Source organism: Sceloporus occidentalis, unplaced genomic scaffold (genome assembly GCF_023333645.1).
Source record: "Sceloporus occidentalis isolate IW3139 unplaced genomic scaffold, rSceOcc1.0.p SCAF_25, whole genome shotgun sequence".
Classification (NCBI taxonomy): domain Eukaryota; kingdom Metazoa; phylum Chordata; class Lepidosauria; order Squamata; family Phrynosomatidae; genus Sceloporus; species Sceloporus occidentalis.
Window position 1 is genome coordinate 3,377,206 of NW_028317005.1, and position 72,089 is coordinate 3,449,294.

The following is a 72,089-nucleotide window of genomic DNA, read 5'->3' on the forward strand; positions in this document are numbered from 1 at the left end:
ATGACTGATTTAGCAGAATCAAACACAAGTAGGATGGATGACATACTGTTCATGCCTCCTAGACTCAAGTCAAGACTCATTAACTTAGCATGTAGTTTTACCTTCACAAAACATAATTAGGATTAAGGTTACATGACAAAGTGATTAATGAGGAAAGTACTATGGGGAAATCATTAAGCAATAAATAGAGAAATGCCAAGAGATAAGCAGTCACTTTCTCAGTGTAAGTGTAGCCCTACACCATACCAACTAGCTAATAGCAGTGTAATCCTTTCAGTGACTGAGTGTCCCATTGGAAGAGTTTCAGTTCAGCTTAAACAGGAGACACAAGAATGTAAATTTCTTAGATTTGTCTAAGGGATTGGTCAAATAGGACACATACTTTATACTAACCCATTCATAAAGAGTCCTCCATTAATTATTTATAATGAATAACCCAAAGAGCAGTATAAAAATATGAAAGAAGAAACAAACAACCTTAGAAAGATGTATCTTCTTGTCCAGGATGTGACCTCAACACATTGTATTCTATAGCTTTTTAACCCCTTAATGACAATTGCCGGTCCTGGCACGGCACGGAAAAGCATGTGCTTTACGACAATTGACGTGCCAGGACCGGCACGTCTTTAAACGGGTGCAGAAAGCGATCTACTATCGCTTTCTGCACCCAAAAAGCGTTGCTGAATGCCTCGACCTCGAGGCATTCAGCAACGCCGCGATCGGCACGAAGGGGCCATCTCTGGCCCCTCCACGGGGCGTCAACATCCGCCATACTTTGTATGGCGGCGGACGCCCGTTTTAAAAGCGTTTAGGAGGCGATCGACGATCGCCTCCTAAACTTAAATGGTGTCGCTGGAATGCCTCGATCAGGAGGCATCCAGCGACACCAAACACTAACCTTTTGATGGGCTGTGACCGCTCCGGAGAGCGGTCACAGCCGCAGCTGCCGGCAATCTTCGCCATCAAGGAAGATGGCCGCCGTCCTGTAACAGGAACCACAAATTTTAAAAGTTCGCTAGATGGTCCAGACCATCTAGAGAACTTTGGCTCCACTTGCAGGTTGAATACAGGTACTGCATTCACCATGCAAGTCAATGGAGCCCAGCTTTCTAATCACAGTGTGATTAGTAAAAATAAATTAAAAAATAAAATAAAATTAATAATAATTAGAAAAAAATAGTAAAAAAACAGTAAAATGTAAAAATAATTTCCCACTGATGTCACTATCAGGGGAACCTCCAAGTTGAAAAAAAATGTTAAAATTTTTTTTAAAAAAAAATAATAAAAAAAAATATATATATATATATATAAAAAATATATTTTTGTGAGCAAGTCCTAAAATTAGCATATTAGCTTAAAACAATTCTCGCATGGAAAGAGTTAAAATACTGGCATATTAAATGCCCGTGGGGTGTCTACTTTAAAAAAATGTATGATTTGATGGGGTAAATTGAATGGGCCAGGTTCAACAACGTCCCAATTAACACGGGGGGAAGGATGGCCACACATCTAATTTCCAATTAGAAAAATGCACACGTACCAAATGTGGCCTTTTAGTTCCCCCAAAAAATGACACACCCATGCATGTGGGGTATCACTGCACTCAGGAGATGTTGCTGAACACATTATGGGGTGTCGTGTGACAGCGGCATATACCAGGAGCTGTAAATTCATACATAAAGTAGGTGTGTGTGGGAAAAATACACACACAAAAATATTACTGCAAACTTTGAAAAAATGCTGGTGGTAAAATATGTGCATGCAAAGAGTTAAAATACCAGCATTTAAAATACCCTGTGGTGTCTAGTTTTGAAAAATATATGGTTTTGTTGGGCACACTGAAATGGCCTGGCTCAAAGATGTACCAAATAGGGCATGGGCAGTGGATCCCAAATGCCAAAGTTCAACATTGAAAAAAGCGCATGCCCCAAATGTGGCCCTTTTGCCCCAAAACAGCCAGGCAAAATCATTCATGTGAGGTATCGCTGTACTCAGGAGATGTTGCTGAACACATATTGGGGTGTTTTGTGATAGTGACATATACGAGAACATTTTAATTCATACCTGAATTAAAATGTGTGTGGAAAACCAAATGCAAAAAAATGACTACCACAAAGTTTGACAAAGACTGGTGGTAGATATGGTGCATGGAAAGAGTTAAAATACTAGCATTTGAAATACCCTGGGGTGTCTAGTTTTCAAAAATATATGGGTTTATTGGGCACACTGAAATGGCCCGGCTCAAAGATGTACCAAATAGGGCATGGGCAGTGGATCCCAAATGCCAAAGTTCAACATTGAAAAAAGCGCATGCCCCAAATGTGGCCCTTTTGCCCCCAAACAGCCAGGCAAAATCATTCATGTGGGGTATCGCTACGCTCAGGAGATGTTGCTGAACACATATTGGGGTGTTTTGTGATAGTGACATAAACTAGAACATTTTAATTCATACCTGAAGTAAAATGTGTATGACAAAACAAATGCAAAAAAATGACTACCATAAAGTTTGACAAAGACTGGTGGTAGATATGGTGCATGGAAAGAGTTAAAATACTAGCATTTGGAATACCCTGGGCTGTCTAGTTTTCAAAAATATATGACTTGATGGGGTAAATTGCATTGGCCGGGTTCAAAGATACCCGAAATGGCACATGGGGGAAGAATTACCAGATTTGGAAAAAATGGCTTTGAAATAGCAAAACGCTACCTGTACTTATTGCCCCATAATGGGTAGAAAAAAGCAAAAAAACATAAAAACATTGGGTATTTCTAAACTCAGGACAAATAGTAGAATCTATTTAGCAGGTTTTTTCATTACCTTTTATAGATGAGTAAAAGATTTTTCAACTAAAAGTTAGAAAGTCATTTTTTTCTAAATTTTTCACCATATTTTATAATTTTTTTAATAGTAAATAATATGATACAATCAAAACAATGTCATCTAAAGAAAGCCCTTCTTGTCCTGAAAAAAACAATATCTAATGTGTGTGGGTTCAGTAAACGGGAAAGAAGAAAATTACAGCTAAACACAAGCAGCGCAGAAATGTTAAAAAGGCCATTGTCACAAAGGGTACAAAAAGTAAAATCAGCCTTTGTCTCGAAGGGGTTAATGAATAAAGATAAAAGGCCACTTTTACTCACATCATATTAATTATATTATTGAACTCCTAAATGATATCAATCCTTTTTTATTTGCAACAAAACAGTTCTGAACTAAGCTATACATACATATAATGACAGAACATAAAATGTTGAAAATTCAGAGATTGTCAAATGATTTTCCAATAAGCAGTATATTAGGATTAAGAACACAATTGAAAGGTTCCCTTTCACTGTTAAAAAGGAGAGAGATAATTTTACTTTGCCTTTGTTATAGTGCTATGTCAGCCATATAGACAAATTAATATTCAACATTGTTATTTTTAGGATATATTACTTTTAATACTGTTCCCTATATGTCACTAATGGTGTGCATATATTGACTCAAATTAATCAGACTTATAGGGTCCTTTCCTCTATAGGACAGAAGTACCTCCAAGCTCAACAATGGGGGCATCAACATATTTTATCTGCTATTCTGCCAAACTATAGTAGCTGCAATGAAAAAGTATGCAGAAAATAACATGGTTTTTTATTTAAGAAGGATAAACATTATTCCTTACTTTGATTTATGCTACTGTAGTAGAGTATTCCAAAAGAAATTTAGGAAATTCATAAATATAAGATCAGCTCACACACAAAAAAATGATAAAAAAATATATAGAATTTTCATGAAACAAAAGATGCAAATTCATAACCTTGCCCTGAAAAATAATCAGAGGAAATGCATAGGAGTATTTTAACTCCAGCATATCCATTCATCACCTTGACAATTCTCTATGATGAGAAAGAAAACCTATTAAGGTGTGTGACTGTTTGAACAATAAGAATGAATCCAATAGACTTCAACCAAACAAAGCAGAGCTAAAGAGGAATGACGGAGAGTATAAATTAACAAGAACTCTTCAGATATTCTGCAACAAACATCACAATTAAAACAAGTGGAAATAATTTCACTTAAAGAGGTTTTCATTGACTCGGTCGAAAAGCAGTTTTAACAAAGAACAGCTGTTTATTCAATAGAATTTATTAAAGATTTAAATTAAAAAAAGGTTGTGTCACAAAGAGAGAAACACAATGAATTCTTTGTCACTAAGCTTTCCAAACCTCTCTGTCTCTATAGTGACACCTCTGTTTCGATAATGCAGGCCTTTTTTCAGTCAAGCTATGTTGTTTTAAAGATTAGTTAATGGAAATTGGGAGGCCATCTACAAACCATTGTTTTCTGTGTGTGTAGTTTTCTTCACACTGACTGATACAAATAGATTTTCTGCTGTTTGATTAAGGTTTTTAATACTTGCTGACTTTGCATATAGATGTATTTGCGTATAGTTATGCAAAATAATATATTATCTTCGATATTAAACAAAATCAATTGAAATAGGAATATATAAATATGGGCAAGGCATTCCTACCACTGAAGTAATAGTACAGATATGTGACATGTGTATGCTTCTTACCCTAATTGTCTTCAACGTGCAGTGTTCCTTACAGCAAGTATAAAAACTTAAGGAAAAGAAAACTGATAAACTAAGAATTTAGAAAGTGAAAGTTATAAGCTACCAGGCTTTTATTTGCGATGTAAAACATGACGGTATAATGCAGATGTACTAAAAAAACAGCAACAGTTTTAACCAGCAGAAGCTACAATCCTCTAGCAGATAAGACTTGAAGGTTCTTGCCGCCTCTTGGTGAAAAAAAAACGATAAAGGCATTACAAACACATATTCAAGAAATAAAAAGGTCTGAGTTGAAAAATAAATCCAGGTAAAACATTGGAATCAAATAGAACACCAGCAACAGTGCACTCAGGAGCAGACTGGCTGGAACATAGAACACATAGTTATATATTCTGTAATGTCATAAAGATTTGTTTATATCATAGTTGGCAAGCACGAGAGAAACAATTGATTACAAATTCTGTAAACAGAGTTTGTACAATCTTGTGCGTTTTACAGCAACCACTATACTTCTATGAACATCATGCTGATAGATAAGGACAGCAGACTACTTGGATGGCCTCGTAGTCACGCTGGGATCAGTAAGGACTCACCATCATCAAAATGGCAAATTCCCCACATTCATAACCATGAAGGATCAAAGCCAAATAAAACAGATTCTGACAATGTTGTTATCGGCTTAATAGTTTTGCATTTGACCTTTATTTTAATTTTGACAATATAGGTTAGACTGATTTCAGTTTAAATCAAGCTTTGCTTTTTTCCGAGCACATCAAATTTTCATTTGAATATCACCTTTGAGTGAATGCCTTTCAGTGCAATACTTGTTACTCCAATAAACAAAATTATTTTAATTTTAGCTTTTATATTCATGTCAATCATACCTCTTTTCTAAATGTTGAGCCTTTACTAGTGTATTTTAGAAAGATATAATCTGGGTAAACAATGAGTAAAAACATGCTAGCCTTGTCAAATGTGCTATCCAGTAAGAACTGGAGAAAATCTTGTCTAGATGAGCTATATTATACCACTGGGAGAACTTTCTGAGATAAATGACAAAACCATTCATTTTATTTTTAGAATGACATGTTTATACCAAGAAAGTTACTTCTCAAAGGCAACTTTTAATGTCATTTTTTTTTTTATAAACCATCAACCACTGTCAAGTACAGAATTGCCCAAATCATCTTGATGCTGAAGGGGACATATCAAGACATTTTAGTCAATGCTATGCTTTCAACTTTGTGGGAAAGGGTTGGGGAAGGCCCTTTGTATTCTAGCATGAATATGCCCCTGTTCAAAAAGCAAGGTCCATAAAGACATGTTTGGTGTGGAAGAGCTTGACCGGCCCACACAGAGCCCTGAAGTCAACCCCATCGAAAACTTTTGGGATGTACTGGAACTGAGACTTAAGGGGGGGGGGGGTCAACTACATATTAATGTCTATTTATTTAGAATGTAATGTTATAAATGTCCCCATGGGTGTAATGGTCAGGTGTCCAATAAGTTTGTTCATATAGTGTATGTTATATCCACTTTCACTTTTGCATGTTTTATACAGTTTTCTATGTATTAATACATACTTTTTTTGTTTATATTTTATTGGCATAAGAACCATGTTAAAACAATTTAAAATGTAATTATGTAACATGAGTGGATACATCGATAAGTATATGCTTTACATTTACTAAGCAGAGAAAAGAGGGTATTGGAAGCTTTCCTTAATTGCACTGATATGCTGCAACATGCAAAGTGGTCCTTTAAAACTTGTAACATTGTTTCACCAACTCTTTTTCTGCTCTCAATTCACATTAACAAGTTTCTTTTAAAATCTACAGATTCCATAACCCTAATTTGTGGGTAATGTTCTCTGGCATAAGATCAAAGACCTGAAAAATAAAAGAAAGATCCACAGCTTAGTATTAGAAGGGCTAGAACGGAAGTCAAAAGAATGGATGTCTGTTGGTACCAGAAATATCTGCACAATAACAGTTGGAAGCCATGGAAACATAGCATAGTGTCTGTGTAGATCTTAAAGTAAATTACATACACAGGATTAACGGTTTATGCACAGAGTTAAATTTTATGAACTAAGGTACATAGAAAATAATAGGATCATTTTCCAAGAAGTCAAATCTTCATACACTGCATTAGTCACAGCAAAAAATCAATCCCTTTTGTCAATAGAATGTTACAAAAAATAAGATGAATTCAAAAGCAAGTTAAAAAACCTCACCATTTACTGCACTTGAGAAAATGATATCATATCATTCTGATTAATTCAACAGCAGCAAAGGGTTGAACAGTATTAAAAAATAAGTAGTTTGATCAGAAATGCAAAGAACAGGCAAAAACTCAAATTACCTTGATATGTTAAGCACTATGCAGGTCACAATACAATTTATACAATTGTCTTCTCATATCAAAATACACATTGCACTTGGAAAACATCATACGTATATGGTGACCACACTTCTATAAGCTTACACATCCAACATACGGCAGGGCTGCACTTACATAAGCAGCCATTCTTACAGGTCTCTAAATTGAACATCCAGTGGCGATAATAGCACAAGGTATGTACGATATATGGATATATACACTTTTTCACAACCAGTTCTCACGTACTTCAGTACCACAGTCTGACAGCCCACTGATTGTATCCATGTGCATATCCTGCATATGATAAAAGTACTTCCTTAGATGGGATTTTAGTGAACAATTAACTATTAGGAATGGCAGGCAAATCATACATGCATATGAAACTAAAACTCTTGTAATGCATGGTTAAAATAATTGAAATCATGTTCATAGGACAACAATTTACAATTAAAATAGTGACATTTCTTGCTGCTCTGGTGCCCAAATCCTTTTTTGTTGTTAGGGAAAAGGAATAAATAGACAGATATGACAGCTTAATCTAAATTGTTGATACCAGCTTTTAAATTATAAGACTGCCTTGAATTTAAGACCAGTAAGACCAGGGCCTGACTGGCCTACATGGATACCGGGAGATTTCCTTTTAGGCTGCCTCTCCTGAAGCAGATGTTGAGCCCTGTCATTTAATATATATATAAAATTTTTGCCTCTGCAGCTGCATTGGCAGCCATGGCCACACATATAATTACTTTCACTGAGTATCAAACTCACACATATCAAACTCCTACTGCGGCGCGGTGCTTCTCTAACGGACGTGGGCTGCGGACTGGACTTGGGCTTCTGCGTTTCGTACTTTCTACTTTCGCCCGGTCTCTCACATGGCCCTTGCTTTGATTTAAGTGTTAAAAATGCAATTTATGAAGCCTCCTTTCGTGTGCTAAAATTAGAGATTATAATAGCCTTGATGAAGGTATAATCTAAATTTTAGTAAAGACAGGAGGCGAATAAATTCCCTCCCTTCCCTTTCCCTCGCTAGTAGGGTGGTATTTGGGATTTTTCTGAGTTTTCTCTGTTATGTTGATGCATGCTTCTATGATGTTCCATTGGTGTTCTAGTTAGTGTTATAGTGTTCTCTCTTTTTCAACTTAATTTGGTGTTTTCACACCTTTCTGGATTCGGGACGTTACCTTGTTCGGATGTTCCATGGGAGTCTCTTCCAGTTTGTTTCCTTAGGATTGTTCGTCTTATGTTGAGGTTTTCGCATCAAAGAAGAGGAGGAAGCGTTGATGTTTATAGACTATATTATCCATCCTATACGTTCATTGGTTTATTTCTTTTTTCTGTTATTGTTTTACCTTTGCTGCTATTGGTGGTTCAGTAAAGAAGAATATGCAATTTATTCAACTCCTGCCTTTACTAAAATTTAGATTATACCTTCACCAAGGCAATTATAATATCTAATTGCTATGTAAAAATTATAAAAACCAGATGAGATTATCCTTTTTTATATGCTTTTCAAAATATACTATTTTTAAAAGCCTGTTTGATCTGATTCTGGTTTTTTTCTTCTAAACCACAACATCTTTTGTAAAGTAACTTAAATAACAGAAAACTTTGAGAAACACCTCTCTAAAAAAGTTGTTCTCTGTGACATTGGCACTTTGAAAAGACATACAGTGTTCTACGGCATATATTGAATTTTACTACTTGTGTCAAAAAATGAAAAATTTAATAACTGTTCTGCTAAATCCATATACGAAATTGAATTGTTCATTTTACTTTAAAGGACTTCACAGCAGTGACTCAGGGAATAGTGGAGGCAGTCAGCAGTGACTAGATAGTAAGAGCTATTACAGAAGTCCAACATCCATAGAATTAATATGAGGAGATTACAAATAAGAGTAAAAAAAAAAAAGCCTTCAAAAGGTATCAGCTGCAAAAATAGTTCCTGTGTACTATTTTACAATAGCACCTAAAAAAACACGTTAAACTAAGTATTACACTATTCAATAAAAAACATTAAACATATTTTAATAAGTGAACATTAGCGTTCTAAACTCTATTATGTGAAACCATAAATGCAGAAGCAAATTCAACACAACTAACATGAGGAACTATTGTGCCTAATTACTCCGGCAATAATCAGAAGGTAGATTTATATTTTCTGTCCTATTTTGGCAAGGAGTATAAATTCTGTGAACTCAAAAGGAATCATATAATTAAACCATACCATCAGAATAACTTTTGACATAATTCTCATGTCAGGGATGTTTTAAAATATAAATATCATTTACTACAAAATGTCACTCAGATTACAGCTAAATGATATAAATTAGTAATACCGTATTTGCTCGATTATAAAACGATTTAGGAAAAGAAGAAAAAGCCTGAATATAAGATGACCCTATAGGAAAAAAGTTTTACCAGTAAATGTTAATTCATCTAAACTATTTTTTTTTTAATAAAAACTATGATTGAGAAAAATATTTTGGTTTTATTTCCTTGTATTTTCCAACCTGCCCCCCAGTTAAGCACATCTGCCCCAGAAATGCCTTATACCCCCTATATGCCACTGTGCCCCATGATATGCCTTTTAACCCTCTAAATGCCACTGTGCCCCATGATATGCCTTTTAACCCTATATGCCACTGTGCCCCATGATATGCCTTTTGACCACCTATGTGCCACTCTGCCTCCAGAAATGCCTTATACCCCTATATGCCACTCTGGAATTTAGAGAGTTAAAATGCATATTATGGGGAAGAGTGGCATATAGGGAGGTTTAAGGCATTCAGGAGGCAGAGTGGCGTATTGAGGGTTAAAAAGGCATTTCTGGAGGCAGAGTGGCATTGAGTGGGTTAAAAGGCATTTTACAGAGCACTCTGCCTCCAGAAATGCCTTATGCCCCCCATTTAACACTCCCCCGCCCCCCCAAACTTACCGGTGCTTCTGACTTCCCTGTCATGTAGCCGGGGCAGGGTGTAGATCCCATGCACTTACGCTGCAGCCGGAAGGAGGCGTGGCTAGCAGCGGGGGTTGTCTGCGTCCATCGCGCACCCCGACTCCCCCGACTGTCAGAGATCAGAGTTCCCCGCACCTGACAGCCGGGGAAGGTCTGCGCGATGGACGCAGACAACCCCCGTTGCTAGCCACACCTCCTTCCTGCTGCAGCGTAAGTTGTCTACGTGAATCGCGTAGACATCTACACGCTGCCCCAGCTACACACCGGGGACTCAGAAGTACCCGTAAGTGGGGCGGGGGGGAGACAAGAGGATCCAGGTCCCCTGCAGCTGCGGGGGATCTCGATCTTAGTCGTCTCATAGTCAGACCTATTTGAGGTCTGATTATAAGACGACCCCGATTATAAGACGAGGGGTATTTTTCAGAGCATTTGCTCTGAAAAAAACCTCGTCTTATAATCGAGCAAATATGGTAATATACAGTTTATGTTTTATATTATAGTGGGGTAAAGGGCATTGTAGCCCCTGTAGATTCCATGTGTCCCCAACATATTATATATATTACAACATTTAAAAACAAAAATCCGAAAGCACTGCCTACTCTACCCAAACCACATAATTGGCATTATTAAGCTCCTCCTAGTTATTATGGCACAAATTATATCACCAACACTACCATATTATATCACCAACACTACCATACATCCTTGGTATGCGGTAGATTTCCAGCACAGAATCAGGCAGATTAATTTTATCACCTTTACAGAGGTTGTATTAAGAAAAGTAGAAAAAAATAACATAGATAAATAAGGAAATTAATGCTATTAGATGGGAGAGAGAAATAATAATAAACTAGATTTCTTCAAACCCAGTGATTTATTCACATTTTGTGCTGGTCACAACCTGAGCAACCTTTGGCATGTGAAGGTGTTATAGCATAGTCCTCATCAGTATACAGTTAGCCAGACTCAGCTCATAGGGAGCATAAGCACAGAGTGAGCCTGATAAATGTTATACAATCCAATTACTATGCAGTGATCCAGACATTGATGGTTGTGCTGCATAACTCCCATTATTATATACTGAGCTAGTCACTGTGGCACATCATAAATCCCATTAATATATAGCAAGCCAGACACTGACAATGGTAAAGCATAACTACCATTATTAAATAGTAAGTCAGATATTGATGGTGGTAAATCATAACTCCCATCATTATATACTGAGCCTGAAGGTGGTGCAGTATAACTCCCATCAATATATACTGATAGTACATCATGACTCATATCATTATATATCCAGACAGTGGTATAGAATAACGCCTTTAATTAAACAGTGAGCAAGAGACATATGGTGCTATAATAGAACTATCATTATATAGAAAGTAGACTTGTGCATTCGTCTTCGGGCGAACATGAAAACGAGCACGAAGAGGCCGTTTTTTTTGTTCGTTCCGAAGGAACGTAGAACAGAATACAGTGCCGGCAAACCGTAGGCGAAGACGAAGACTCACAATCACGAAGATTCGAAGATTCTTCGTGATCGTCTTCGTTTTTGCCGCGCAACCGCCAAAATTTCAAACAGGAGTGAGCTGATCCTCGTCTGTCCAATCAGCTCACTCTTGTGACGTAACGCTAAGGGTCTCGTCCAATGCCTGTGCTGCTGTTTTTTTAATTCTGAAGGCGCCTTTATAAGACCAGAGCTTGCCTGAGAGATCCATTCATTTTTCGCTGTGACTGCTTTGGCAACACTGCTGTGCTGCATCCGAGCGTTACAGAGAGAGATTGTTCTGTTCTGTGTGAGACTGGTAAGCCTTAGCCTGCCATTTCTCACTGTGTACTTCATCCTCACTTCAGTGCTACTTAATTAATATATTTAATAATAATAATTTGATTAATTTAATTTTTTTAAAATTAATTTGTCATCAACTTTAGTGTAAGTGCTGTTGAGTTGACAGTGCACCCAGTGCCTCAGTGGCACTGGGGTGCCCTTGCCCTGGGCTGGCACTAGTGCCTATTGCCTGTCCTGCTTAAATAAATTAAATAGAATTTATAAATTACAATTTAATAGAATCTATAATTTAATAGTTCATTATAATATTATATATATATATATATATTTGTCAGTCATATATATATATATATACTATAGTATACTAGTGTAGAGTGTACTGTAGACATTCATCTACTAGTGTCTAATTTAAAATCAGTAATATTAATTAATATAATTAATAATTGAATTCATTATAAAATTATATATATATTTGTCAGTTATAGTTAGTAATAGTATACTAGTGTAGAGTGTACTGTAGACATTCAGAACATCTACTAGTGTCTAATCTAAAATCAGTAATATCAATAATTCTCTAATTCTTTCTTATCTTAATAGTTAATTAAATTAGCTATAAATAAAAGTAATAATATTAATTAATTACTACTAGCGTATAGTTCAGCTAATCTTATTAGTACTGGTGCTGCAGCTCTATAGTTTGTGCTTTGTTTTAGCAACAGTAAGAGACCAAGTCAATTTTTCTTAATTAATCTTTCATTTTATTTCATTTGTTTTGCTCACCTCAGTCCATCAGTGAAGTGAACTTGTTGGGCTAGTGAGTGCAGCCGCATAAGTGCTGTGTTTTTTTTTGATCAGCAAGCAGTGACGTTAACTGTTTTGCAAAGATTTTCTCATTTATTTTACATTTTATTTCAATTTTATTAAAAGTACCCTTAGTGTTTTGCTCACCTCAGTCCATCAGTGAAGTGAACTTGTTGGGCTAGTGAGTGCAGCAAGCAGTGAAGATAACTGTTTTGCTGTGACATTTTATTTTATTTCTAATTCTTTTCAAGAAAAATTGACTGTGACGAGCTGTACTAAGCAAAGCTTCAAGCTACTAGCTGTAGTACTAAAATAATTCTAATCTTCTTTAATCTTAATCTATAATATATTATAAATAATAATATTCTAATTCATAATCTATAATATAAGTAATTCTAATTCTAAATTCTAATTCATAATCTATATTCTTCTATCTATAATACATAATATATAAGTAAATTAGTTCTAATCTATTAATATTATATAACTTAATATTAATTAATAAATCATATACTGAATCTGATTTAACCTCACTTTAGCTTAGTGGGTTTGAGAGCGTCTGCCTAGAGGTAGACTTATAGTAAGGAAATATAGCTTTAGGCTAGCATAGTGGTAGGCTAAGCTCTTAGGCCCGTGTAAATTCAAATTAAAAATAAAATACTGCTAGTTATTAAATAGTTAATCTTGAGTTAATAATTTCAATAACTTTAGGATTTTGGCAGATTGCACACAGCACAGTGCAGTAGTGCATAGTTTTACTTTTTAAGCAGTAGCACTGAAGAGAACTTCCTCTAATTTTTTTGTCTTTAATTCGTTTTTCCTTTTTTTTATTTTTATTTTTTTATTTTTTTTTTTATAGTTTTTTAAACACTACACTACACTACACTACACTACACTACACACACAACACAAAATTTGAAATGGATCCTCCTTTTGGGACTAAGGAGGGACAAGCTCCATCTACCACCACCACCACCACCACCAGCACCACCACCAGCACCACCACCAGCTCTAAGATGCAGCCTTTGCGTCAGTCTAGTCGGCCAAGTAGGCCAAGCTCTCGCTTATCATTTGGGGAAGCATTGCTTGAAGGATCATCAAGTAAAGGAAAGGCACCAAAAGCAGGCAGTAGTAGTGCGGCTAGGCCCACAAGCTCTATGGTTTTTTACGGAAAGCCTAAAGCACCAGAAGCACGTTCAAAGTTAAAGGGTAGCACAAGTAGTACCAGCCCAGTGACTAAAAAGAAGTGCCTTTTGCCCCAAGCAGCATCTTCCCCATCCACCAGCAGCATGCAAGGTACCAAGCAGAGCCAAATTAGCAGCAAGACTCAGAGGGGTCCCAAACCAAAGCGATCTCATTCCTTTGTAGGGAAAACCACCACCACCACCACCCCCGCCTCTACCACCACTAGTGCTGCGCCTACTGTTCCCACTGGTACCGCCACGCCATGTCCTCCTAGTACCTCTAGCAAGCCACCAAGTCCTTACAAAATTTTTGTAAAGACAGTTAGAGAGAGGGCTACACATAGTGGAACTCCACCTAGCGAGGTAGCAGAGGAGCCTGAGACTGAGAGGCCAAGTGCAGAGTCTATTCTTCCTGCTCGCACTACTACTAGTCACGAGTCTCACGACGATATCAGTCTTAGCTCCAGCCTAGCAGGAATTCCATTCGATCTGGCTAATGAAGAGCTAGACTATGAGCCAGAGGAAGTAGAGGAGATGAGTGGTCAGGAATCAGATTCCTCAGGGAGCAGTGTCCAAATGACTAGTGCACAATTTTCCCCTGAGCCTCCACCTTCTCCGCTACGATCATCACCATCACCACCACCAGCAGCAGCAGCAAAACCTAGCAAATCTAAAGCAATTAGCAGTCCCACTATGGCCAGTACTGTTACCACCAGTCCCACCACCACTAGTTCTGCCTCTGTTCATCCACCCCGAGCAGTAAGAGCAGCACCCAAGGCACACTCCAAGGCTATGCGCGCCCCAATTTGGGAGCACTTTGAAAATGTTGAAGAAGGGCGCTATGGAAAGTGCAAACATTGTGGGAAGCTAATAAGCAGAGGGAAAGTGTCTGGCCATTTTACCAGTGCTAGCATGAAGCATCACCTCAGCACTCAACACAACGCTGTGCTATTGGGGAAAGATGCAGAGGTAAAACTTAGTGCAGGCAGCATAGCTGGTGGCCGTGGAAAAACCCCAACAGCTTCTTCTTCTGAGCCAATAGCAGCAGCAGCAGCAGCAGCAGCAACTAGTGCTGGCAGCCAGAGACCAAGGCAGGTTGGAGCACTGCATGCCCAGCCCACCCTGGAAGAATTTGGGGCATTCCACTCCAAGAGAACGATGCCCAAACAGCAGGCCAATAAAGTAACGCGACTTATTGGTCAGTTCATTGCTGTTGGAGGGGCATCCTTCTCCATGATTGAAGGGGAGCCTTTCAAACAATTGATGGCGGCTGTGGCTCCACAATACACAGTTCCGTCACGTTCCACTTTCAGCAGGAACATTGTCCCCTCGCTGTATCGGTCCTGTGTTGCAGCAGTGAAAGAGGAGCTTTCCAAGGCTGCTGGTCAGTGTGTTCATTTCACTACAGATTTGTGGAGTGCACCTAGCGCCCAGCATGCCTTTCTTTCTTTGACAGCACACTGGTGGCAGCCCGGTGTGTCTAAGGAAGTTGCTGCAGCAGGCTACCGATCATTCCTTCTCCATGCAGAAGTGATGGATGAAAAGCACACTTCCCAAAATATTCTGCATGCGATTAGGAAAATGTTTAGCCTTTGGGTGGGAGCAGAGGCGGGCACCAATGTTGAAGTTGGTTTTGTGGTAACTGACGGAGGTGCCAATATGGTGAAAGCGCTGCGAGATGGTCATATTGTTGGTGTGCGCTGTGCAGCCCACATCATCCATCTTGTAGTGAAGGCAGCAATGTCAGAAGGAACTAATGTGGCAGCAGTAGTTCTGTCCCGCTGCAGAAAGATCGCTGGGCACTTTCACCATAGTGTTAAGGCTAGCCAACTTTTGAGGGAAGAGCAAGAGAGGTCAGGTCTTCCCGTACACTGCCTACGTCAGGATGTCAGTACACGGTGGAACTCCACGTTAGACATGCTAGAGAGGATTTTGGAGCAGCAGAGGGCAATCCATAATCTTGCCTCAGAGCACAATATTGGGATTACCTCTCCATTGAATAGGGAGGATTGGACAGTGATCGCCCAGCTAGTGGCAGTCCTTAAACCATTCAGGGATGCCACAGAAAATTTAAGCTCAAACACTGCCAGTCTGGCCCAGGTAATCCCAGTGTTCTCCCATCTAGGCAGCAAGATGGATGTGTTCCTTGGAAACCGTGAGGCTGTTCAAGGTGGCACTCTACATCCTGACGTAGCAGCCATAGTCAGGAAGCTGAAGGATCTGCTAAAAGTACACCTTCGCAAGCGAATGGAAGAGAGTCCCGAAATGATGCTAGCGTGCCTTTGTGATCCAAGAATTAAGGGAAAGCTAGCTTTGAAATTCAATGTTCTCAGTAGCTACCGGGAGCAATTGGTCAACAAGGTGCGTGACTGGCAGCGTAAAATGGGAATGCTGTCCGAGGAGGGTGAGGTGCAGGAGGAGGAAGAGATGATGTGGTCTGCTACCCCTAGCAGCAGCATCAGCAGCAGTGCCACAAGCAGCACAACACAGCTGAGTGGAGCAGCTGCGTTTTGGGAAGAGGCACTTGGCAGTATAGTTGGACCATCTGACAGAGCTAGCAGCAGAAAGGAGAGTAGTGCTGCTGAAATGGTCAAACTTTACCTCTGTGAAGTTCCTTCTGCTCCTAATGTTGATCCTCTTAGCTACTGGGATGAAAAGAAGAGTGTGTGGCCTGCACTCTCATGGGTTGCGCAGCAGCTTCTATCATGTCCGCCAACCACTGTTCAAAGTGAGCGCGTGTTTTCTATGACTGGAAACATACTGAGTCCACAGCGCTCACGCATGGCACCTCATCTGATGGAGCAGATTGCCTTTCTTAAATTCAATCTGCCCAAATTGGGTTACCCAGCTCTTAGCTTGGAAAGTTAAATTTTTTCTCTCTAATGTTTAAGGTAGTTTCTCCCCCTGGTTGCACTTGCTGCGGTGTGGCAATGCCTGCTACCTCCGCTGGTGTAGCCAATTTACGCTAGGGCCTAGTGTCTGAGCTCTGTAAGTCCGCTCCCAAACGCCTAGGACTGACAGTCTTTGGATGCTTTGCCCTGGGGTGAAACAGGTGAGTGGGTCGTCAATTGCCCACTCATTCACCTTTTTCCGTTTCCAACGCTGCTGCTGGTGGTGGTGCCAGTATCTTTTGCCAGTTCGCTTCCTGGCTGAAATCATGCCTCAGATGTCCCTAATGGAAAGGGTAGTTTCTCCCCCCTGGTTGCACTTGCTGCGGTGTGGCAACGCCTGCTACCTCCGCCGGTGTAGCTAGCTTATGCTAGGGCCTTGTGTCTGAGTTCTGTAGGTCTGCTCCCAAACGCCAAGGACTGACAGTGCTTGGATGCTTTGCCCTGGGGTGAAACAGGTGAGCGGGTCGTCAATTGCCCACTCATTCGCCTTTCCCAATTCTGCTGCTGCTGGTGGTGGTGCCAGTGTCTCTCTTCAATGCCAGTTCGCTTCCTGGCTAGTGTCATGCCTCGAATGTCCCTGATGGTAAGGGTAGTTTCTCCCCCCTGGTTGCACTTGTTGCGGTGTGGCAACGCCTGCTACCTCCGCCGGTGTAGCCAGCTTACGCTAGGGCCTTGTGTCTGAGTTCTGGAAGTCCGCTCCCAAACGCCAAGGACTGACAGTTTTTGGATGCTTTGCCCTGGGGTGAAACAGGTGAGCGGGTCGTCAATTGCCCACTCATTCGCCTTTTCCAATGCTGCTGCTGCTGCTGCTGGTGGTGGTGCCAGTGTCTCTTCTCTGCCAGTTCGCTTCCTGGCTAGTGTCATGCCTCAAATGTCCCTAATTGTAAGGGCAGTTTCTCCCCCCTGGCTGCCTCTGTCTGCGGTGTGGCAACGCCTGCTACCTCCGCCGGAGTGGCCAGCTTACGCTAGGGCCTTGTGTCTGAGCTCTGGAAGTCTGCTGCCAAACGTCTAAGACTGACAGTGTTTGGGTGCTTTGCCCTGGGGTGAAACAGGTGAGTGGGTCGCCAATTGCCCACTCATTCGCCTTTTCAATGCTGCTGCTGGTGGTGGTGCCAGCATCTCTTCTCTGCCAGTTCGCTTCCTGGCTAGAGTCATGCCCAAAATGTCCCTAATGGTAAGGGCAGTTTCTCCCCCCTGGCTGCCTCTGTTTGCGGTGTGGCAACGCCTGCTACCTCCGCCGGAGTGGCCAGCTTACGCTAGGGCCTTGTGTCTGAGCTCTGGAAGTCTGCTGCCAAACGTCTAAGACTGACAGTGTTTGGGTGCTTTGCCCTGGGGTGAAACAGGTGAGTGGGTCGCCAATTGCCCACTCATTCGCCTTTTCAATGCTGCTGCTGGTGGTGGTGCCAGCATCTCTTCTCTGCCAGTTCGCTTCCTGGCTAGTGTCATGCCTCAAATGTCCCTAATTGTAAGGGCAGTTTCTCCCCCCTGGCTGCCTCTGTCTGCGGTGTGGCAACGCCTGCTACCTCCGCCGGAGTGGCCAGCTTACGCTAGGGCCTTGTGTCTGAGCTCTGGAAGTCTGCTGCCAAACGTCTAAGACTGACAGTGTTTGGGTGCTTTGCCCTGGGGTGAAACAGGTGAGCGGGTCGCCAATTGCCCTCTCATTCGCCTTTCCAATTTTTCAATGCTGCTGGTGGTGGTGGTGGTGGTGGTGGTGCCAGCATCTCTTCTCTGCCAGTTCGCTTCCTGGCTAGAGTCATGCCCAAAATGTCCCTAATTGTAAGGGCAGTTTCTCCCCCCTGGCTGCCTCTGTCTGCGGTGTGGCAACGCCTGCTACCTCCGCCGGAGTGGCCAGCTTACGCTAGGGCCTTGTGTCTGAGCTCTGGAAGTCTGCTGCCAAACGTCTAAGACTGACAGTGTTTGGGTGCTTTGCCCTGGGGTGAAACAGGTGAGTGGGTCGCCAATTGCCCACTCATTCGCCTTTTCAATGCTGCTGCTGGTGGTGGTGCCAGCATCTCTTCTCTGCCAGTTCGCTTCCTGGCTAGAGTCATGCCCAAAATGTCCCTAATGGTAAGGGCAGTTTCTCCCCCCTGGCTGCCTCTGTTTGCGGTGTGGCAACGCCTGCTACCTCCGCCGGAGTGGCCAGCTTACGCTAGGGCCTTGTGTCTGAGCTCTGGAAGTCTGCTGCCAAACGTCTAAGACTGACAGTGTTTGGGTGCTTTGCCCTGGGGTGAAACAGGTGAGTGGGTCGCCAATTGCCCACTCATTCGCCTTTTCAATGCTGCTGCTGGTGGTGGTGCCAGCATCTCTTCTCTGCCAGTTCGCTTCCTGGCTAGTGTCATGCCTCAAATGTCCCTAATTGTAAGGGCAGTTTCTCCCCCCTGGCTGCCTCTGTCTGCGGTGTGGCAACGCCTGCTACCTCCGCCGGAGTGGCCAGCTTACGCTAGGGCCTTGTGTCTGAGCTCTGGAAGTCTGCTGCCAAACGTCTAAGACTGACAGTGTTTGGGTGCTTTGCCCTGGGGTGAAACAGGTGAGCGGGTCGCCAATTGCCCTCTCATTCGCCTTTCCAATTTTTCAATGCTGCTGGTGGTGGTGGTGGTGGTGGTGCCAGCATCTCTTCTCTGCCAGTTCGCTTCCTGGCTAGAGTCATGCCCAAAATGTCCCTAATTGTAAGGGCAGTTTCTCCCCCCTGGCTGCCTCTGTCTGCGGTGTGGCAACGCCTGCTACCTCCGCCGGAGTGGCCAGCTTACGCTAGGGCCTTGTGTCTGAGCTCTGGAAGTCTGCTGCCAAACGTCTAAGACTGACAGTGTTTGGGTGCTTTGCCCTGGGGTGAAACAGGTGAGTGGGTCGCCAATTGCCCACTCATTCGCCTTTTCAATGCTGCTGCTGGTGGTGGTGCCAGCATCTCTTCTCTGCCAGTTCGCTTCCTGGCTAGAGTCATGCCCAAAATGTCCCTAATGGTAAGGGCAGTTTCTCCCCCCTGGCTGCCTCTGTTTGCGGTGTGGCAACGCCTGCTACCTCCGCCGGAGTGGCCAGCTTACGCTAGGGCCTTGTGTCTGAGCTCTGGAAGTCTGCTGCCAAACGTCTAAGACTGACAGTGTTTGGGTGCTTTGCCCTGGGGTGAAACAGGTGAGTGGGTCGCCAATTGCCCACTCATTTGCCTTTCCCATTTCCTTTTCCATTTCATTATTTTCCTTCTGATACACAACCAACCAAACATAACACACACAATAACACATATAACACATATAACACACAGTGACATCACACATAACACACATACACACACTTACAATGCACAAAACACAAGGACCTTTTCCTTGTTATTTGCCCTGGCCTTCACTCACTAATAGCATTACATTAACACTATAACTCACACTTCACCCTATAACATTTTTCCATCCACATACCTGCCAACAGACCCAACTTTTTCAGGGACAGTCCTGCTTTTTTCCAGTCCTGTCCCATCTAATTTAGCTAAACTAGGTATGCAAAATGCAAATACACATAGGTAGTTATAGCTCGGTAGGTAACGCTACTATAAACATTTAATAAATATAATCAAGTACTAAATAATAAATCTAACTTTAAAATACATTTAAATAAACCCCTATTTTTTTTTTTAAAAAAACATTAAAATTAAATTATTATTATTTAGACATAATCCATCTTTAACCAAACCAGTGCACTGCTACTAATCTTAAACATAACCGTACATTAACCCTAAGCTATTTTTTAGTTCTTGTCCAACATTTTTCCATCAGCATACCTGCCAACACACCCAAGATTTTGGTGGACAGTCCTGCTATTTTCCAGTCCTGTCCAATAAGTAAGTTGGGTTGTTGCAAAGTATGCCATTGTAAATAGGTAGCAAATGTTAGGCATGTAAAGTGGTCCAAAATCAATTTAAAAATGTAAAATATTCCCTATTCTTTTATTAAACATCTATGGACAGTACACCTCGGTATGTGTGTGCAACTCTATTGGTCGTTTCGGCAGGGGGCTCGCCTGCCATCAACGAATGAAGTGCATTCTGCAGTTCTGCAATTCACTCGTTGATGCCAGACCAGCCCCCTGCCGAAACGACCAATAGAGCTGCACACACGTACCTTCACGGCAGCTGCTGCTGCTGTGATGTGTTATTAACCCCGTATTAACCCCTGCTAGGCAACCAGGAGGAAAACGAAGATTAAACGAGCACGAAGAATGTCCGCGAATATTCGCCCGAAGAGAAGACAGGAACGGGCGAATATTCGCGGAATACGAAGATTTTTTTTTCCCCGAAGACGAGCACGAAGACGAACACGAAGAGCCCCCTGGTGCCCAAGTCTAATAGAAAGCCAGATGCAGGTGGTTGTACAGCATGACTCCCATCAATATATGCTGAGCCAGGAACTGATGGTAATACACCATATGTGATGGACATTGATGAAGGTACAGCATAACTCCCATCATAATCATTTTTATTTGCATTTGGGGTTTTTAACGCACACTCTCATTCTCACTCACATTCTTATATATTCTCTCTTACTCACGCTCTTTCACATGCATGCTGTCTCATTATTATTATTTATTGTTTTATATAGCGCCATCAAAAGTATGTAACATAACAATTTGACTTACAGAGACAACAGGTGAGGAGGGCCCTGCTCAAACAAGTTTACAATCTAGAGGGATTTAGGGTGTATTACACAATAGATAAAAGTGCTGCAGGAGAGGGACTAGGAAAGGTGAGCTAAAGGTATATGGGAGGGCATTGATGTGCTATGTTGTAAGCGTCCTTAAAGAAGTGGGTCTTGAGGGATTCTTTGAAGGAATAAAAGCACGGAGAAAGACCGGGGGAGAGCATTCCAAAGGATAGGGGCAGCCCTTGAGAAATCTTGTAAGTGTGCATGAGAGCTAGAAATCAAAGGAGAGGATAGAAGGAGATCATTGGATGAACAAAGAGAGCGGTTAGGAGTGTATTTAGAGATGAGTGATAAGATGTAGGTAGGGGAACCGCTGTGATGGGCTTTAAAAGTAAGAGTAAGGATTTTGAAATGAATCCTGAGACGCACAGGCAGCCAGTGAAGAGACTGACCGAGGGGAGAGGGATTAGTGCAGCGATGGGAGAGGAAGATAAGTCTCATACTCTTACTCATGCTCATTCAAACGCTCACTCTCTCTTATCCATGTTCTCTCACACCCTTACACAGTGGCGGCTGGTGGGTAATTCCGATGGGGGTTTACAATAATGGCGCTTCACGCCTTGCGTTGTTAGTCCCACCTCCCCGCTTGCGTCAGTCAATGGGTGAGGGCGGGGAGAGACCGTGCTGGGCGGTGAGTGCGTTGGCTGTGTGAACGGGGAAGAAATGGGTGGCTCAACCAGCGCTTTAGCAAGCGCGGCAGCAATTGAGCAAATTGAGTCTGTCTTCTATCACAGGTGCACTGCAGCAGTGCTATAGAAGAAAGTACTATGAACAGGCTGCCTATGAAAACTGAGATTAACGTAATGTATTCATTTTCTTTTTAAGGAATGGTCTATGCATAATTAAAGTATGACATGGTTGGTATTGAGGGAATTAGAATCAAAAGCAGATAAATATTTAAAAATAGATTAAAACGTGTATATCTAACACATCCAATTTATTCATGTGCCTTTTTTCGTTTTGTTTTTATTACCCACACACATCTCTCTCATCCTTTTATATTAGAGGCTAGATTATGGGGTATGTAACACAGGTTTGAAGACTTCAGAAACAAAAATTGCTGTTTTTTGACCCAACGGTCACAACACATTGCACACACTGGATAAAATAATCCTTTAGAATTTATCTTCTGAGCACTCTTCCAACAGATCAAAAATAGCCTTAGTCCTTTTTAGATTAAACACAACCGGAATAATGATATTATTGAATAGCAAAAACTGAACTATATCTTTACCCACTCGGGAACTTTTTATATAAAACAGGGTGTATCATAGTAGACACTTGCTATGGTTTAACTAATATGTAACTATTAGAATTGGCTGGTCTCCTAACCTTTTACTGATATTTCCTATTCAAATATGAAATACAGTTATTACCATTTCACGTGATTTTAGAGAAATATGACAACTATTTGTTGAGAACAGATCACAGGTATAAAGAAATTCTAAAAAACATGGTTTATACACTGAGAAAATGTTTCCTTCCTGCAAGGAAACTACACATTTTCAGTAAATCCTATATTTTTACTGTAGATCTCCAGTCTAAATTGGGCAAGGCAAATGCCAGACTGGGACTTCTTAATTTCCAGAATAGCTGGCATCAGACCTATACATATTAAGATGTTAATAAGAAGGCCATAATGCATGTAATAGATAACTTCAATAAAATAAAAAAATTATAAAAAAATAATAAAGTCTGGAACTTTTTATTTGACTACTATCTGGTCAATGGGGCTCGTATTGACTATTAGTTTGAAGTGAACGTTTGCATCCATAAAATAAAAATGTAATACATATAATAAATGGAAAGTCTGACTATCCAATCAACCTTCAGTCAAGAGCTTTAATTGTCAGGTGACCCATTTTGAGAGAAACTTCAACAAATCCCTAGGTACTGCCAATTAATATACTCTAGATATTAAAATAGTATTTCAATTAAATTAGCTCTAATATATTACCCTTTTCACTTAGACATCTGCTTTTTGTTAAAGACAAGGTACAGTATACCCCTAGAGACAAGCTGTCTGTATTCCAAGTTCCCGCTATGTTTTATGTTTTATAAGTAATACTTTCTAAGTATTTGAAAACCCAGGTTATACGTCAACCGGGTTGTAAATATGTCAAAATATCTCCAGTCAATGTGCCAACTGCTTCACTTAGTTTTCAGATGCTTTAGTCTTTAGTGTTTTTGCAATTCATAATATAACTGTTTCAGAAAGAAAACAAAATGTTATGCATATTTAAGCAATGCGCTATCTCCTACTTTTTAGGGAGTGCTACAGGCATCAAAATGAATACATAACATTTAAATGTGTTGGAAAGAAAGCTGGCATTATAAATTCACCAGGCTGTCATTTGTAGTATTGAAATTAATTTAACTGGTGCAAATAATTTTATGTAGTTTCGTTAATGAAAGGCCTCTAGCAGCCGTCAAAAATATATTCTATTTATGTCTTTGTACTATATGCGCCTAAAGTTTGATTATGTTCTCCTATGTCTATTTCCTGTCTAAAACTGCATGTAAAATGTCACTGGTAAAAATGTCAAAAAGGATTGCAGTCACAAACCTTGTAAAACCTTTTCTGTGAGGATATTTATCAAATGGCAAAAATCATCAAAAAGGTTGTCATAAGAAAAACAAACATTTAACGCATTTGGCCTATTTCTTCTGCTTGCTGTTGTAATACATAACTTCTAGACTTTGATAAATAATCCCAACAACAACAGCAGGTGCATTGAGGTTAACATATAACATGTTAATATATTTTCTATAATGTCCTTGAAATAAAGTCCACTCAGGTCTGTTCATTCACAGAAAGGTTTTTTATGTGTGGGGGAAGGTATTTACATATTTATTAAAAATGGCCATTCATACATTGAAACCTTAAAACTGCTCCTTTTTGTATAACTCTCTTATTCACCTATATAAAACAATAAATAATATTAATGGGGTGAGGTTTTGTAGGGGAGAGGTAGGGCCTGCCTTTAGGTTTGTAATGGGCCTCAAGATTTCTCTTGGTGGCCCTGTGTATGTAGGAAATATATAAATTATAAAAGATGTAATATTAAGTATGGCAATAGCTTCATTATTTGCAGTTAATTAAAAAAGGAACATAAAACAACATAGTAGATATACATAGAAACATAGAGACATAGAATTTCACGGCAGATAAGAACCATTTGGTCCATCTAGTCAGCCCATTTTCCCTGAGGGTTTTGGTCAGGTCCTATAGTGAGGAAAGCTTTATGTCTATCTCATGCTTGTTTAAATTCCCTTACTGTATTACCCCTCACCATTGCTGCTGGGAGACTTTTCCAATGAGTAAAGTAGAACTTCCTTATGTTATCTACTGTAAGCCTCACGTTTTAGGACATGGACTTTTGTTCTAACATTGCTCCTCCTATAACATCTAGTTTAATTTACATTTCCTGCATAATAGAGGTAGAACCGTAAGAGATGGGGAGAAAGCGGGTAGATGATAGTGAGAAAGGAGAGAGACAGCGAGAAAGAACAGATAATGAAAAAGAAGAGAGATGAACAGAAAGGAGATAATATGAGAGATAGGGATAGATAAAAAATAAGAGAGAAACAAGAGGGATACATAGATATGGGAGAGGTAATGAGAAAGTGTGTTTTTGGTTTTGAAAATGTGTGTATGTTATGGCAAGTGTGTCTAAAGGCTAGTAAGTGTGTGGCTGCAAGGGAAAGTGTGAATGTGCATGTGTTTTTATATGTGTATTGGCAGCCATTTGTAAAGGTAGTATACAGTATGTGTGTGTCTTTTGACAGTCTATTCATACTATTATAGTTTTGGGCCTAAAGGGACTAGAAGGATTTATTCTAACCCAGGGGAACTATTTAGTATTTTTTTTTAATTAAAAAATAATAGTGTTCTTTGAGATGCTCTGCTGCAACTGTATCTACCGCACTCTATGGTAGTGCAGGTGGGAACTTTGTGATATAATCTGCACCATAATATTTTGATGGAACTAAATTATGTTTATAATGTGGGTTGAGTGGGTGGAGCTTTGGGGCAGTGGATGAGGTAAGTATTTAATTAAGTAATTGATAGCTGTGATGATGCAAATTGTCCCTGGAATTTTTTTCAAACATTGGCAACTAGATCATTGAATTTAATGGTTCTTTTTCACTACGACAGCATAGCTAAAAATAAATATGTTTAACAGAATCATCACTTTGATTACATTATATTTTCTAAATCCTCTAAACAAATACAGATGTTAAAATTATTTTATTGAATGTGTATTAAAAATGTAATCCCTTAAGCTTCTTTTTGCTCAACAAAATCATATTTTTGTATTCAAGATCTAAAACTATCTGGCTTTATACTGAAGCATCAATTTGTGATTAGTTTCCCTTACGGCAGCAAAAATGTTATTACAATTAAAAGCAATTGTGGCATCTGGCATCCAAGCAATCCATTGTTCCAAAAGCACATCCCCTTTGATCAACATTGTGGCCATTTAGAAGGATTATAAATTAAATGGCTCCAACTGGCTGTCTAGAGTCATACATATTAAAACAGACAGATCTGAAGTAGTGCACCTTGTTAACTGACACATTTTTGAATTAAGTTTATTTTACAAAAAAAAAATAATATTTGAAGGATATACAATCTAACATTATAAAGAATTGGAAACATTTACTATAGGAACGTTTTAGCAAATTGGCTCATTGAAACAGCAGACCAAAACATTTGGTAGACAGGATGCTAATGACACCTCGTCCTGCCCAGCGTACACCAAAATAAATAAATAGCCCCAGTAACCCAGGCAGCCAGCGGGGTCTGGTAACCTGAGTTAGAAAGATAACCCTGGACCAACCATCCAAACATGTCTCCTCCCCTGCAGCTTCCGTACTAACACAAACTACCACAATCCTTTTACTCTTAAACCAGGTCACTGCAACTCCAGCAACCCTTTTCTCCTGTTCTCCTGTGCAACAAACTCACTGAAACATGCTTAACAACCTACAACACTACCTCTCTTGCTCTCCCTCAGGGGCGGGCTGGGCCGGGGGGCAGGGGGGCAATTTCCCACCAGGCCGCCCTGAATCCGGGCCGGTGGGCCGGCCGCATGGCCGGCAGACGTATATTCAACGCAGCCGCTTAGTTTGCGGCTGGATTGAATGCGCCCGTCATGCCGGTAGCGTACCTGGCGGGGGGGCGGCCCGCCCCGGCTGCCGCTCATCTGAGGGGTGCCGGCGCGGCAACTGTGGCTGTGCGCTGGGATTTGAAGCCACGGCCACCATCTTCCGCACCGGAAGGACAGGACACAGAAGAAAGGAAGAACGAAGAGGAGGAGGAAAAGTGACAGTGACAGAAGAAAGGTAGGACAAGATTCAGGGAGAGTGGATAGTGTGTGAGAGTGATGGGTGTTATGCTGAATGTTTGTGAATGAGGGTTTCAGATAGCATGGATGTGTAAGTGTTGGGTGATAGCATGGCATAGGGAGGCTGTAATCACATTCCTTTCATGCCCAGATTCCAGCATATACTGGCTGCCTAGGCATGATAGGAGTGTGATTGCTGTTATCAAATTTTTTTTTGGTCCAAATTTGGTGTCTTAACAACACTTTTATTGGACAGAATAATTATATATATATATATATATATATATATATATATATTGCAAACAGCAATCACACTCCTATCATGCTAAGTCAGCCAGCACATGCTAGAACCTGGGCATAATAGGATTGTGATTGCTGTTCATTATATATATATATATATATATATATAAATTAATATTGTTGTTGATTTTTTTTTGTCTAATTTTGGTGAGTTACTTTTAATGAAGTATTTTAAAGGTTTTTTGGGGTTTTTTTTTGGTTTTGGCCAAGTGAATGCTGAATTTTCAGTTTAGGTCCAGAATTTTCATTTCGGTGCATCCCTACTATATACTAAGCCAGTCACTGACGTGGTAGCCCTACACCACATCAATGTTTGGCTTAGTATATAGTGATAGGGGTTGTAGTGCAGTATTGTCAGTGTCTGGCACAGTGTATAGTGATAGGCACGCATTGACGTCAATGTGTGCCTCAGTATATAATAGTTATGCTGTACCCCTGTCAATGTTTGCCTAACCATAGAAACTATGCAGTTTTAAAGTGTGTGTGGGGGGTGCCACATACAGTATATGCCACAGGTGCCAAATACTCTTGGTACGCCCCTGCATCATGCGGCAGTCAGACCCAATGGCTGTGCCTCAGCTCTTTGTCCCACATCTTAAAAGGGGTGGGATGAAGAGCTGAGGCACAGCCATTGGGCGGTGCGGTGCGTGCACGCCGGCCGCTTTGATTTCATTAAGCGCCAGTGGAGTGACTGCCGCACGACAGCCGCTTTCAATGTCGCTCGCAGCCGCTTTGGTGGCGCAATGGGCCAGTTGACTAGACTTGCCCCCCAGGCCTTGGGCTGCCAGCCCTCCCCTGCTCTCCCTTATGGTGGTATAAACTTTAGCCACACACCTAGACATGGAGATAGACAGACAGTGAGTGTTGGGATTCTCCTCTTCCTCCACTGCACCTTTCAAAGTCTACCACCAATTCCTTCTCTCTCCTCATCTTTTGAAGTACACCCTGTCCGCCTCTTCTTCCCATTTGCTATTTGTGTTGCTTCCTGGCCATTCTTCACAATTCTTTTGATCAATTTTCTGCATGACTCTCTCACTTTCTTTCCTTCACCATCCCTTCTTTTATCCTGGGGGACTTTAAAATACGGACTGATGACACATCCTCAGCTGCTGCATCTAAATTACTCTCACTCTCCTCCTCTCCCTGTCTCTCCCCCATGCACCGTGGTGGCCACAATATTGACCTAGTGTTCTCCCATCTGTGCTCAATATTTAATTCATCCAACTCTCTCGCTGAGCACATGTGGAGGAAGTCTCATTCACCTGAAAGACTTCTATTATAAACTCATGCTTTTTGTTACGTCGGATCAGGCACCACAGGCGATGGACCCACAATGCAGGAATGGCATGAACTCGCCAAGGAATGGTATGAACCAGCTGAGCGGATAAGGACCGATTCCAAAAAACAAGCCGGGATCGTGGCAGGCAGCACAGGAGCAAAGTCAATAGACAACAGCCGAGGTCGGGACAGGCAGCGCAGGATCAAGGTCAGAAGAACGAAAGCCGAGGTCTGGTACACGTGAAAATCAAGCAGAAAGCAATAGCGAAAAAAACACCCTGAGAACAATAATATGGACTCGTTGAACGGGCACAGAAACACAGAACAAGGAAGTTTAAGTAGAGCCAATGGCGGGAGAACAGGGAGCGGGCCAATCACAGGTAAGATTACGTCATCGCGACCGGCGCAATAATAGCGTTGTTGCGATGGCAACAACACTACGTACCAGAAGAGGTACTGTTGAAGCCACCTTGAACATGTAGCGGCGGATCGAATACCCGATCGCCGCTGATATGCTTGCGGTGGCTCAACAAAAAGCCACTAAGTCCTCTCTGCCTGTGTTACCTCCGCGAGCGACGCGGAAGCGCCACACAGGCAGAAGAGGTACTGTTCGGGCGCCACAAGCGTGTAGCGGCGGATCGTTTATCTGATTGCTGCTGATACGCTGTGGCAGCCCGAACAGAACTGTCACTGGCCGGGAGGCGTGACAGCTCAGTACGCACGCCCCCTCGTGTGCGTGCCGAGCGCACGTCAGTACACAAGAGGGACGCCGCGGGACCCCGGCGGGACAGGTAGGTGCAACACTTTTTATTAATAAACTTTTTATTTCATTAATCTTCTCCCTTTCCCATATCTCTAAACATCTGTTTTCACAATTTAACATTATGGAATCTGATGGTGCTATAAATAAATGTAATGTAAATCTAATGTACTCCCCTACCATTATCATCCCATATTGCACCACAATCACCCCCTTCATCGTTATGCTCCCTAACATAAATGCTCATCATCTCTTTACTCATCCTTTATTTCCCCATCATCCTAATACCCTTCACTTAGCATGCCCCCTTCATAATCATTGCGAGAGCCACCTTTGCCCCCAAACAGCTTATCTGTGCCATCTTTGCACCCACACAGCTTGCCTGTGCCATCTTTGCACCCACACAGCTTTGTCCCCTCATACAGTTTGTCTATGCCCCCAAATAGCTTGCCAGTGCCATCAAACATGTATGTGCTTGGTTTGCCCCAAACAACTTGTCAGTGCCCGCAAACAGCAAGTCTGTTCCATCTTTGCCCCAAACAGCCTGCCTATGTCCTCTTTACCCCATAAAACTAACATGCATCCATATGTCTGCTCACTTTTATACACTATATGGACAAAAGTATTGGGACAGCTAACCATTATGCGCACAGGGACTTTCCATGAGATTTTGGAGTGTTTCTGTGGAAATTTTTGCCCATTCATTCATTTGTGAAGTCAGGCACTGATGTTGGACAAGAAGGCCTGGCTTGCAATCTCTGTTCCAGTTTATCCCAAAGGTGTTCAATGGTTTTGAGCTCAGGGCTCTGTGTGGGCCACTTAAGTTTTTCCACACAAAACTCATCCAACCATTTTTTATGGGAACTTACTTGACTTTCCTCAAACTGTTCCCACAAAGTTAGAAGTGTAGCATTGTCCAAAAAGAATGAAGCAATTATAATTCCCTTCACTAGAAGTAAGGGGCCTAGTCCAACCCCTGAAAAACAGACTCATACCATTATACCCCCTTCACCAAACTTTACAGTTGGCACAATTCAGTCAGGCGAGTAACATTCTCCTGGCACCTGCCACACCAAGACTCAACTATCAGACTATCAAAACAGAAGCATGATGCAACACTCCACTGCTCCAGAGTCCCGTGGTGGCATGCTTTACACCACTTGATCTAACTCTTGGCATTATACTTGGTAATATAAGGCTTGGATGCAGCTGCTCGACTAGCTATAGAATTAGCAGAGAGTTGGCGACTTTTATGCACAATGCACGTCAGCACTCGGTGACCCCATGTGAATTTACGTGGTATTTTTTAATTTATTGGACTGCAGAATGTGAGATTACCAATTCTTATTGTTGGTCAGCACTGAATAAAGAGTAGTCTTTTGTGCAATAAAGAAGATAATATTCCATATGTTTATATTTAGTTATTATGCAAAAATACAACAAAGAATATAGTTTTCTTCTTTTTATATTGCTACTGTATGATTTTTGTCTCTTTTGCTTTTAGGTATAAAACTAAGAAATATGTAATATATGCTCTTAATCTTGCTTATGAAGTCCAAACTACATCTATCAATTTATTCTGCGCAAGAATTTCCATTAGGAAATTAAAGTTATTTTGCAAAGGGTTATTGAAAAAACCTTCATAAACAACCCAGGAGAAAAGATGTTCCACATCAACAATTTAAATGCTTTGCAATCACTGATTGTGCTCGCTATAGAATTGGCAAATATTAGGCCACAATTTGTCTTTATATAAACAAGAATCGATTCCATGACTAGATGATTTGTTTCATCAGGATGTAATGAAGTAATGCAGATCTTCTGGTGAAGCAATTGAGTTGATGCTGAACAGAAAAAAAATAATTTGTAGCAAACATGATGGTATCAATCAAAAGATAAGCACATCTCTCTGTATCAGGCAGGGCACATGACAGGAAGCTCAGGGAATTAGACAGGGGCGTCCAACATGCGGCCCGCGGGCCAAATGCGGCCCGCATGAGATCGGCAGCCAGGATCACAAGCCCTGCCGCTTACTTGTGGGAGGGTCTATTCTCTGCTCCAGTCCTGCCTCCTCTGTGGGAAGAACGAGGGAGGCCGCGCCCCCTGCTGAAGTCTGTGAGCGGCATCGAGAGCTGTAGTAGGTAAGGGGGTGGGGGAGGTTGTTTGAATGAGTATGCCTGTGAGGGAATGAATGTGTGAATGAATGAGTATATGAATGAATGAGTGTGTGTGTGTGTGTGTGATAGCATGGATGTGTAAGTGTTGGAACCTAGGCATGATGGGACTGTGATTGCTGTTAGCAATCACACTCCTATCATGCTAAATCAGACAGTACATGCTGAAACCTGGCTAGCTATCCCCCTTGTGTATTGATGCTGCCAGCAGTATGGGGTCTGCACTTACAGCCACCCTGTACCAGCATATACTGGCTGACTTGGCATGATAGGAGTGTGATTGCTAACAGCAATCTGCTAACAGCAATCACAGTCCCATCATCAGGTTCCAGCATTTACTGGTTGCCTGGGTATAAAAAGAGTGTGTTTGCTGTTAGCAATCACACTCCTATCATGCCAAGTCAGCCAGTACATGCTGAAACCTGGCTAGCTGCCCCCCTTGTGTATTGATGCTGCCAGCAGTATGGGGTCTGCACTTACAGCCACCCTGTACCAGCATGTACTGGCTGACTTGGCATGATAGGAGTGTGATTGCTAACAGCAATCACAGTCCCATCATGCCTAGGTTCCAGCATTTACTGGTTGCCTGGGTATGAAAAGAGTGTGTTTGCTGTTAGCAATCCCACTCCTATCATACCAAGTCATATTGTTGATGTTTTTTTGTCCAAATTTTTGTCCAATTTGTATTTTAATAAAAGTGTAAAATTGGACAAAAATTACTGGTACAATGCCCAGCCAACCAGTACATACTGGAATCTGGGTATGCCTGAGATTGCTGTTAACAATCATAATATATAATTTTTTTTGTACAATTTTGGTGTGTAACTTACTTTTATTAAAAGTATGTGGGGGGGTCATTTTCAGTTTTGGCTAAGTGAACCCTGAATTTCCAGTTTTGGTCCAAAATTTCGGTGTATCCCTAAAATAAATAGAACTATTTCATTTTAACTTATCCAGAATCCTGAATTTGTAGTCACAAAACTTTCTAGGCCCAGAAATCAGTGAGAGGAAAAGTAAAGGTTTTGTGTCATTTACTTTATTTTAATATGCATATCTTATTAAAGGCCATATTTTCACACAGTGAAAAATGAGTGCGGCCCGCACACGTATACAATTCTGATGAAGTGGCCCACTGCAGAAAACTTGGACACCCCTGGAATAAGACATGGTCAAGCTAGCCAGGACGGTAACAGTAGGACACAGTCTACCAGCAATTTTCACAAACATGCTGGATCAGAAACAGTAGCTGCTTGGAGAAGTAAAGGACCAGGATACAGAGACACAGCAGTAGGCTGCTTACATTGCAGATGTAAAGTCCCAGACTGGAGGGTAGAGCAGGTATTTAAGGGCAGAGCTAACACCCATGGAACATTCGTCAGATGTCCAGAATAATGGTAACAGGGGTGCTCCTGAGAGTGAAGGGTGGCCACTAGTGGCTGCAGATTTCCAATAGACAGGACTCACATAACAGTGGCACACATTTTTTACACACACTCTCACACACATAATCCCTCTCATATGCTGACACATGCACATCCATGCTCACTTACCAACATTTACCCCTACATGCTCACATACGTTTACACACAGGGCCGGCCTTAGGGGTGTGCGACCTGTGCGACCGCACAGGGCGCCATGGTTGCAGGGGCGCCTGACCGGGACTTAGATTAAAGCATCGGTTTTTTTTTGTGTTTTTTTTAAAACTTTATTTAACATCATTCATGTTAAATAAAGTTTAAAAAAAAAAACCGATGCTTAAATCTAAGTCCCGGTCAGGGGCGCCGAGCGGTTGCTCGTGAAGTTCTCGGCAACCGCTCGGCGCCCCTTACTCTCCGTGACTCCGTCGCTGTGCCGGCATCTCATGTTGAGCGCCGGACTATTCCGTCTCTCAACATGAAATGCCGGCACCGCAGCAGAGAGAGAAGACGGATGCCTCCCGCTCTCACCGCAGGACTCTGGAAACAAGGTAAGTGGGGGGGTGTAGTTTGAAGGGGCAGAGGGGGGGTGTAGTTTGAAGGGGCAAAGGGGGGGGTGTAGTTTGAAGGGGCGTAGTTTGAAGGGGCAGAGGGGGGGTGTAGTTTGAAGGGGCAGAGGGGGGGTGTAGTTTTAAGGGGCAGAGGGGGGGTGTAGTTTGAAGGGGCAGAGGGGGGGTGTAGTTTGAAGGGGCAGAGGGGGGGTGTAGTTTGAAGGGACAGGGGGGGTGTAGTTTGAATGGGCGGGGGGGTAGTTTGAAGGGGTAGTTTGAGGGGCGGTAGTTTGAAGGGGCAGAGAGGGCGGGTAGTTTGAAGGGGCAGAGAGGGGGGGTAGTGAGGGGGGGCGCCAGAGGAGTAGTCCGCACAGGGCGCCACAACGCCTAAGGCCGGCTCTGTTTACACATACACATCTAAGGTCATACACAAAAACTTAGTCATACACATTCATGCTGGCACATTTACCCATACACATCCACACATGAACATTCATGCTCACACACACATGAACATTCATGCTCACACACACATGAACATTCATGCTCACATGCACATTAACATTCATGCTCACATGCACATAAACATTCATGCTCACATGCACATAAACATTCATGCTCACATGCACATAAACATTCATGCTCTCACACACACACATGCACATAAACATTCATGCTCTCACACACATGCACATCCATGCTCACACACACATGCACATCTATGCTCCCACAAGCACATCTATGTTCACACACACACACCCATACATGCACCGTCCCCTTTACATTAATCCCACCGTTCTCTTCACCTGTAAGCAGACTCTTATTTGGAGAGGCTGTTTTAGTGTCTTATCTTTGTTTTGCAGAAGTGCACAAGAGGTCAGAATAATGCCGATAGATTTGTGATACAGAAATACTTCTCTTTATCAACAAATCTATCTTGGATAAATATGTTTTGAGATGCCAAAATGTGCCACATTTTCAAATTGCTGCATGGGTTACATGGACTCACCAGGACCGTGTAAGGGTTGGATTTGCCTTTTTATATTATGAATTAAAAATCCGTAATATATATGGCTATGGTTACTAAATATTGCTTTGTATCTTGCAGTTAGCAATCACTGTTAGTGCATCTAAAAAATAAAGTATTTACAGTGCTCTAGACTCATGCATCTCAATAAATAAATATTTGCATTAATATTAAGGGACATTGGTTCACCAGGATTGTACACAATACTCTGACCAGAAACTATCTCTGTGACATGATATAATCACCTCTCTTTTCTAATGCAGCTCTGTATATAAACCAACACTCTTCTTGCATAGTCCACTGCATTACTCCCAATTACTCCCACCATTGTTCTTAATTTAGATTTCACATTATGTAATGTCTATTATATCACAGAAAAAAGACATAATTTATCAAAGCTGATACAACAGTATTCAATAGTATTTTAAAAAGGTATTTTACTGCAGAATCCCCCATTGGTTGTCCCACACCGATCTGGTCCCTCCGGTGACCTCCTCAACCCGCCACAAATCTTCTGAGGTAATGGGCTCCAGCTCCCAACGTGCTACCTTGCAGACCGTGAGGAGGATTGCAAGGCAGACTGCGCCTCCCTGGCTGAAGGCGTGGTCACGTGATCGCTACTCGCACATGCATGATGATGTGCAAATATGACCTCTGGTGACCTCAATTGCCTCTTTTCACTCCAGATTGCCTATATTAGCTCTGCACCTTCACTCTCTCAGTAACCTTGGTCGGTGTAAGTTCGTGCTATTGCGCCTGCTTGATTTTGATGTGTTTAATCCGTTGTGACCTGGCTTGCCGTTGACTTCGCTTATTGGCTCCTGATTTGGCTTGTTTTGAATTGGCTTCTGGATTCTGATTCGACTCTGATATTGTCCTCTGGTTGTGATCCGGTTCTCCTGCGGTTCTTCTGCAGTTCTCCAGCCTTCAGTTCAGACTGTGTTGTCGACTGAGGCCTAGCTGGCTCACCTTGCTTTACAACATCCTCTTCTACAGACATTACACCCATACACATTTGCCCATTTCCCCACCCCCTTGCTTAATGCCTTACAGGAGATGTGTTCAGCGCTGGCTCGGGGAATGCAGGGGCAGAGGTTTGTCCAAACCCCTGTGCACATGTGCGAATGTGATGGCATTGATTTCAAGAAATATAGGACCCTTTAATTTGTTCATAATGCATTTCACCTGCAGGAAGGGATGACCCTATAACACAGTTTAACTGGGAGATTTCTTCACAGATACTAATTGTGTATTATGACCGTATAAACAGAGAAGACTTTATTCTTAGGGTCTGGCTTTCATATTACGTTTAAATGTTTCAATTCACTGCAACTTATCTACAAAGTATTATCTTTTTATAAACTAGATGCTTTACACATCCTTGAACATACTGACCCTAAATAGACAACTTAAGCAGTTGCATTATCTTGTTTGTACAAGATTTTAATAATATATAACTACAAATGGTACAATGTTAAACTAAAACAAATTAATCACACATAACTTATTTGCATTTGATTTACATATCCATAAAATGGAAAATGCTGCTTTAGAGGAAAAAAAGTTATTTATTTGCAAAGTAATCTATATACATTTCCTCATTGAAATAATGCATTCCTTGGCTCATTGTTTATTGTAGTATTGGTGCCATATTCTGAACAGTTCTAGACCGAGACACTGTTAATTTGTTAGCAAATGACTGACACAGCATTAACAAAATACTTTGTTGGGAAAAGACAGTGTGACTGAAACAGAAATAGATTATGCTTGGATCACTTCTAATGCAAATTACAGTCATTCTACAGAGTTTTCATACACTTCATTTATTGTACACATTTTACTTATTAGTTTGTATAAAAATTTGGTATCACTTGACACAGTGCTAGAGGGAGAGAGGTGCCTCTATTTACTAACCTTTGAGCAGCAAATAAACTGCTATGGTTCAGCTTCACAATTCACTAAAGTAGCTCTAATTAGCACAACAATGTAAAAAAAAAAGCAAAACTTGAATTCTGTCGACTGGAAGAGAGTCATGATAATGGAAGTTGAAATAAGCAGGCAACTTGCTAATTTATTAACCTGAATGTTGCCTGCTAGTTGCAAATGAAAGTTTTTATGCAAACATGCATGGGAAAGCATGCGGCCATTTGAATCTAAAATCTGACTAATGTTTGAGTCAAAAAGCAGGCTTCTAGAAGCAGTAGCAACATATAGACTACAGTTTATTTTGGTTTATGCACATACGTTGCCTACCGTTTTGTTCATTATGGATATGGCATATTTTAAAGTTTCTAAACAAACGTGGGGATTTATCTCTTGTTAAATTATTGTTTTGCAACAGTGTGTTGTTTAAGCTTTAGGTTACTCTATTGCTACCCCCATCCTGCTTTACATAGTATAAGAGTTGGGACTGGATAGCGTCTGGCCACATGATACTGATTTAGCCAACCAGAATGTAATATCTACTCACAAATGGATAGTAAATGAGCAGAACTGGACAAGGAGCAGGTGGGACTAGTCATCACTCTCACCACCTTTACCTCAAAGATCACCCTAGAAAAGCAGCCAGAGGATTAAAAACCCCAGATGGTCTCTGTATACACTAAAATGTATTACATTGCAGGCTATTACTAATAGCATCAGTTTACAGACCCCCATGGTGTTCTTCAGATATCCCCATGTATAAAAAATGCCATCCATTGTGACAACACTGTTTCTCAGAGGGCTACAAACAGGGGCAACTCTAGTAACAAAATATAGGGGGGGGGCACATAAAATACTACAGTCAAAACTGAAGGGGGACACTGATATGTTCCATTACTAAATCCTGCCACTAAAAAAAAAACTAAATAAGATGCCAAAATACCAGAGTATTGCAGTATGCAATGATACCTTTTATTTGATTAACATAATACTTAAAAGACAATCTTTCAATTTTTCCTCTTTTCCTCAGGTATTGCTTCATACCTGAGAAGGAGAGCAAAACTCTTAAAAACCTTTTCTTTATAGTTCACAAATAAGTGCAGAGACAGAGCTGCCTGGTTGTTGTGGGCAGAGCTGTAGCTCCTTTTGCGCCTCAGGCACAAATGTTAAATTGAACCCCCCCTATTTTACAGAGGTTATTTTAGTGACATTGCCCTTACACATTGCCTTTACACACACCTGCCCATAAACACACACACACTGCCCTTACACACACCAACCAATGAATACACATACACACTGCTCTTACACACACCTACCCATAAACACACATATATATACACACACTGCCCTTACACACAACTACTCATACACAGACATATACACATACACTGCCCTTACACACACATACCCATGAACACATATATACTTACAATGCCCTTACACATGACTGCCCATACACACACACTGCTTTTACAAACACCGGCCCATACACACGCATACAGTATCTCACAAAAGCGTGTACACCCCTCACATTTTTGTAAATATTTTATTATATCTTTTCATGTGACAACACTGAAGAAATGACACTCTGCTACAATGTAAAGTAGTGAGTGTACAGCATATGTAACAGTGTAAATTTGCTGTTCCCTTAAAAATAACTCAACACACAGCCATTAATGTCTGAACCTTGGCCAGCTGAGCAGGGCTGGTTGGGGAGATCACAATCTTGCAGCTACCTCGGCGTGGCCCTTAAGACCAGCCCAGGGGAGGGGTCTCTCTGCCCCTCCCCTATAGATAGGCTACTGTTTTAGGGGCTTTGTAGTGAATTACATTGCTGTCAATGAGTTTACTCAGTGCAGTAGTAAACTTTACAAAACTTAAATACATCATAAACAGACTTTGAAATTTTCCTAACCACATTTATGCTAACGTCAGTAGAGACAAAAACCATGATGGAACTAAACAATGATAGAATAATTGATGTTATGGTTTCCTAAAGCAGCTTGCTGCAAGGGATGGTACTTGCTTAAGACTACTATATAGAAGTACATAACAATTTTGGTAGGCCTCATATTATACATTTGTATTATTTGAGCCTGAGACTAGCTTAGCGCACCGACATTTTTTCTTTTCCACATAACAATACGGGCAAATCTCCAAAACTATTATGCTGTTTGTTTACAAGGCATTCCTACTTTATGACACGCCAAAGATATTTGCATATTTTGACCTATAAATGTTTTTAGACTGTTGGAATACAGCTTAGAAAAATATATTTAAAATGGATTATTAGGACTGTTATTAAATCAATTATTGTTAAACAAATGTTTGGCACATGTTTACCTCTAGAGAATAGATAGCACAGTTTTTCCGACCGATTTGTCACTTACATTGTAGGAGCTACACGTTTATTTGCTTATTTATTATCTACTGTGAACGTGTGTTAAAAAAACTTTGTTTTCAGTAATGTATTTAAATAAACTTAAAATATTATTATTCAGACTATATTAGTCCTCTCCCAGTTGGTCCCATCCCATTACATGGGCCACAGTGATATTAAGAACTATGTCTTTTCCTATGTGTTTTATTTAACATGAATGCGGTTTTTTTTTTAAATGTGCTTTAAAATGCATGGTTAGTCCTTCTTCTGAACAAAATAAATATTTGCTGTGTGCATAATAACGGCATGAAATATGGGGCTGGTATTTAATTGTTTCTGGGACTGGTATTTAGTTATTCCCAAGGCAGGTTTTAATTCCTAGTCTGGTACCGATTACAATCACTAGAAGTCAGCATTACCATGGGAAGTAAAATTGGGAATTCATGTACCTAAAAAAGTGACTATTCAGTCAGCTCCAATGTTGACTATTCTATTAAAAAAAGAGATCTGTGATTTCAAATCAATGAATTATTTTAGTACAATGAAGTGTATCTTTCATTGAGCAAAACAAAAAATCCAAAAAAGGGCAATACGCAAAAGTGTGAAACTTTCAAACATTGGATGAAATATTGGATTCCAAAAGCGTAAAACAGTATGATAATGGAACTAAAACATGAACAGGTTCATGGCAAGATGTATACACTTAATTGTTGTATGGATGGCTACTGCTTTTCTTACTTATATATCTATATATCTGTGTCCAAGTCTGAGGTTAAGCAGACGTGTTGCCATAGAATAAAATGTCCACAATTAAAAAAGAATATACAGCAACATAAAGGAAATGTCCCACTAAGAATCAAAACATATCAAAAAAGTCACATCCTGATCTCCTAGATGAAAACAAATGGATCATTGTTGATTTTCCACATATATATTTCAAATCATACAAAAACATATATAAAGGCTGTTTAAAATGCTAAATGTTATTGCCTTTGAGCAAGAATGTTACAAATAGTTGAGAAGGACAACATTTTCCAAAATTGCCTTCTGGTTAAATTCCAGTGGTAATGACAATCAATCTGCCATAAATTTGTTTAAGTTTAGAGAAAATTCATGGAAAGTGAAAGAACTACTTCTGTACTTCTGATGAATCTCTTCATACTGTATAATCAGGTGTAACAGCTACTGTCTGCATAAATTAAACTATCATATCTTGGCTACTAAAACATACTGAATTGATTCAACAAAAAAGTACAGGTATTTCTATTACTTTTTTTTAAAAAAAAACCTCACAATAACCTTGTTGCATAAGTGTGCACACCCTTAAACTAATACTTTGCTGAAGCACATTTTGGTTTTATAATAGCAACCTTCTTTTTGGGTAGGAGTCTATTATCAAGATGGCACATCCCTCTGATACTTTGGAAGCTCTCTGCAGACCATGACTTTTGCTCTGAGATGCAACTAAGAAAATGTCAGGTAAACTTTATTTGTGGTTAATCAGAGTCACTTTAAATGATGGCAGGTGTGTAATGACTTCTATTTAACATGAGTTTGAAAGCGATTGCTTAACTCTGAACACAGCCAAAGCCCAAGTTATAAAAGGGTGTGCACACTTATGCAACCAGGTTACTGTGAGTTCCCACCCCTCAAAGATTTCAGTTTGTTTTGCAATTGAATTGTTCAAGTTATAGGTCATATTAAAGGTGGAAAAAGTTCTTATATGATTTATCTTTGTCTCATTCTTTAACATAACAAGAACCTGGCAATTTAACAGGGGTGTGTAGACTTTTTATATCCACTGTACACATATAGTTACACACACTGATACAAACACGTTTACACTCATTCTAACAAATATGCTCCCTCTCACACACTTATATCTACATCCATGCACAAACACTTATACTTACAAATGTTTGCTAACACAAGAAGAAATACACATTCATGCTCACATACACTTATACATAGACATTCAAGATCACATACATAGTTCACATTCCACTGCTCCACTATGCCACTATCAATTCATTGGTTCCTAGTACCCTTCAGAATCAAATTTAAACTTCTGAGTATGGCCTATAGAGCCCTCAACAGTTCTGCACCCCCTTATTTCTCTATCCTCCTATCCAAATACACCCCTACCCGCCTTCCTCACATGACCTGCGGCTATCTTCTACTGTAGTTACCTCTTCCCACTCTCGTATTCAGGATGTCACCTGCGCAACACCCCTCCTGTGGAATTCCCTTCCCCGTTCCATCAGACCTTCTGCCTCATATGCAACTTTCAAAACCTCTCTGAAAACCCACTAGTTCAGGGAACCGTACAACATTCCTTCCCATTACTCCCAACCATCATCATAATCAAGCCATCTGAACAATCAACAGCTTTAACAGCTTTAACACATCATCGGAACCAGATCATCCCCATCCAAGCATCTCACTTCCCCCTCAACCACCGACTAGACCAGGGGTGTCCAAGTTTTTTCTGCAGTGGGCCACTTCATCAGAATTGTATACGTGCGCGGGCCGCACTCATTTTTCACTGTGACAAAAAATATGGCCTTTAATAAAATATGCAGATTAAAATAAAGTAAAATGACACAAAACCTTTACTCTTCCTCTCACTGATTTCTGGGCCTTGAAAGTTTTGCGACTACAAATTCAGGATTCCCTAGATTTATTCTAGGGATGAACTAAACTGAAAATTCTGGACCAAAACATTCAGGGTTCACTTAGCCAAAACCGAAAATGACCCCCACCTTTAAAAATAATAATCAAAACTCACATGTTTAATAAAAGTAGGTAACACACAATTGGACAAAATTAGCAATATGACTTGGCATGATAGGAGTGTGATTGCTAACAGCAATCACACTCCTATCATGCCAAGTCAGCCAGTACATGCTGGTACAGGGTGGCTGTAAGTGATGTGCAGACCCCATACTGCTGGCAGCATCACTACACAAGGGGGGCATCTAGCTAGGTTTCAGCATGTACTGGCTGACTTGGCATGATAGGAGTGTGATTGCTAACAGTAGTCACAGTCCCATCATGCCTAGGTTCCAGCACTTACACATCCATCCAGTAAATGCTGGAACCTAGGCATGATGGGACTGTGATTACTGTTAGCAATCACACTCCTATCATGCCAAGTCAGCCAATACACGCTGGTACAGGGTGGCTGTAAGTGATGTGCAGACCCCATACTGCTAGCAGCATCAATACACAAGGGGGGCAACTAGCCAGGTTTCAGCATATACTGGCTGACTTGGCATGATAGGAGTGTGATTGCTAACAGCAATCACAGTCCCATCATGCCTAGGTTCCAGCACTTACACATCCATCCAGTAAATGCTGGAACCTAGGCATTATGGGACTGTGATTGCTGTTAGCAATCACACTCCTATCATGCCAAGTCAGCCAGTACATGCTGGTACAGGGTGGCTGTAAGTGATGTGCAGACCCCATACTGCTGGCAGCATCACTACACAAGGGGGGCAGCTGGCCAGGTTTCAGCATGTACTGGCTGACTTGGCATGATAGGAGTGCGATTGCTAACAGCAATCGCAGTCCCATCATGCCTAGGTTCCAGCACTTACACATCCATGCTATCACACACACATCACACACACATCACACACACACTCATAATCATTCATTCACAGATTCATTCCCTCAATCACACACACTCATTCAAACACCCTCCCCACCCCCTTACCTGCACTGCAGCTCCTCGATGCCGCTCACAGACTTCAGCAGGGGGCGCGGCCTCCCTCTGCCTTCTCTGCTAAAGCCTCTCCTTGCCAATCTAAAAAAACAGAGGACGTTGTATTTCATCATATGATTGTTATGACGACCTTTTTCAGGATAGGACAATATGTTCAAATAAGAGTCAACTGCTTAATAAAATTGTAGACCTTACAGTTATACAATGTTCTATATTGTATTTATGTTTATAATAGCCAGACAGGGCATATGAAAACATTATGTAACATTATTACTACAATTTTAAAGTAATTGAAATTATTTTAAATCATTAAATGAAAAGCTTGTATAAAAATTTAAAAAAAATGTGTTTTTAATTAATCATTATGAAAAGGAATATAATGTCCAATTCTAATTCTAGATCAGTTGCCTTTAACTATGATTTGTCTTTTCTTTAGGCTATAAAAAACACAGTTGATAATTAGTGCAATTACGGGTACTTGACAAGATGTAGCAAAACATTTCTAAGACAAAGAGGTATATACATGAAAAGTCTTTTCATAATGGCTTGATCAGCAAGACACATACTTAATATTAAAGAAACAAATTCTGTTTCAAACAAAAGTTTTTTTAATACATTATACGAATAACTCAGATAGTAGGCTTACATCATTGTCTCAAGTGTCACTATTGGTATTTGATGGCATTAATTTATTCTAGACATCTTTTTAAGCAATAATTAGGTCCCATGTTGTAAATAATCACAGAAATAAGATTTTCAGACTACTTTCTGATGAATTATTGATTGTTTTACTGAACATGCCTTAAGGGGATTATTATTTTATATGATAGATTTTTTTTTCAATGCAGAATCAAAATAGTAGAATGTTGTTGTAATACTTACAATGGAATTGTCCATTCCCCTGGTACATAATGCTCTTCACTTTAATATCTGCTCCTGTGCCACTCACATTTCTTGGCATGGTAGTATAAGTGTGATTAAGATGAACATTCTACCTAGACTGCTAAATGTGTTCCAAATAATACCTATTTATGTTCCTAAGGTCTTTTTTCGGTCTCTTAAAGCCACAATTTTGAGATAATTTATGCGGGGGTAGAAAGGAAACCTAGGTTGAAGCTCTCAATTCTGTCCTGTTTAACGACAAAAGGGGTCTAGCATTACTAGAACTCTAGAACCCCCCTTCTAAGGGCATTGGAGTGGGCATATCACCCAAACTCTGGAAAAAAATGTGGAATAGGATTATCAAAGCCATATGGAAGGTGACAAAGAGACCTCTCCTCTTTACTTCGGATTTGATGCTCCTCTACAAAAACATGTTATTTTTTATACTTTACAAATATTCCGATTCTCTGATATAAGGAATGAGTTAAACAAGTGGAGGAGGTGAAGATGATAGAAGAGTTGATCCATTCAGCCTAAGATTGAATTCAAGCATCAGTTCATTCTTGTCTGCATCTCTCAGGTCATGCATTCCCTCTACATGTTTCTTCTTCACCCCCAGGGAACCACTGCTATCACATCCTTTAACGCTACTAAATTGAAACTACCGCTAGCTTGGATTTGTTCTGGAGACTTGTAAGAGAGTATTTTACCTTATGAAGGTACAGTTTATATAAAAGTGGCAGAAGTAGAAGATCTAATCTTTTATTTTTTTTTACCAAATCCCCGTTTCCTGCCCCATCCTAAAAACACATCATATTACAACACACATTTAAAACAGTTATTCTTCTGCAAACTGTACTATGACTCAAAATATAGAAACTACTACTACAGGTATTGACCATGGCAGGCATGTTTTGAGTAGCTGCAAGTAACATTATATTAGTAAGTAAGAATGTATCTTGTTCTCCCTTGTTCTAAGTTTACTGCCAACTTATTTCAGTCATAGAGGCAGTTTACAGTATTTCCAGTAAGTTGTAGAGCTAACTGGCAGTTTCTTATGAGCACATATTACAGAAATACCTGGGAGCTTCTCGACGTGGGTCACCCAAAACTGCCTTAAGTATGCTGAGAGTAAGAGGGGAAAGCAATGGGCAGGGGAGTTGGGATAGCCAAATGCTGATCCTCCTGCCTAGAGAAAGAAGAAAGTGACCCAGAGACACAGGGAAGCTGGACTTCACCCAGAGACTCAGGGTGAAAGCCAGGGAGTTCCCAGGTATGATAACATATTTATGAATAAGGAATCAAAATAGTTTTTTTAGCTTACTAAATATATTTTCTAAGAAAAGCTACATATTAAAATTGGCCAGAATGCCAATCTCAAAGTTTAATTATGTTCTTTGATTTTTTAATGAAGTGGTAAATAGCATGGAATCGCTCAAGAAATTACTGAATACATTCATTTTATTTCCCCTATATTAGTCAATTGTGTTTTGAGAGCAAGAACTAATATATTCTTAGTTCCTAGACCCCAACAAACAACATTCCTCTGCTTGAGAAGTTAGTCATTACAACAGGTCAGACTATGCTGAACATCTCCACTCGCCTCTGCTTTATAAGAAAGAACTGAGCTGTATGTCTTATTCAGACTAATATACCTAAAACATACAGAGGTCATAACATATCATCAGGTTATCTCACATTACAATCAACAGAAAATCGGATGCTAATTGTATGCCCTGACACCAATTTGTCGCGGTTTTGCACATTTCTTCTTTTTGAGGTTAAAGCATGAAAATAGCAAAGTCGAATTTATTCAACACATTATTTTCTATTTATACAGGATTTCCTTATTCATGCTTTGCAGAGTCGATTTGTTACAGTGTAAAAAAAAAGAGCTTTTTTTCAGTACTACAAACAGTCCTTAATTTGTTCTTATACTCACGTTACTAGGCTTATATCTTTGTTGCAAAAAGGTGTTCCTATCAGCCTACCTGTGCCCTGGATAGTGATTCTATGGAAACCCCCTTGGGCTATTGAGGAAGGGGAATATGACTGCTGGCTTACTCGGAGCATGCTAGTAGCTTTGGTTGCTTCAAACTGCCTTTAACCCCTTAAGGACCGGGCTCATTTTTCGTTTTGTACCCTGTGGGACCGAGGCTGTTTTAATACTTTTGTGGTGCTTGTGTTCAGCTGTAATTTTCTCCTCACCCATTTAGTGTACCCACATAAGTTATATATTGTTTTTTTCAGGACAAGATGGGCTTTCTTCAGATACCATTTTGATCGTATCATCTTATTTACTATAAAAATAAAATAAAAAAAAACATGGTGAAAAATGGAAAAAAACCACATTTTATGACTTTTATTTGAAAAATCTTTTACTCACCTAAAAAAGCAAGTAAAAAAACTAGCTAAATAGATTCTACTACTTGTCCTGAGTTTAGAAATACCCAATGTTTTTATGTTTTTTTGCTGTTTTTTGTAAGTTATAGGGCAATAAGTACAAGCAGCGTTTTATGATTTCCAAATCTTTTTTAACAAATCTGGTCAGTCTGCCTCCATCTCCTCTTTGGAATATCTTTGAAGCCGGTTAACTCAATTTAACCCATTCAAACCATATATTTTTGAAAACTAGACACCCCAGGGTATTCCAAATATTTTAACCCTTTCCATGCACCAATTATAGAACTACACTTTGTCAAACTTTGTAATAGTAATTTTTTTTATTTTTTTTTCACACAAATTGTACTTTAGTTATAGATATACAGGTCCTGGTATATGCCACTGTCAAACAACACCCCAATGTGTGTTCAGGAACATCTCCTGAGTGCAGTGATACCCGACATGCATGGATTTGTTGTGTTGTTTGAGATTTAAAATGCCACATTTGGGAAGTGCGCTTTTTTTGTCCATTTTGGAAAGTCTGTACCTATGCCCTATCTTTGAGCTCAGCCACTCCAATTTACCCCATCAGCCATTTTTTTATATATTAGACACCCCTTGGGTATTTGAAGTGCTTTTATTTTAACTCTTTGTTGAGATTTTTGAGAAATTTTAGCACTTGCTCAAAATAATAAACTTTATTTTTTTATTTTATTTTTTTACACATTTTGCTGGTACTGGATGGTTCATCTAGTGACATCACTGCATAATTATTTTTAAATGTTAGCACTTTTTTTTTTGAATATTTTACTAATCACATTGTGATTAGAAAGCTGGGCTCCATTGACTTGCATGGTTGAATGCAGTACCTGTATTCAACCTGCAAGTGGAGCCAGAGTTCTCTAGACCATCTAGCGAACTTTAAAAACTTGTTTGTTTCTTTTACAGGGCGGCCGCCATCTTGCTGATGGCGAAGAACACCGGCAGATGCGGCTGTGACCGCTCTCCGGAGCGGTCACAGCCCACCCAGAGGTAAGTTGATCGCCTCCTAAACTCTTTTAAAACGGGCGTCCGCCGCCATACAATGTATGGCGGCTGTTGACGCCTCGGGGAGGGGCCAGAAATGGCCCCCGATGCCGATCTCGGCCTTGCTGAATGCCTCGACATCGAGGCATTACAGTAACGCCGTTTAAGCGAAGAAAGTGATCGTTGATCACTTTCTAAGCTTATTTTACTTTTTGACGGTTCAGGACCGTCAAAGGTCATTTAGTGACCTTCATGTCATGACGGTCCTGAACCGGCAAAGGTCGCGAAGGGGTTAATTTACAAGAAATACAAGTGGATGAGCAAATTAATCCATGACTTTGCACAGTTCACTTTGGAAAACAAATAAAACCATTATAACAAATGATTTTTTATAAATTATATTTTTATAAAACTAATACAAAATGTTTAAACATAAAATAAGATATATATATATATATATATATATATATATATTAAAAGCCAACTAATATGTATACTGTGATGAGCAACATCTTAACATCCTTTTCACAGTATCTGCATGGTCTGGATTCCTCCTTCCATTACACAAAAATTAGTCTTTCTGAGAGATGCAACATTGATTGTGGTGATGAAAGTAATAGAATAATGTATATTGTGGGACAGCGGTTGAAGCATGGCCACAATTATATACCAAAGCAAAGTAGAAACTGCAGAGTAAATTATGATCCCAATTTATTTCAAGTATTTTATAATTAATGTACTCTAATTTAGGACTTTTATTACAGATGTTTTAGCAAATGTGAAACTAAGTCTCAGTGTTTTTAGATAGCGGAACATAGCTGCCAGAAGAAATTAATGACTAAACCCCATCCATCTTGCCCAGAGGACCTTTGTTTTTTCTTGTTTCTTAAAGTATCCCCTTTCCCCAAGTTCCTTCATGTTTAAAAAAGCTCACTTCCCTTCTTGGGCCCCTCACTTCCCTTCTTTGTGTTCGTTTTTTTCCTTCTTCATTTTTTGCCATGTTTTTTCGCAGGGCTTAATACGGGGTTAACACAGTAAAAATATGCAGCAGCTTTGGTGCCAGGATTTTAAAAGTCCATAAGAGCGACTCTATTGGTTGCCAGCAGGGGGCTCCTCTGCCATCAACCAATGAAGGGCAGCTGCTCTTCATTGGTTGATGCCAGAGGAGCCCCCTGCTGGCAATCAATAGAGTCGCTCTTACGGACCTTTAACTCATGATGCAGAAGCTAGTTACCGCCAGTTACCTTCCATCCTATACACCGACTGAGACATCTGCCACCTGCTGGACAAACACTGCCATACACACAAGCAAGGAGGAACAAGAATGAATGAATGAAACCCGGAAGTAATTCGAACTGAGGTCAGCAACCAAATTGCAGATGGCGCCGAACATTTAAAAGAACCGCTACAGATGAAGAAAGTCACTCCTGATGAAGCTGCACACAGCGAAACGTTGAGTGACTATTTTTGGACTATTTCTTTATTTTACTTTATTTTAAAATCAGCAATATAGCTGTTTTAATTATTTTTACTATTTGATTTCAAAGCACTACATAGTGTATTTTTATATATATCCAGTATATTGTGACCTGGAAATAAATAAATAATTTTTGTACCATACCTATGGTGTGGGCAGTTATCTGTTATACTGCAAACCCACCTTGACCCACTGGATTGAGGCACACATCAACAGGACCAGATTGCCACCAGGGACTACGGGCCTTTACATGCTGTTTTAAGTGTAAGTATACTTCCACTTTTGCGTTCTCGGCACTTACAATAGTATGACACTATTGGATATCCTCTGTTTCTTTTGTTGTTCCTTGACATACACTCCATGCGAGGATTCTGAGGGCACCTCCGTTATATGTGCTGACCAACACAGTTAAACTGTGAGTGCAAAATCCGGGATACATTGGGCAGATTTTTTATTTATACACCTACACTATATATCTTTTTGTTTGCTTCTACTTTTTTATATTGAATGGAATACATGAGCACCCCCTAATGGACCCTTGCTGAATACTTCGAGACCCGGAGAGTGTTGTTTAAGGGCTGCAGCTGTGTTTCCATACATACAAAAGGAAAGTTCCTTTTTATCGTTACTTTATTGAGTCTTTACCCCTGTCTTGGCTGGTTTTCAACCTTTTCACATTTATACATTTCTTCATTGGTTGATGCCAGACGAGCCCCCTGGTGGCGACCAATAGAGTCACTCTTACGGACCTTTAACTCATGATGCAGAAGCCAGTACTCTCCCCAGACCAAGTTGCTCCGAGCTGTACCTTGCCCTACGCTTTGCCAGGCCAAGTTGCTCAGAGTGGTTGTCTAAGACTCAGACAACTTGGCTTGGGAGGAACGGGCATTTCAGTCTCCATGGCAAAGAGCAGGGCAAGGTACACCACGGAGCAACTTGGCCTGGGGAGACCTCCTGCTCCAAGAGTTAAGGGTCCATACAGACGATTCTTTTGGTTGATGCCAGAGGAGCTCCCTGCTGGCGACCAACAGAGGTGCACCTACAGGTCTTTAACTTCTGATGCCGAAACTTGGCCTGGGGGTTTCAAGGCCAAGTTTCTGAGTCAGGAGTTAAAGGTCCGTACAGATGACTATTGCTCGCCGGCAGGGGCCTCCACTGGCATCAACCAATGAAAGGCAGCTGCCATTCATTGGTTGATGCTAGATAGAGTAGCTCATACAGACCTTTAACTCCTGATGCTGAAACTTGGCCTGGGGAGGCTCTAGAAGTTCCAGGGATCTGTACGAGGGACTCTATTGGTCGCCGGCAGGGACCAATAGCATCAACCAATAAAGGGCAGCTGCCCTTCATTGTTTGATGCCAGAGGAGCTCCCTGCCAGTGACCAATAGAGTCACTTGTATGGACCTGTAACTCCTGATGCCGGACTTGGCCTGGGGAGGTTCCAAGAGTTAAAGATCCGTACAAGCGACTCTATTGGTCACTGGCAGGGCCTCCTCTGGCATAAACCAATGAATGGCAGCTTGGCCTAGGGAGGTTCCAGGAGTCGATCCCCAGGCTAAGTTTCGGCATCAGGAGTTAAAAGGCCGTATGAGCGTCTCTATTGGTTGCCGCACTGAGCTCCTCTGGCATCAACCAATAAATGGCAGCTGTCCTTCATTGGTTGATGCTGGAGGAGGCCAATGTTGGCGACCAATAGAGTCGTTTGTATGGACCTTTAACTCCTGACGCCGAAGCTTGGCCTGGGGGTTAATGGGAACAGGAATCCGTAGGATTGCGCCATGGGTTAAAGGTCCGTATGAGCGACTCTATAGGTCGTCGGCAGGGGCCTCCTCTGGCATTAACCAATGAACGGCGGCTGGCCTTCGCTCTTATGGCCCTTTAACGTCGGGAACCTCCCCAGGCCAAGTTTCGGTGTCAGGAGTTAAAGGTCTGTATAAGCGACTCTATTGGTAGCCGGCACTGAGCTCCCATTAACCCCTGCAATGCTACGTAGATAAGGTAGGCTAGATGCAGTGGGATGGGACCAGGGAGATAAGGTAGATATTTGTGTACGTTTACACGCCACCATATTCGTTTTTTCAGTTTGAACAATGAAAACAAACTATATATGCTCCTTTTCATGTTCTCCAGACTATGAATGCACAAGTCTAATATCAATACACCTTGATATGTCACAATAACAGTGATAATAATGTAACACCTGCTATGAAATATTTATTTTAAATATGAGGATTTACTTCTGTAACTGAACTTGTCAAGCTTTCCCTGTGTACACTTTTTGTACAAGAAACTGATATATGTTTTCAGAGCTCTTTTAACTGATAACTGGTGTATTCATTAGTTTGCTAATTGCCTGAAATGTACGTTCAAAGGACTAGTTTTGTCTTACGCACATCTCATATTTCCCATCTAAGTTTCTTCTAGTTGACCTCTTCTATTAACTGGGATTCTATTTTTAAAAATATACAAATTCCATGAGCAAAAGCATGACCCTTATAATGTTGCCATTACATAGACATTTACAAGATTATATATCCTGTTTATATTTCTGGAAATTATTGTTCATGCTGGCTTCCAGTCAAATTGTTTTCAAAAATTGTGACTTTTTTTTATTTTTATAGAATGCATGTAATAAATCAGCTACTAATGGATTCTTGCAGAACTTTCAGAGTTCCTAACAACTTGATTTATTTAAGATAACCACTATAATATTAGATATCACATGTACCTAACACGTTTTGACATTATGACAGCTTGAAAAGAGACTAGGGCCACCTAGTTCTGACTTTATTTTGTTGAATAAATCATGATGAAGTATAATAGGTCATGTGTTGTTGTTCATCTGAGGTTGTATTTATCTAATTTTTAGACCTGCTAAGAAACAGATGATTGTTATGTCCTGATATGTAAAACCATAGAGAGGGTGGACTATGTTTTTGACACAACTATATATGTATCAAAATACAACTAGCTAAGCCTCTATTTAAATATCATTGTAACACCTTGCACTTAGGTGTTATTTTTCAAATTATACCCTTTAACACTGGTATCAAGAATATCACAGTTGTCAGATGTGGCTCTAATACTCAAGCAGCTTCAAACAGAAAATTAGGTCAATAACTGTTTTTGCTTGAGTTGTGTAAAAACTTATGGCCATCCTTTAGTTGTAAATGTGTTTCTATGCTCTAATTGGGTATATGAATGTGTATTAACACATGAATCAATATGATTAATTTAAATTCACGTGACTACATTATTTCAGTGTTCCATGACCAATGCACTTGGTTGTCCTTGTGCAGTTTCAACCTGAATTACATTAAATTATCCTGGAAAATATACTCCAACTCTAAAATCTATGCAAAAAAAACCACATATCTGTTATCTTAGCCTGCAATCTAAGGCATTATCCCTCATTAAGAAAAATGCAGGCTATACCCATTACACGGATGCTCAAGGGTAGTTGACTACAAATGAGCCGGAAAGTAGACAGTAGCCATGATTCAGAAACTACAAGAAATGTACTATGAAAAGTAAAAACATGCTAATGCTTAAATGCTGACATTGCTGAAGTATGATATATTGTTTGATAGTAATTAAGACAATATAAGGGTATTTTCTGACTCATTCTTATGGAAAACTCAAACACAGAAACAATTTTTTTTTAAATTCTGTTGGCAATCTCTAAGTGATGGTGTGTTGACCTTGAAGTCTCAAATGTCATCATCACATGTAGGGGTGGTCAGGAAGAACTTAGTCTGTCTTGGATTAATACCATATTACACATGTGAAGTTTAACTTTAACAAATTACTCTCTGAAACTCATTATTATTCATTATACTCAAATACTGGTAATTCGCTAATAATTTAGATTCTTTTTTGGTATGATGATTACTTGCAAGTTATAGCAGAATGTACCATTTATACATGGAAAGCTAAGGTGAAAACCCCTCAACTTCCTTTAACTCACATCTATCTCTCAGCAAAGTCATTACTTGAGCCGAGCTTCCTCCCTGGCTGAAAGTTATACATCTGCTTAATCTCCCACACATCTTCATTTGCAATGTAAATGTCAGCCTGCAGGGATATTTGATGTAGACTGTAATACAGCTTTATATTTTCATGGAAAATTGTAAATGGCATACTGGAAGCCATCCAAACATAAATGATATGTGACTAGGATACTCTGTGATTTTCTAGATATACTAAACAGTTATGTGGAAAATATTATTTTATTTTAATAATATATTTTTAAAAATGACATAAAAAAAAAGAAAATAAGAATATTTTCATTTGCTAAATCGGAAAGTTTTCAAGCATTGCTGATGTGTTCAGGATATATGTATAATACATATAAATGTATGCTATATATATAAATGGCATTACTATAGTTTCTTAAAGATAAGGCATCAATATTTTTATAAGAAAATTAGAACCGAGGTAAGGAATATAAGCACATTTGTATTATTTTTTTCTAAGTCCAACTAGATTCAAATTACATAATTTCACATTACATCATACTTTTAGGAACCTAAGCAGCTGTATGTCTAAGGACTGCCTGTACCGGATCAGCCTCAATACAAGCTTTACTTCATTAGCAACTTTATTCAATAATAAGACTAATGTCCAATCTATAAATTTAACTATATTAGACATATTCTATATCAGGTTTGCATTTTCAAAGATATACAAATTTAGGCTTGAGGCCCATTATTATGGATTTAAGGTGGCTATAAAATGTATAATGGATGGGGAAAAAACCTAACAGAGAAATATTCATAATCAGATGGCATATTATAAATTCAGTACAGCAGTGTATATGCCAACTAAGTATATCTATAATAGATATCATAGCTATACATATACTATAATATATATAAATATAAATATATATATATATATATATATATATATTGTAACTGAATGTCCTTTAAAGCACAAGGAATCAGTCAGAGATCTTTCAGAATCACTTGTCTTCTAGGGTAATATAAAAGCCAATTCCAGATCCAGATAAAATCGAAATGTTTATTTTCTTCAAACCAGCAGCTTAAACAAAAATACAATATAAACAAAAATAAACCCTTGCTCATCTGTGCACTAACTAAACATAGGATTCTGTTTCCTCTCTAGGTTGGGGTGGCTTCCCCACCTCCCAACAAAACACTCCAAACAAACAAAATAAATCCAGCAAGGCTTTTTGTCCAGCAGCTCTCTTGGCTGGAAATAAGAAGAGAGAGTGAATTGCACCAAGCTGGGATTTTTAACCCCTTAAGGACCAGGCTCATTTTTCGTTTTGTACCCTGTGGGACCGAGGCTGTTTTGACACTTTTGTGGTGCTTGTGTTAAGCTGTAATTTTCTCCTCACCCATTTAGTGTACCCACATAAGTTATATATTGTTTTTTTCAGGACAAGATGGGCTTTCTTCAGATACATTATTTTGATCGTATCATCTTATTTACTATAAAAAAAATAACAAAAACATGGTGAAAAATTTTAAAAAAACACATTTTATGACTTTTATTTGAAAAATCTTTTACTCACCTAAAAAAGCAAGTAAAAAAACTAGCTAAATAGATTCTACTACTTGTCCTGAGTTTAGAAATACCCAATGTTTTTATGTTTTTTTGCTGTTTTTTGTAAGTTATAGGGCAATAAGTACAAGCAGCGTTTTATGATTTCCAAATCTTTTTTAACAAATCTGGTCAGTCTGCCTCCATCTCCTCTTTGGAATATCTTTGAAGCCGGTTAACTCAATTTAACCCATTCAAACCATATATTTTTGAAAACTAGACACCCCAGGGTATTCCAAATGCTGTTATTTTAACCCTTTCCATGCACCAATTATAGAACTACACTTTGTCAAACTTTGAAATAGTATTTTTTTTTATTTTTTTTCACACAAATTGTACTTTAGTTATAGATATACAGGTTCTGGTATATGTCACTGTCAAACAACACCCCAATGTGTGTTCAGGAACATCTCCTGAGTGCAGTGATACCCGACATGCATGTGTTTGTCGGGTTGTTTGAGATTTAAAATGCCACATTTGGGAAGTGCGCTTTTTTTCTCCATTTTGGTCAGTCTGTACCTATGCCCTATCTTTGAGCTCGGCCACTCCAATTTACCCCATCAGCCATTTTTTTTATATATTAGACACCCCTTGGGTATTTGAAGTGCTTTTATTTTAACTCTTTGTTGAGATTTTTGAGAACTTTTAGCACTTGCTCAAAATAATAAACTTTATTTTTTTATTTTATTTTTTTAATACTTTTTTTATATTTTTTTAACACATTTTTCTGGTACTGGATGGTTCATCAAGTGACATCACTGCATAATTATTTTTAAATGTTAGCACATTTTTTTTTCATTTTTTTTTTCCATTTTTAATTTTTTTTTTGAATATTTTACTAATCACATAGTGATTAGAAAGCTGGGTTCCATTGACTTGCTTGGTTGAATGCAGTACCTGTATTCAACCTGCAAGTGGAGCCAGAGTTCTCTAGAGGGTCTGGAGACCGTCTAGCGAACTCTTTCTTCTTTATTGGTTTTTTTCCCGGGCCGCCTGATCGTTGATCGCCTCCTAAACGCTTTTAAAACGGGTGTCCACAGCCATACAATGTATGGCGGCTGTTGACGCCCCGGGGAGGGGCCAGACATGGCCCCCGATGCCGATCTCGGCATTACTGAATGCCTCGACATCGAGGCATTACAGTAACGCCGTTTAAGCGAAGAAAGTGATCGTTGATCACTTTCTAAGCTTATTTAATTTTTTTGACGGTTCAGGACCGTCAAAGGTCATTTAGTGACCTTCTTGTCATGACGGTCCTGAACCGGCAAAGGTCGCGAAGGGGTTAAACCCTCCTGATTAGACCAGGTGAGCTGTACTTGGTCACCTGTAAATCCTGGTCTGGATTTTAAAAACTGTAGGAGTACCAGCCCACCCTGCTCTTCTGGATACTCCACCCCAGGGACCCATTACACAATTTAGAAATCACATTCCTATAGTATAGTTTTTTATTGTGCTTCTCTTTCCCTGGGGCTTTAATTTTACACGTAAGGGCACACAAAATTAGCCAAAGTAGGGCGTATATACCGCCCATCCACTACTGTACCGGCCTTTCTGTCACAATATATACATATGATAGTAAACAGTGATCGATGTTTGATGACAAGAGGAATGAATAGAGACAAGTAATCTGGCACAGATCAAGTCAATATGTAGACTGGGTTATTTTCAGGGCCGTCTTTAATGCCAGCCCATTCATTCCTGGGGGTCCCATTGCAGCTGCTCCTTCAGCCGGTAGAAACTGCGGTCGCAGGAGTCGCAACTACAACTTGGCCTGCCACTCTATGGTGCCTGGGCGATCCTCGGGATCACTTCCACATGGGCCCGCTGCTTACCTCTGCATTGCTCTCAGCATGAGCAATGCCTCCTGTACTACTCAGTGGATGCGGGAATACAGCAGAGTCACATTCCGCCACGGCACATGACCCTGCGTCCTTCCTGCTTTTCATGGGCGGTAAAAGAGAAGTAAAAATCAATAATCAATATTAAAGGTGGCCCTGGTTATTTTAGTAGAATGTAAAAGAAGTGAAGAAAGACAACTAAGGCAGAGGAAGTTAGTCAAAACACCATACATCTCTTGTAACTTGGGAAACTTGAGAGAAAAATCATGCCTGATGGCAGTTAGGCAGCAAATGGGATGTAAGACTGATTTCCTTTTTAAAGGACAACAGTAGTGAGAAAGAAAATACTTATTTAACTTCCTAAATACACTAATATCAACATAATTGCAGTAAAACTGAAAAATTAAAGCACACAGGAAATACCTTTTTCAGCTCCCTAACTCCCCATAAAGCATTCTGGGAGCATCCACACTGCATAAAATATGGGTTAGATCCAACCAAAGATAGCCATCCCTATATGCATGTGATGGTTTGTGAATGCACGGTAAGAGTTCTGTACGTACGACAACTGCCACATACAAACAGAGACATGCATCTTCGATCGGATCTGACTGATATTTTATGATATTAAAAGCTTTTTCCTATATCCTTTCATTGATATTTATTTTAGACATACAGTAATATCAAATGCATAGTTGCCAACAGTCTCGAATTTGCCAGGTTGTTTGTTTGGGTCCTGTTCTGTCAAATTCAGGTCTGTCTCTGCATAAAAATTCTGTCTATGCACAGTCTGAGACATACAAAGCCTAAAAGTTTGTAAATGAGCTCCAGACACCCAGTATCTGTACCCGTATGCCTGATGCTCAATGCAGCAGGATCATGCATCACTGCATTACTCCTTTTAGGCTCCACTCATTTGTGTCCCGTTCTGTCCTGTGACACCTGGAGCAGAAGTTGGCAAGTATGCAACTAGCATTTTAGGATAAATAACACACAAAATGTGAAATGCTAGTACAAGACTAATTCAAATATTAAAGGGCCTTTCAGTTTAAAATGTAACAAATATAAAAAAATTAAGTTGAATTTCTTGCTTTGTAGAATCAATACAATTTTATCAATGTGATCTCAACTTAAAGGAACCCAAGTGGCTTGTCAGGGATAAAAAATATAATTTACTAATTTACAACAAGAAACACTGCATAAGGGGAAAAATACATTTTCACTAAAATTTTATAAGTTATGTCAGCTTATGTTTGGCAGTATTTTATGGATAGCTGCCAATATATCCCTAAATGGTAAAATACCAATCTAATAAAAGTGGGGGGCAGTGTGAGGTTTAGATAAGGACATTTGAGTTTAAACTGAATTTGCATGTCCTCAGCTGTAACTCGCAAAATTTAAAGACGCAGGTAAATGCATGCTTTCACAAACAACTCATAAATTGTTGTTAGCTTGTTCCTTGTATGCGAGTCTGTTCGACCACTAAACGTGCAGTTAAATGGGGACTGCTCTATTCACAATGAAAAGATATTACTGTAAACAGCGTTAGTGTCTTCAATCTTGGGGAGGGAGAGCAGGTTCCACCCACTTCTTGCCTCCTATAGATAGCATGATATATATATATATATATATATATATATATATATATATATATATGAAAAGGTGAGAATTGCCCATATGATGCTATGCTATTTGTGCTGTGTATGTATATAACACATATGGAAGTTCAAAATGTACATTATACAAAAAATATACCAGAATAAGAAAGCAAACAGCTGCACTATTGCAGGACAGGCTGAACACCTATGGAAGTTGGATCAAGGGTCAGATCTCACATAGGTGGTCAGTCTGTCCTGTAATAGTACAGTATCTCATCCAGATTCCCTCCTAACCAGCCTCACCCACGTCTGCCTTTCACCACTCTAATACATTAGAAACAGTTATCCATCTAATGATCATGATAATCTTCATATCACCTGCATCTACAACTGTTAATTCCTCAGAAATGGACCTCAGTTTGCCTTCATGTTGTGAAGGATGTATTGACCGACATTTTATAATTTGACGTAGTTTGAAATAAGGAACTTGTCCAGCCTCAAGAATAAGCAATTGACATCCTGCTTTTGCCTAAGCAACAGCCTATAATGTCTTTCGCTTTTAATGATTTATATGTTTGGATGAACACAACTCTTTAACAGCAATGAGTGAATTAAACATAAATTAGTTGCAGAGAGACTCAAGAGCACCGCCTTTTTGACCCTTACCTTACAAAAATTGAGCGCACTGCCTCTATAATTTTAATCAACTTCATTCTAAACTGTGCGAAAAAATAGTTCAAATTTTGTTTATTTACCTCCAGGAATTTACAGTTATATAAATGTAGATGTGTAGAGCCATTGCAAATTTTAGCCAAGAAAATTTCATTTTATATGCATATAACAATTGCATGCATCAGAAACTATGGCAACCAAAATGATTTAGGTAAGAATATGTAAGCATTTGTACTTGTCCTTGATATATTTACCATGTTTGTGCCAGCATTTACTTGAAATTGATAGATACTGTTTAATATTTATATTGTGTTTTTTAGCTACTATATACGTGAATGGTGATGCACCAATTTAAAGGACGCTGCAGCCCTCGTATGCACTTTAATGCATATGATAGCTGCATGGACTTTTAACATTTCTGCAGTGTCTTCCTAATTCATGAGGGGCATTCTGCAGAATATCATCATATGCATTTGCCCTTTCCCTGTACCAGCTATCTTTAATGGACAAGACGTGTTCAGTAGAACTTATCTCCATGCACATGATATATTAACATCCAGCCAGCTCCAGCTGACTCAACTGGTTCAGTGAACATTGCAGGTGGGTGGCTGTTTTGTGCTCCCACTAATGAATTTTACTTTATTTTTTATGGCCATGTGTATGTAGGCATCTATCTCCATTTACTAAAATGTAGGGGGTTTTGAACAGAATATTATCGACGTACATGGAAACGTCCTAGGGCATGCTACCAAGAGCTCTCCCACTTTTGAGGGAGAGGCTTTTCAAGGTTGAGGTTCTAGATGCTCTCAAGGGCTAACATGAGGCAAAAACAATTTCGATGATAGTAACTATGCAAAAAATCAGTAAAGGATGTTGGCTGATTAACTTGAGGCAACAATAAGTTTGCTGAATAATTATCTTACATAAAACCCAAACGTCCACTGTTATCTGTTATCTGATTAAGTGATTAACCCATATTGTCTGTACAGAGGGACATATGCTGAATGAACTGCATTGCAATCTTCCACCAGTGTGACATTGAATTTTGTTGTACTAAGATTCATAACTACTAAACGTTAAAAGTTCTCCATCTGCCCACCGTAAGATTTTCAATACAGCTGAGCTTAAAAGTAAAATGATTAAAATAACCCTTTTGTGCATCTGTTACTTATATTTGCAGATGGTAACTAATAAAATTAAGCAATGGAGAAAGCTACAGGCCACTATGACAAACAACACTGTAATAACAAAATGAGATTAAATAAAATGTATCTGTGTTCAAAGAAAACATGAAACAAGTGAACTGGTATGGTGTCATGCCTATAAAAGCTCTCATAAAACAAAACGGCAATATTATAATCATAACCATACATATCACATCCACATTAAGGTTTAAGCAACACAATAAAAAGTGCATAAAGAAGGCTTATATAGCATGCATTAAAATGTGTGGGTATTAACCCCTTTAGGACCAGGGGGGTTTATACCTTTGTAAAAAAAAACATTTGCCATTTTTAACCATATGTCAATTCAACCACAACTTGACTTTTCCATGAATAGTGTACCCACGATATGACCGATAAGGCTTTCACTTGATACTATTTGTATATGCATAGTCCAACACTATTATTAATAAATAAAAACAATAAAAACATACATCATTACTAAACTAATCAAGATAACAAACATACCTGCAAAATTCAAGTGTCTTGATTTTCGTTATTTTTTTAAATTGTTTTATCCCTCCCTAATTCTATAACCCACTCTATTTTGTTATTAAACCATCTTAAAACAGATCTAAAATATGGTGTCAAAGATCTTTTTTAATCTTAAAAGATTCTAAATGTGATGTAAAAGATTTTTTAAAATCTGGTTGTCATCTTTTCTTTCTTTCTGTGTAAGCAATACTACAAGCATGTTTATCCAGTGAGTGCTTTGAGTGTAATTGGGTTGTGTATTTGGCTTCCAAGCACACAGGGACTTCATTTTCGAAAAACAAAAGCACATAGTCAGCAGCCATTTTAAACACAACTTGATAGGTTTACAGTTCTATCTCTTACTCTATTTTCACACTCACACATTTAAGTTTTTTTTTAATTTTTGTAATGTTGGCTTTGTGGTTTGCGCTTGCTGTTTTCAAAACACAACAGTTATAGTGAAACCTGTTGCACCAATTCTTACATAAACAATTTATAATTCATTCAAAACAACAACAAGTATTCATCCTAGATGTACAATGCATTATTTAACACACATACAGTCAGCTGACTAGCTATATCAGTGTTTGGTTTATGACTGCATTAATTAAGGCATTAATTTGCACCATTAAAATATGACACATAAAAAGAAATTATAATTTGATCTGTTGTAGTTCTGTTCATATTTTCATATTTTCTTTTATTCAAGAGCTATTAAGTTTAAACAATGATTAAAAAGCACTTGTAGAATCCATCCTCCATATTCAAAATCAATAAATATCTTTATTCCAGGGAAGACTTGGTGCCAAGTAATTTTAGATCTAACAGCTAAGTGCATTTCTCCAAAAATGTAATATCCTGAAAATTGTATTTTAAATTGCCTCTGGAAAAATGCAAGCCACAGTTCAAATTTAGAACAATATTAATATTAATTCAAATGGTGTAATGTAACCTGTTTTATACAAATCACGCAGTAAAAGGCAATGCATCTTTTGCAGGAAAATATAATATGTATGTTTTCTGAACTATATCTATTATAGGACCATAGGGAGAAGGTTAGATTAACAGGCTTTGCCAGTGATCAGTATCACTGGACATTACTTATAATGAAACATTTCAACTGATGTGAAAATGAGATGATAAAATAACTCTGTAGATAGGATATATAAAATGTTAAAAGAGTTCCCATTGGGGGGTTGGTATTATTATTATTATTACTCTAGAGTCAACAACTTACACATTGTTTCTTCCAATACAGTACATTCAGAGGGTATGACTAAACTAGAACTGACAGACTAAGACACACAGATACATTATGTAAAGATAGAAAAGCTTAAAATCTAAAGGAGATGAGGTGGTACAATGATTTTTGCCATGTTAGGCAAAACTTCATTTTGCAGCCACCGTGGCTCCATCCCTTTGCATCATGCCCCCTTTGTACCCTAACTTTGTAGGCAGAGTCATGTGCACATATCATACACATAACTCCTCCACCCTGACAGCACCTTTTGTCCTTTCCTTCACTGTGCTATGCCCACGTCATGTAGTTCAGGTATAGATCAAATAACCATCACATGGAAACAGATATGGGTCAACTGAATAAGACATACAAACCCTATATTTGCAAGTATAGATAAAAAAAAATAACACATGGAAACAGCATTGCAGGTATAGGTCAACTGAGTTACACACACCCACCTTTACAGGTATAGATCAACTGAAAATAACACGTAGTAGGGGCAGTGCTACCTATAGGCAAGGTACGCACCAGCTGAGGGCACAGATCTACGTGAGGCGCCTCCTCTGTGGTGGACTAGACAGGCCCCAACATAGATCTGCTGGAGGAACAGGGACGGCTGGGGAGATCATGGATCTTCCTCCAACCATCCCTTACTGCTCCTTTGTGATTCTGCTAACGCCGCAGGGTGAGCTGCATGAATTGCGTGTATGTGTCTGTCTGCCTGGATATATATATGTTCGTGTCTGCCTGTCTTTCTAGGTATGTATGTTAGTGTCTGTCTGTCCATCTAGGTATGTATATTTGTGTGTATCTGTCTAGGTATTTTGGTAGTGTGTGTCTGCCAGAGTATGTTTGGTAGTGTTTGCCTTAGTATGTATGTAAGTGTCTGCTGGAATATGTTAGTGTGTGTCTGTCTGGGTATGTTAGTGTGTGTGTCTGTATGTTAGTGTCTGTCTGGATATGTATTTGTTTGTCTTACACGGTATGTATGTGTGACTGGGTATGTTAATTTGTCCCTGCCTGGGTATTTCAGTGTGTGTCTGTATGTTAGTGTGTATCTGTACGTTAGCATCTGTCTGGGTATGTATTTTAGTATCTGCCTGGTTATGTATATGTGTATGCATGTGTGTCTACCTGGGTATGCATGTGGGTGTCTGAGCATGTTAACGTGTGAACATGTGTCTTTGTTTAGTTAATATGTGTGTGTCTGGTTGTGTTAGTTTGAGTAGCTGGGTATGTTTGTATGGGTGTCTTGTTGTGTATGTTGTGTGTGTATGTTGTATGTTAGTGTAAGCACCCCTCCCAAGGCTCTGGATATGCCCCTGGCTCAGATGGAGCAATGAGACAGGACCTCAACAAGGTAAGTTATTGGTAGAAAAGGGACAGATTTATAGTGAGAAAGAGGAGAGATAGTAAGAAAATTGAGTGATAAAGAGAAAGATATTAGGGAAAGATAATAAGGAGAAAGAAAGAGGAAATAATGATAAAGAAGAGCGATGGAAAGAAAATGAGAGAATAGATTGTAAAAAGTTGCAGAGAAAACAAGAAAGGGGAGAGATAATGAATAAGGGGAGAGATAATGAGAAGAAGAGATGTAAAATAAAGGGGAGAGATACAGTGAAAGGATATAGAGGAGAGGAAGATGAGAGATAAAGAGAAAACTAAAGAGATGCAATGAGAAATGAGAAGAAGGAGCCAAGGAGGGGGCGGCAGAAGGTAAATGCATAACTCCCATCAATATAAAATAAGCCAAATAGTTGTGCAGAATAGCTTCCAATTCATACTGCTGCTGTGGACTACCTATGATGCTTAGTATCACAAAAGACTTTTGGCAGGCTGAGCATCTTGTGGTCGTTTTCACGCTCTTTTACACTCATAACTTACTCATGCTCTCACATGCTCTCACTCTCTATCAATATCTCCATACCTTCTCTGAAGACCGCTTCCACATCCCTGTCTTCTTTCCTGCAGGTATGCTGGTTCTCTTGACTCTTATTCTTCTGTCTCAAAAGGGTGAAGCCTCCACGCAAACCCTCTCTGGCTGGAGGAATGGGGGAAGTTCTGTTCACCTAATGTCAGCTGTGGGTCTGCCCTTTGGTGCACCACGTGAACAGCCTGTCCCCCGTTCCTCCACTCATGGGAGAGGATTACCAGAAGCTTCGCACTTTCAAGGACATACTTTCTGTGCCCCCTCACAGCTGCACCTGAAGCGAGTACCTCACCCGCCTCAACCTTCCTACAGCTCAGACCTTGTAATACAATATGATAAAACTGGACTTAAGATTCAAAAAGGAATAGTACCGGCATGTATTTAATGATATTTCGTGATAAAACAATAAACTCTGGCTACCCATGAAATGTGCTCCCATGAGGTATCTTCCCAACCAGCCTCCAGCAGAGGAACTCAAAAGTTTTGAGGTTAAATATCCATGTTTTTGAAAGAAAAGCAAATTGAAGTTTGGACAAAAATGAAACAGAAATACAGTGTAGACATTGTTTACATTGTAAATGACTATTGTAGCTAGAAACGGACGGTTTTTAATGGAACATATTCTTAGTTGTATAGAGGCCCTTTATCATTTATGTGTTCAAATGGCATGTTGTGTAAGCTAATTCAAGTTTAAGTTTAAAAAGCTGATTGCTCATTAGAAAACCCTTTGGCAATTATGTTTTTTACCATGTTTGTACTAAATGACCAGAGCACTTTTTGTGCTTTTGCTATGTCTTTATTCAAGTCTGATTGCCCACTAACCCATTTAGTGCACCCCACACATTATACATTGTTTTTTTCAGTACAAGTAGGGCTTGTAATAATAATAATTTTATATATAAACCATTGTTTAGTATGAAAAACATCTAAAAATGTGAAAATTAGGGGAAAAAAGGAAAAATTTCACAGTTTTCATACAAAAACCGGTGCAAATGAGAAAAAAAAACCTCCAAAAGTGTATTTAGGTATTTGTCCTGTTTTTGGAAACACCACATATGCCTGGTATTTTCATTTATTTTGGCACTCACAGGGTTATATATGAATGACTTGCATCGGTGTTTCTAAACAAGATTTTTTAAAGATGTGGTATGCTGGGAGTTGTGCCCCAATAGCGACCAGAAAAAGAAAAACTACTCAACAAAAGTATATATTTTTTGTAAGTTGACATCCCAAAGTATTTTACTAGGGGCATTTCAACACTTTTGATTTAACCATTTTAGCGCCTGCAATAAAAATTCATTTTTTTTCATTTTTAACAAACCCATTCTATCCAAACGTAGTATTTCAGTACATTTCTTTCCCTGGGTACATGAAATTACTGAAGCAACTTGTGGGGATATATATTAACCCATGCAATGCCACGATTATGTCATCCACAATTACGGCATTGAAAGGGTTAATGCTGCACCATCACTCTTATGGAGCGATCAGGCAGCAGGGGAATGTTGTGTGGGGACCCAAGCAATGCAAAGCCCCCTTCCCTGAAGCCGCCTGTGGTTTACCAGAGCTTCCGTGTTGAGCCTGTAGATTCTCTCCTGTTCGAGCGATCAAAGGCTCGAGAGAGGGCTCAAGGTTGCTGTGCTGGTCTGTCCAGGTACCTGGGCAGACAGCAGCAGCAGTGCCCCCGCAATCACCGCAATCACCACAATTGTGGCGACGTGGGGGCATTTTTTTGCATGACATACCAAGTATGTCACAGAGCGAATGAGCCCACTTGGGCATGACGTACCTGGTACATCACCGGACGTGAAGGGGTTGATGTGTATTTTTTTTAAAAACAATAAATAAATAAAACAAGAGAGTACCTGACACAGAATTTGCAGACATTTGTCATTAATGATTGGCTGCTTAAACTGTGGCAGTAAAGTGCTTTCAATTGCATCAACAGTAGAGAAAGGGCCAAATGCATTTGCAAAGAAGGCCACATGAAAATTTAAAGACTCATATGATATTATGGCTGCAGTGTCCTTTTACCTATGAACAGGGTATTTTTTATATATCAAACTATTAATATGAATAATGTTCAGTTGTTTTCTGAACATAATTTCTTGGAGCTTAATATACATTTTATGAAAAAAATGAAGGTGGTGATACAATTTACCATATCTAATGAAACATAATACTTTTAGATTTTAGATTTTTTACCATAATTTAAATTATATAATATATTGAATTCATTGTCTGTCATGCAATTCATGATTAAGAATCAGAGAGACATTTTTTGTCATTTTGCTAAAGAACAAAGCTGCAGTCTTAAGTGTAATTATAGAATCATTTTGACTTGCTGATATGTCATCCTCTTGGCAACTGGCATTGTATATTTTAAAATTGCTGATGGTAATATAAAGGCTCTTTATAAAACTGGCACAAAGACATAAAAATCTACCATATCAAATATTTTAGAATACCAAGAAATCTATAATTAGTGTGCCTTAATGTGAAAGAAATGCTTGAGCCACCTGGAAGCAATACCCCTGTTCCATCTCCCCTCTTCTTCCAAGTTCCAAAAGAAGGTGTGACTTCAGCACATTAAAGGACCTCTGAGACCAGTGGTGACTCTAGAAACAATATAATGGGGGGGCACATAAGATACCACAGTTAAAACTGGGGGGGGCATTAATAATTTCCACCATTAAATCATATTACTGAAAAAACATATATATATATATATATATATATATATATATATATATATATACACATATACATACAAGTTAGTGCGACTAATCCTTGAAATAAATATTAGAGTAAATAACACAATACCTTATTTTTTCCACTAAATTATTTCAGGGCCTTGAATGTTTTGTCTCTGGAAAAGTATAAATGAAACAGTTCTAATGTATATTAAGTGCCAGGAAACAGATAACCAAACACACACACTAGGACAGGCTTTTCCACACCGACACCCAGACACACACACCAGGACAGGCTCTGCCAACCGACACCCAAACACACACCCCAGGACAGGCTCTGCACACCGACACCCAAACACACGCACCAGGATAGGCTCTGCCACCCAAACACACACAAAGGACAGGCTCTGCCACACTGTGAGGCTGGAACAATGGTGGAGTCTGATATGCAGGGACGTAACCCCAGGAGGTGATAAACAGCTAAATGCAGCTTAATATAGGGTGGAATGAAGTAGCAGTAGTCAGGAACGTAGCCAAGGTCAGGATAATAGAGAGCAGCGAAGTCAAAATCCAAAGACAGAGTCAGGAAACCAGGAATATCAGGAACGCCATTTAGTAGCCAAGGGTCGGGTAATGGAGGGCAGCAGAATCGAGGAGAAGCCAGGTTTGGTACACAAAATAGCACTAGGAGATTAAAATAAACGCACAGGAAGCTCAAAAGGAAATCAATCACTGAGCACTGGGCTATGCTGGATTGTAAACTTGCCGTCTGGGGGAAGCCTCGCCCCCAACCGTCACGTCATCCGTGCACATACCCCGGCGTCTCCATTCGGGGATGCATAAAGTTTGCAGAGGAGGAAGAGGCTGTAGACGCGTTGCGGGATTCAGTGCCTGCGGGCATCGGGTACTCGGTGAGTAGCTTCGTGGGGTTGGAGTTGCGGACCCTGACACACACAAACACCCAAACACACACACACCAGGACAGGCTCTGCCACACCGACACCCAAACACACACACACACACACACACACACACACACCAGGACAGACTCTGTCATTCCAACACCCAGACAAACACACCAGGACAGGCTCCGCCATACCAACACCCAAATACACACCCCAGGACAGGCTCTGTCACACCAATACCCTAACACACACACTAAGACAGGCTCTGCCACCCAGACACACACACACCAGTACAGGCTCTGAAACACCTACATCCAAACACACACACACGCCAGGACAGGCTCTGCCACACTGACACCCAGACACACACACCAGGACATGCTCTGCCACACTGACACCCAGACACACACACCAGGACAGGCTCTGCCACACCGACACCCAAACACACACACCAGGACAGGCTCTTTCACACCAACAGCCACACACACATACCAGGATATGTTTTGCCACACTGACACCCAGATATACACACCAGGACAGGCTCTGCCACACTGATACCCAAACACACACACCAGGACATGCTCTGTCACACCAACACCCATACACACACCAGGACAGGCTCTGTCACACCAACACACATACAGACACACACACCAGGACAGGCTCTGCTACACTGACACCCACACACACACACACCACCTTGTGTATTGATGCCTCAGCCAGCACATTTTTTGTGTAGATTAATGTGGTGCCCCCAGACCCTTGTATCTATATTAATGCCCCCAGCAAGCCCTTCCCTTTATTATTCAATTATGTGATGGCCCCGTCACATATACGCATTAGACATGCATTTTTAACTACATAATAAGTATTTATCTCTGGAAATTGAAATATAATTTCAAAATAACCCTGCTTCTGATATATATATATATATATATATATATATATACCGTATTGGCTCGGATAAAGGCCACACCCGAATATAGGCCGCACCCTAAAAGTTTGGTGCTTTTTTAAAGAAAAAGTTTTGTAATAGATATGCTGCCACTCTGTCCCCCCCTGATATGCTGCCACTCTGTCCCCCCGCCGAGATATGCTGCCACTCTGTCCCCCCGCCGAGATATGCTGCCACTCTGTCCCCACCCCGAGATGCTGCCACTCTGTCTCCCCCCGATATGCTGCCAGTCTGTCCTCCCCCCCTCGAGATATGCTGCCACTCTGTCCTCCCCCCTCGAGATATGCTGCCACTCTGCCCCTCCGACTTACCAGAGCAGACTCCCGGGTGTCTTTGCGGGGCCAGAGGGGGACATCTACGCAATACGGGTATACGGCACCGGAAGTTGTATACGCGTATTGCGTAGATGTCCCCCACCTGCCCCGCAAGACACCCGGGAGTCTTCTCTGGTAAGTCTTGGGGGCAGAGGTAAAACGCATCGTGCGGACGTTCACCGGCTGCGGCGATGCGCGTAAACAACCTCCGCGGCCGGCACGTCTGCACGATGTGCTCTCCCCTCGTGGGAATTCCCGGCAAGGGAGATTGTTAAAGCACATCATGCAGACGTGCCGGCAGCGGAGGTCGTTTACGCACGCATCGCTGCTGCCGGTGAACGTCTGCGTGATGCGCTTAGACAATCTCCCGTGCCGGCACTCCCCCCGTGGAAAGTGCGGGGGATCTGTATCCTAACCCTGCTGCCTGCCCGGCACCCGGAACTGCATGTGGGGGGAAAAAGTGCGACCTCTATTCGGGCCAATACGGTATATATATATATATATATATATATATATATAAATATTAGACCCTGCTGCCTATAAGAATTAATATTAGACCCTGCTGCCCATATATATAAATATTTTACCCTGATGCTGATAGCAGCTATAGAGCAACACATTAACACACAAACCCAGCTTTGCATGTATAGATCAATTGAAATTCACTTGTGAATTCCACACTGAAGGTATAGATCAAATAAACAGAATCAGACATATAAATCCTGTATTTGCAGGTATACAATAATAATGTATGGAAACATAGCATAGCAGATATGGATCTACAGAATAACACAAAAATCCAGCTTTGCAGATATAGAACAATTGGAATTCACATAAAAACTCACATTAAATGTATAGCTAAACAACCCTAAATTACAGACATAGATCACAGGCTGCACACCCCAAAGCCAACCCAAATTATACACATAGGACTTGCCCCAAACAGCCCAGCACGAGTGAACTTTGTCCCCAATCACCCCCGGCCTGTGCCATCTTTGTCCCATAAACACCCTGCCTGTGCCATTTTGGTCCCCATGGCTCCATCACCCTGCTTGTGCCATTTCTGCCTTTCCACAATTATACACCAGTTACACACAAACACTTTTACAGTCACTCACTAATTCACACTTTTATTCACATAATTCATTCACACAATAATTTATTCTCTCACATTCACACAAATCATTTACACATATTCATTAATACATTCATACTCACTCATTCACACTCTTTACTATTACTATTTCAATATTCGTATTACCCTCTTTCTTACTAACTACCCCCCCTTCTCACTATGTACTCCCTCTCCCTCCCTTACACATTTTCTACCCTCTGTCCCCCTTTCTATCTATCCCCTCTCCCTCCCTTATCACTTTCTTTCCCCTCTCCCTCCCTTATCACTTTCTTTCCCCTCTCCCTCCCTTATCACTTTCTTCTCCCTCTCCTTCCCCTTATCACTTTCTACCCCCTCTCCCTCCCCTACCCACTATCTACCCTCTCCCCCTTCCCACTATCTACCCACCTACCCTACCCACCTCCCCTACCCACTATCTACCCCACTTTGTCTCTTATTGGTGTATCAACACCGTTTATTGACAAAGCAGATAATAAAAATGACAGTGGACATATCAAGTATATCGGTACAAAGCAAGTCAAAAGTAACATGAGTACACAGTTTCACAGGAGCATATAAGTATGGGTCACATAGCGCCAGAGAATACATCGAAAACTGCGATAGGCAGAGGTAAAGAAACCGAGCCACCATTATCTGTAACAACAATACGACCCAACAGCAATGCAGTGAGCATTAAAGTATCAAGATAAACATTATAGCAATACACATGTTACAATGTCATTAATCCAAAATAAACAGTGAGTGGAAAAAAACAAACAAACAAACAAAAGAACATAACCATGCTCCAAGGAAACAACACATCTGGAAACAAAATGTAGATTCGCGCAGACCCAAGGGCCCGAAAGCAGAAGACTAGGAGAATCCCGAACGTAGCATCGATCCACCAGCCACATCGTGAGGCGGCCGCAGCTAGTGCGGAAGATAGAGGTCCAATATACGAGGAGAGGAGACGAAAGTCGACCATGGGAGCCATTTAAGCCCATTGGCATATTCACGGCCCTGAGCAGAGGCCACCAGGTCCTCCATGTGAGAGAGAAAGTTAACCCTCGCTACCCAAGCAGATAGTGGGGGGGGGCCGTGAGTTTTCCAGAATCGGGGGATAATGGCCTTCGCCGCCTGAAGCAGGTGTATGGCCAATGATTTTTTATAGGAGGTGAAGGAGGAGTGTGTGTGGTGTAAGAGGAGACCCTGGGGAGAGGCCACGCAGTCGGGATCTATAATATCCTGAATGACCTTCACTACAGCCTGCCAAAAGGGACGGATATCAGCGCAGTCCCACCATATGTGCCTGTAGGTGCCGTCCTCGACCCCGCATCTCCAGCAAAGAGGGGAAACCTGGGGGATAAAACGATGCAATTCAGCTGGAACTTTGTACCAGCGGGACAGGAGCTTGTAGTTACACTCCTGGACCAGACTGGCAATGGCACCTCTGTGAGTGAGCTGCAGTATTTTGTCCCAATCAGCATCAGACAAGGAGATTTGTAAGTTCCGTTCCCACAGACTTAAATAAAAGGGCTTAGAGTGCCCATAGGCCTCCTGCAACAGAACGTATAGCCGAGATAACAAATGAGCGGGTTCAGAACCCAACAGGCAAAGTTGATCAAAGCCCGTTAAAGGCCTAGTGAGCCGGGTGTCAGGCAATAAAGAAGAAACATAGTGCTTGAGCCCATGGTATGCTAAGGACAACTGGAAGGACGGTGCGCGAGGGTGTAAGAGGTCTGCAAGGGAGCGGAACGTGCCCGACTGCAAGACGTGGCAAAGCCGCAAGGTCCCTGTCCGTGTGGAAGTAATTAACCGAAGCACGTCCTGAGGGATATGTATAGGCAAATCAGGGTTGTGTGTCAGTGGGAGAAGCGGGCTCGGGACGGAGGTGAGGGCAGTCCCCCTCGCTACTCTACGAAAGGCCTTCAAGGTGGCCGAAATAGTGGGGCGTGCAACCCCCGGAGCCATGTGACAACCAAGGGGCCGCCGAGATATCGGCGACAAAAAAAGAGTTTTCCAGTCGGGTCCAGAGCTTGGGGACCGCTATCGACCATTCCACCACTGTACGTAAGTGGGACGCCAACCAATACCACTCTAGGTTCGGGAGGGCCATACCTCCGTGCATTTTGGACCGAGACAGGTGATTAAAGGACAGACGAGGAATCCTCTCCCCCCATACAAAGCGCGTAAAAACCCTATGGCAGGCACGGTAAAAGCTCCTGGGTAAAAATACTGGCAAACATTGAAAGAGATACAGAAATCTTGGGAGGATGTTCATTTTGATCACCGCTATACGGCCAAACCAGGAAATATGGGGTACGGACCACCTGCGTAAGTCTTGGGTTACGGTAGCCAATAATGTGGAAAAATTTAGTGGAATAACCTGGGAAAGATCGGACGGGATCCATAAACCCAAGTATTTAAAGGCCACGTCCTTCCATTTAAAAGGAAAAGAACGGGACAGGTGGGAACGCAAATCGTCAGGAATGTTGACGCCAAGAATTTCCGATTTCTGTAAATTAATTTGGTAATTAGAAAGAGCATTAAAACGTTTTAATTCCGAAATGATGTGGGGCAACGAAACAGAGGGATTGGTGATCATACACAGCATGTCATCAGCATAGATGGCAATTTTGTGGGTGGTGGAAGCGATGGTTAATCCAGTGATCAAATCATTATCCCGTAGCGCCTGAGCCAGGGCCCGAAAGCAGAAGACTAGGAGAATCCCGAACGTAGCATCGATCCACCAGCCACATCGTGAGGCGGCCGCAGCTAGTGCGGAAGATAGAGGTCCAATATACGAGGAGAGGAGACGAAAGTCGACCATGGGAGCCATTTAAGCCCATTGGCATATTCACGGCCCTGAGCAGAGGCCACCAGGTCCTCCATGTGAGAGAGAAAGTTAACCCTCGCTACCCAAGCAGATAGTGGGGGGGGGGCCGTGAGTTTTCCAGAATCGGGGGATAATGGCCTTCGCCGCCTGAAGCAGGTGTATGGCCAATGATTTTTTATAGGAGGTGAAGGAGGAGTGTGTGTGGTGTAAGAGGAGACCCTGGGGAGAGGCCACGCAGTCGGGATCTATAATATCCTGAATGACCTTCACTACAGCCTGCCAAAAGGGACGGATATCAGCGCAGTCCCACCATATGTGCCTGTAGGTGCCGTCCTCGACCCCGCATCTCCAGCAAAGAGGGGAAACCTGGGGGATAAAACGATGCAATTCAGCTGGAACTTTGTACCAGCGGGACAGGAGCTTGTAGTTACACTCCTGGACCAGACTGGCAATGGCACCTCTGTGAGTGAGCTGCAGTATTTTGTCCCAATCAGCATCAGACAAGGAGATTTGTAAGTTCCGTTCCCACAGACTTAAATAAAAGGGCTTAGAGTGCCCATAGGCCTCCTGCAACAGAACGTATAGCCGAGATAACAAATGAGCGGGTTCAGAACCCAACAGGCAAAGTTGATCAAAGCCCGTTAAAGGCCTAGTGAGCCGGGTGTCAGGCAATAAAGAAGAAACATAGTGCTTGAGCCCATGGTATGCTAAGGACAACTGGAAGGACGGTGCGCGAGGGTGTAAGAGGTCTGCAAGGGAGCGGAACGTGCCCGACTGCAAGACGTGGCAAAGCCGCAAGGTCCCTGTCCGTGTGGAAGT